General features: G+C 42.0%; 2 protein-coding genes across 3 annotated transcripts in view; both read left to right on the forward strand.

Moving 5' to 3' along the window:
* Positions 1-477, forward strand: part of LOC123948188 (caspase-1-like) — a 17,304-nt gene extending 16,827 nt beyond the window's left edge. For both annotated transcript variants that reach the window (XM_046014726.1, XM_046014727.1), the window contains one exon: positions 395-477. The gene's annotated coding sequence lies outside the window, so the exon portion shown is untranslated. The remainder of the gene's footprint in view (positions 1-394) is intronic.
* Positions 478-10,424: 9,947 nt separating this feature from the next.
* On the forward strand, positions 10,425-27,093 carry LOC123948189 (caspase-12-like). Its single transcript, XM_046014728.1, is given in 11 exon segments — positions 10,425-10,730; positions 11,900-12,148; positions 13,378-13,437; positions 15,265-15,510; positions 20,572-20,612; positions 20,614-20,745; positions 21,805-22,039; positions 22,632-22,778; positions 25,819-25,928; positions 26,254-26,373; positions 26,930-27,093. Coding segments are annotated over 10 exon segments (1,485 nt in total). The 5' UTR covers positions 10,425-10,564; the 3' UTR covers positions 26,353-26,373; positions 26,930-27,093.
* Positions 27,094-72,089: the final 44,996 nt, after the last annotated feature.

Genomic DNA, 72,089 nt, shown 5'->3' on the forward strand with positions numbered 1-72,089 from the left:
GGGCCTGGGTGGCTCAGTGGGTTAAGCCTCTACCTTCAGCTCAGGTCATGATTCCAGGGTCCTGGGATCGAACCCTGCACCAGGCTCTCTCCTCAGCAGGGAGCCTGCTTCCCCCTCTCTCTCTGCCTGCCTCTCTGCCTACTTGTGATCTATCAAATAAATAAAATCTTTAAAAAAGAAAAAAAAAAAAGAAATGACATAATCTAGTAATAGAGATTTTGCAAAGATCACCTGGAGTACTTTTGGGTGAGTAGATGACAAAAGTCACAACTATAAGCCAAAGGAAGTGGCAGAAGCCACCCAGAAGAAGATGGGAATGGAACCATGAGAAGAGACAGACTGAGGTCTCTCCGGGATTGCGGTCTTGACATTCTGCTCTTTTTCTCTCCTTCAGGCCATTGCAGGCAGTGCAGCCCGTCTTGACCAACTTCTGCTCATGTGACCTTTTGCATTTCAATAAAAAAGAAAACAATTGAACTGTGTCTTTTACATCCTCTAGCAGAGAACAGGATTTCCGTTAAAATGGTGGCTGAATGGAAATCAAGTGGAAGACGTGAGCTGGAGTTTCCAGCTTTATGACTCATAGGGTGTGTGCACTTTCTGGGGGAACATAACCGGCCATGACTCGACCTTAGCAATAGGGTGACGGGAGGCAGTACCTGTCCAGAGACAAGAACTCTAAATTGGTCAGCTCCTCACTCATATACTTATCAGACCCTGGACCTACAGAATGATCTAGAAGAAGTTTTCTAATTTATCTATTTCTATTTAGATAACTTAATCTAAGTTATCTAATTTATTAATTCTAGAATTAATAATTCTAATTAGAATAAAATAATTCTAATTATTTATTCTAAGTAATAAATTAGAAACATTATAGGTGGAGCTTTTTTTTTCCTTCAGTAAACTGTGAGTTCAGCAAATTAATCCCATGTATCTCTCTTCCTACTCTACGTTTTTCTTGTTAAGTATTTTTTCCCCAGACTTCTGCACTTTCTACATTTCAGGAAAATCTTATCCTTTAGCAAGCCCTTGACTGTCATCTAAAATAAGTTGGGCTTTGGCCCAAGATGGTGTAGAGTCAGTGTATTTGTACAGACATACAAATACAATTAGAAACATCACAGAAAATGCAAGGCAGTGTTAGCAGAGGAAGGAGTCATGTCCACTCTTCCGGAAGGGTGAATGTTGCTGGAGGAATGTTGGCCACATGGCCACTAGAACGACTATGTAAGGAGGTACAACACTTCTACCATGTTCACAGAGAATGCTGCATGGACATTTTTGTACATAGCTGAACTAAATTAAAAAAAAAAGGATGCTCCAGATATCAAATATAAACATAATAGTTAAAATTTATATAGGTTAATTGAATGTCAAGATTTTTGTAAAGATTTCGATTATTAAAAGGGATTTTTGTGTATATGTAACTAACTTAAGTCTCACAGCAGCCCTGTAATTACTATCAACAACCTCATTTTACAGATAACTTAGAGCTTAAATGACCTGTCCAAGGTCACATAGTTAGCAAGTGAAAGTTCTGGACTTACTCTGAAATCTGAGTTATTAACCATCATGCTGTGTTGTCTCTCCAAGGCAAGGAGAGACCAACATTGTAGGGTTTCTGAACTGTAGGGGTTAACTGAATGTTGAAGTGCAAGGATTAACTGACACTACAAAGATTCGTGCTGGCTTTGTTTCTGGACTTGGCCTGCTCATAAACATGTAAGTCACATCACAAAGATTCAAAAATATGTATCACAGATGCCTCAGTCTTTGACTACTGAGTGGTAACACTAGAAACCCAAGAACAGAAAGACTGCCTCACCTCTGCATGTCGCACAGAATGGAAATATACACGCATACGCACACAGATTCCAAACACAGAACTATGTGTACGTATAGGCACATACAAAAACCAGGAACAAAAACATATGAACTAAGCATTCAACTTAAGAAGTCAGAAAAATACTAAACCAATACATAAATAGAATTAAGCAAATCATACGTATTCAAAAGAATGCATGAATGAAATCGTAATGAAACAAAGGACTGAGCAGGTCACTGAAGCAAACACTGGCCCTTTAATGGGCTCATGAAATTACAGACGGCCAAGACCGAATGTGAAAAAAAAGAATTAGCACAAAGGCAATATTCAAGATAAAAAGGTATAATGAATACAGATAGACATAAATACAGGAAAAAAAAAATAGAGAAGGGGCGCCTGGGTGGCTCAGTGGGTTAAGCCTCTGCCTTTGACTCAGGTCAGGATCTCAGGGTCCTGGGATCGAGCCCCACACTGGGCTCTCTCCTCAGCAGTAAGCCTCCTTCCCTCTCCCCCTCTGCCTGTCTCTCTGTCTACTTGCGATCTCTCTCTGTCAAATAAGTAAATAAAATCTTTAAAAAAAGAATCAGAAAATATCACACATAACACAGAGGAAATATATGGAAAACTTTCTAGAAAAGTTAAATTAATAAACTTAATACATAATTAAAATAAAAAGCTGAATTGACCCATAAACTTTAAATAAATGAATTTTTCTTTGTCACATTTATCTGCAAAAATGATTAGTAGACCCAAATGGTTGTAAAGACATGTCTTACAAAACTTCTAAGAAACTAATAAGCTCTACTTTCAGTAAACACTTACACATAAAAAAGTATGTATGTAAAAAAGTATATATGTAAAAAAGTAAGTATGCTGCTTAAATTCTTTTATAGGCCTTATCCAAAACTGAAACAAAATGTGAGAAGAAGGGGAAAAGTTAGAAAAATATTGGCCGATTTCTCACAAACCCTCATGTAAAGATTCTAAAAAACATGTTAGCAAAGCAAACCTAGCCATATCTGAAATACTACAATATTTATTAATTAGTATTTGAAGATACTAGTATTTACTCTAAGGATGTGGTTACAGTTTAATAAGAGACATATTTAGGACAGCTTTCCTCAAAATAAAATTTAAAAAGTAGATGCAATAATTTTAAGAAGTTTATAAATGCATTTAATAGTACTAAGAATTCACTTATGATAAAGAATAATTAAAACCTTAGAAAAACAAGAAGAAAAGCAATTCCTTAATCTAATGCATATATTTAATAAGAAGCCAACCAACAAAATAGAAGTACAGGAAAAACAATGTGTGAAAATCTATAGCCTCCTTATGCAGAAATATTTGAGGATTACCTTTAAATAAGATACAAGTAAAAAATACTTCTATTCAGTTTTGCACTAGAGTTCTAAGCCAAGAAAGCCAAAAGTAAAAGTATGGAACACAAAAAATAAAATCATCATTGTTTTTGAAAAATATGATTTTATTCACTAAAAATCTCTTCAAATTAACAATATATTCCCTGGATTTGTAAAAATTCAGATCAATATACAAAATAAAACAGCTTTCTCGTATTTAAAAGATGATAGGAAGTGTTTGCTTTTTAAAGGCTCTTCTTGCAAATAGCAATTTACATCATGAGATATTTGAAGGTAATTGTAAACAAATACCTGCAAGGTATGCATGGGAAATATTTTTAAAAAATCACTGAGTGACAGGTAAGGAAGATTTAACTACTGTGAAGGATATCCCCAACATTGATTAGAAGACAAATGTAAAGATTTCAATTTCCTACCCAAATTAGTCTATAAACCCAACAGAATAACAAAGAAAACCTAACAGGAAATTTTCTCAAACTTGATAGTTTATTTGTACACCTTGTTTAGAAAATAAAACAGTAAGAAGAGCTAAGAAAACAATTTTGTGTTGAAGGGATGGAGACTGCCTAACTACAAATCAGGACATGACGTAAAGCTCCATCAAGGGAAACAAAGCAAAACAAACCATTGGACTCCATCAAGACACACAGCGATAGGGAACAATGAACAGAATTAAAAGGCAGCGTGTGGGATGGGTGAAGATATCTGCAAGGACATATCTGAGAATAGGTTAGTATCTAAAATCTGTGAAGAAATTATCAAACTTAACACCGTCTCCCCAACCCTCCCCCCCCAATAATAATACAATGCTTACACTTTTCAGGGGATGCAACATGGTGTAGTCACTCTGGTAGGCAGTATAAAGGGTTCTCAAATAGGTAAAAATAGGGGACACGTGGGTGGTTCAGTCAGTTTAGAGTCTGACTCTTCATTTTGGTTGATGTCATGATCGCAGGGTCATCAGATCAAGCCCCACATCCGGCTCTGCCCTGGGTGTGGAGCCTGCTTAGGATTCTCTTTCCCTCTGCCCCTCACCGCCCCCCACTGCACGTTTTCTCCCTCTTTCTCTGAAACAACAATAACAACAACAACAACAAACAGAACTACCCTGCAACCCAGCAATGGCACTACTACGTATGTACCCAAAGGATACAAAAATCCAGATTCAAAGGCGTACACACCCCAATGTTTATGGTAATGTTATCAACAATAGCCAAACTATGGAAAGAGCCCAAATGTTGAGTGATGAATGGATAAAGATGTGGCATATATATATATATATACAATGGAATGTTATTCAGCCATAAAAAGTAATGAAATATTATAATTTGCAATAACATGGATGGAACTAGAATTTATTATACTAAATGAAATAAGTCGGTCGGAGAAAGAGAAATACCATGTGATTTCACCATACGTGGACTTTAAGAAATAAACAGGTGAACACAGGGGAAGGGGAAAAGACAGGGAAGGAAACCATAAGAGATGCTTGACTACAGGGAACTGTAGTGCTGACGGGGGAGGAGACGGAAGGGGTGGGCTGGATGGGGGCTGGGCATCAAGGAGACACTGGTCGCATGAGCCCTGGGTGGTGCGTGTAAGTGATGGACCACTAAATTCTACTCCTGAAACCAATTTTACCACGTACGTTAACTAACTAGAATTTAAATAGAAACTTGAAATGAAAAATAAATGAATAAATAAATAAATAATTTAACCCTCATTTCTTCTTGTAAATGTTGCTCAGTAGCTTAATTTTCCCTATGCAATTTCTGTATACAAGCTGATAATAATCACACCCATACAATTCCCTTCACCTAGAATTAGACTACTGTTTTTAACCCATATTTTTGTTTTCCGGTGTCTAACATCCTAAGATTTTCATTGACTTCTGCATTCACAACCAAGTGTTCTGTGCTTTGTTCATATGATAACTCTAAAGGCTAAGAAACAATTAAAAAACATTTATACTATTATGGCTATATGTATTATCTCTGGACAAGTACTGTGTTGGGACTGTATTTCCCCTTTTTGGGGGCTGATCCCTCAGTAACCATCCATTCAGAGAAGAATATTTCTAGCCTCAAGATCTACCACCTTGTTATTACCTGGTTGCACATGCTTGCTCTTCTCTCCTATAATTCTAAGGCTAAGGCATCCCTTCCCACTTGACTCCTTCATGCTCGTAGGCTGACATTGTTCAATAATAGTCCCATTGCTGTCCTACATCATTTTCCCACTGAATGATGTCATTGCTATAGCCACAAAACACATTATAATGAGCCCATTAAACAACACACACACACACACACCTCTCTTCCCCATAACTCCTCAAAGCTCCCCAAACTCCCTTTATTCTCTCTCAAATCAGTTCCAGTCCCTCTTTTGTCTCTATCCTTGAATCAAAAACAATTCTTGTTAATGTAACCAGTGTCTTCCACATTGTCAATTTAAATGTTTAATCCTCAATCAGCACTCTGACCAATTAGAAGTACTTCAGAGTGATGTTGACATCTTTGGTTAAGTTGTGTATTTGAGACTTTTCTTGTTTCTTGAGGAAGGCCTATGTTGTTATACCTTTCCCTCTTCTGACAGCCTTTCCTGCATCTCCAAGGTTTTGAACTGTCATGTTTTCATTTCATTTGCTTCCATGTTTTGGTTTTTTTAAAAATTTCTTCTTTAAGCTGGAGCAGATAATCCTAAAATTTGTATGGAGTCAGAAGAGACCCCGAATTGCTAAGGAAATGTTGAAAAACAAAAACAAAACTGGCGGCATCACGTTACCCGATTTCAAGCTTTACTACAAAGCTGTGATCACCAAGACAGCGTGGTACTGGCATAAAAACAGACACATAGACCAGTGGAACAGAGTGGAGAGCCCAGATATGGACCCTCAACTCTATGGTCAAATAATCTTCGACAAAACAGGAAAAAATATTCAATGGAAAAAAGACAGTCTCTTCAATAAATGGTGCTGGGAAAACTGGACAGCGATATGTAGAAGAATGAAACTCGACCATTCTCTTACACCGTTCACAAAGATAAACTCGAAATGGATAAAAGACCTCAACGTGAGACAGGAATCTATCAGAATCCTAGAGGAGAACATAGGCAGTAACCTCTTCGATATCAGCCACAGCAACTTCTTTCAAGATAAGTCTCCAAAGGCCAAGGAAACAAAAGCAAAAATGAACTTTTGGGACTTCATCAAGATCAAAAGCTTCTGCACAGCAAAGGAAACAGTCAACAAAACAAAGAGGCAACCCACGGAATGGGAGAAGATATTTGCAAATGACAGTACAGACAAAAGGTTGATATCCAGGATCTACAAAGAACTTCTCAAACTCAACACACACAAAACAGATAATCATATCAAAAAATGGGCAGAAGATATGAACAGACACTTCTCCAACGAAGACATACAAATGGCTATCAGACACATGAAAAAATGTTCATCATCACTAGCCATCAGGGAGATTCAAATTAAAACCACATTGAGATACCACCTAACACCAGTTAGAATGGCCAAAATTAGCAAGACAGGAAACAACGTGTGCTGGAGAGGATGTGGAGAAAGGGGAACCCTCTTACACTGTTGGTGGGAATGCAAGTTAGTGCAGCCACTTTGGAGAACAGTGTGGAGATTCCTGAAGAAATTAAAAATAGAGCTTCCCTATGACCCTGCAATTGCACTGCTGGGTATTTACCCCAAAGATACAGATGTAGTGAAAAGAAGGGCCATTTGTACCCCAATGTTTATTGCAGCAATGGCTACGGTCGCCAAACTGTGGAAAGAACCAAGATGCCCTTCAACGGATGAATGGATAAGGAAGATGTGGTCCATATACACAATGGAGTATTATGCCTCCATCAGAAAGGACGAATACCCAACTTTTGTAGCAACATGGACAGGACTGGAAGAAATTATGCTGAGCGAAATAAGTCAAGCAGAGAGAGTCAAGTATCATATGGTCTCACTTATTTGTGGAGCATAACAAATAACATGGAGGACATGGGGAGATGGAGAGGAGAGGGAGTTGAGGGAAACTGGAAGGGGAGATGAACCATGAGAGACTATGGACTCTGAAAAACAACCAGAGGGTTATGAAGGGGTGGCGGGAGGGGGTGGGGTGGGGTGGGAGGTTGAGGAACCAGGTGGTGGGTAATAGGGAGGGCACGTACTGCATGGAGCACTGGGTGTGATGCCAAAACAATGAACACTGTTATGCTGTAAATAAGCAAATAAAAATAAATAAATTAATTAAAAAAAAAATTTCTTCTTTAATTTACTGGTTAAACTATTCATTCTTTAGTAAAATGTTCTTTATCCTCCATGCATTGGAGATCGTTCAAAAATTTTTCTTGTGGTTGACTTCAAGTTTCATAGCATCATGCTTTGAAAGTACGCATGGTATGATCTCAATCTTTTTGTCCTTGTTGAGGCCTGATTTGTGACATAGTATGTGATCTATTCCAGAGAATATTCCATGTGCACTTGAGAAGAATGGTTATTCTGCTGCTTTAGGATGAATGTTCTGTATGTATTGGTTAAGTCCACATGGTCCAGTGTGTCATTCATTGTTGTGGTCATCACCATGGAAATACATGGTCCAAGGTGTCATTTCCTTGTTGATTTTCTGCTCAGATGATCTGTCTAATGGTGTAAGTGGGGATATCAGAGTCCCCTATTATTATTGTATTATTATCAATGAGTTCCTTTATGTTTAGTATTAATTGATTTATATATTACAGCTGTCAGATTTTCTTCTTGGATAGACTCCTTAATGATGATATAGTGCCCTTCCTCATTTCTTATTAGAGTTTTTGGTTTAAAATCTAGTTTTTCTGTTATATATATATGGCTAATTTAGCTTTCTTTTGACATCCATTACCATGATAGATGGTTCTCCACTCCCTCACTTCGATCTGCAGGTGACTTTAGGTCTAAAATGAATCTCTTATAGGCAGCATATAGATGGGTCTTGCCTTGCTTTGCTTTTCTTTCTTTCTGTCTTTTTTTCTTTCTTTCTTTCATCCATTCAGATACCCTATGTCTTTGGCATGGAACATTTAGTCCATTACTTTCAGAGTGACCATTTTTTTAAGATTTATTTATTTATGTGATGGGGGAGGGGTAGAGATTTATTTATTTATGTGATGGGGGGAGGGGTAGAGGGAGAGGGAGAATCTCAAGTAGACTCTGCACTGATCACAGAGCTCAACACAGGGCTCAGTTCCACGACCCTGTGATCATGACCTGAGTCAAAACCAAGAGTCAGATACTTAGCCTACTGAACTACCCAGGTATCCCCATTCAGAGTAATTACTGATAGAATTTAGTGCCACTGTATTACCTATAAATTAGGTATTTCTGGAGATTTTCTCTTATTCTTTCTAGTCTTTGTTGCTTTCTGTTTTTCCCAGTCAAAGAGTTCCCTCTAATATTTCTTTCAGGGGGTTTAAGTGGTCATGAACTCTTAGCTTTTGTTTGTCTGGGAAAATCTTTATTCTCCTCCTATTCTGAATGATAGCCTTGCTGATTGAGTATTCTTGGCTGCATATTTTCCCATTCAGTACATTGAATTCATCATGCCACTTTCTCTGACTTGCCAAGTTTCTGTGGATAGGCCTGCTGTCAACCTTATTTGTCTTCCCTTGTAGGTTAAGGGTTCTTTTTTCTTTTGCTGCTTTCAGGATTATTTCCTTATTTGTGTATTTTGAAATTTTTAAATATAGTATTTGATATTTAAAAATTAATCAAGAAAAGAATTAAAAATCATTATATCATGAAATATTAGGCAGCATGGGGAATAGGGCATTGTAAGTTAACTACGTCTTATTTTTCATAAGATGTGGTCAAGAACATTGTTGTATTTGGTCTATCAAAAAACAGAGGGATAAAATATGCATGTTATTGAGAGATCTGAAAATTAGCATAAGAAAACAAAAATGAATAATTTAGGGAAATTACATGTAGAATGTGGGACTGAAGATGAGAGAGTTGTAATGGAAAATATGTTTTCTATTACGCACTTTTCTGTACAACTGAATTAGATGGCTGCTGCATATATTACTTTGATAGAACATTTAAAACTTAATCTATCAACACTGTTAATACTATATGGTCATCCAAAAAATGAAATAGTTCCTAAGGTACTTGGATTCTTACAAATGTCTGTCATACATTGGGAAATTATAAAAAGCCAATTGTTGATGACATGGGAAAAAAGTTATCGGTAAGCATGTGTTTCTCTATTGGTGAGAAACTGCCCCCAAACACAGTGACTTAAAACAATGAGCCTTTACTATTGTTCACAAGTTGATTAATCAACTCTGTGGTTCTTCTTGTCTCTGGGGTTATCCAAGTGCCTGAGATCATCTGCACACAGGGCAGGCATCTCCATGTGAAGTCTCTAGCAAGCTATCCCAGTTTTGTTCATGTGGACGGTCACGTGTCTAAGAGGAAGAAATGGATTACATGTCTACTGACCTGGCAAAGAGCTTTACAGGGTCCATTTACTGCATCACAATGGCAAAACCAAGTCAGAGTTGAGTTTATAGTCAGACCAAAGGAAACAAAGAGACTCCTGATAGGGGCCATAGATAACATCAGTACTATACTGAGTGCTTTTTAAAAGCACAGGATAAAAATTCTTACCAATGTAAGCTAAGCATATAATTGTGGTTAGTTTGTGGCATGAGATTAAAGAAGGCTGATGATCTTACTACATTTCATAAAATTTGCATTATTTAATTTTTATAGCAAACATCTATTGTTTAAAAAACTAATCTTTTTTTTTTTTTTCAAAGATTTTATTTATTTGACAGACAGAGATCACAGTAGGCAGAGAGGCAGACAGAGAGAAAGGAAGGGAAGCAGGCTCCCTGCCGAGCAGAGAGCCTGATGTGGGGCTCGATCCCAGGACCCTGGGATCATGACCTGAGCCGAAGGCAGAGGCTTTAACCCACTGAGCCACCCAGGCGCCCCTAAAAAACTAATCTTGAGTAAAAGAGTCAATATACTAAAATATACATGTTTTCCCAGGACTGACCAGTACACAGATCAGGAAAGAAAGAAGAGATCACATACCTCCGTTTTTAAAAACAGTGTCAGGAATAGCACTGTTTGTCGGGCTCCAGACAGTTTCCTGCTCCCCTTAAGTCTTGCAAACTCACACCTCACTTCAGGGGCTGAGTGGGTGTCTGTGGTGAGGCCACTCTGCCATTCAGTGGCTATGGGGTGGCACAGAGGGTCCATTTGACTTCAAAATAGACTGCAAAACAGAACAGAGAAACTGTGTGAGAATAAAGAGAAAAGACATGTTTGCTTCCTGTTTTCCAGTAGAAGTAAGATATGTATCGGAAGAGTCAAATTCTATCTCCACACGGACAAGAAAACTTGAAAAGCTGTAGTTTCCCATTTAGGCAATACCCGAACGCCAGAACACTGAGAGCAAAGGGAGAAGGCTGCTTTCATTTTCACTACTTTCCTGACCAGAGAGACAGAGCAGCAATGGCTGGTGAGTGTCTCCGGTTTTCTGTCATTTATGTCTGTATTTTGGGGGAGTGATGGCTCAGGAAGAAGGAGGGCAGGACAGGAGATGGAGCCCCGAAGGGGGCTCTCATGAGACCGGGCTGTTTGACTCTGGGAATGTGAGGGATGGGGAGCTTGGGGCACAGCAAGCAAGTGTGCCATCAGACAAAACATTTTAGCTGAGAAGCTACAGCTGGGGGTGGGGGGGGAGGAAGTGTAAAAAATCTGGACCTATGTTCTCAGAATATTCCTATGATTTTAGTCTTTTCTTTGAATTCATACTGACTGAGCTTTATTTTTTTTTTTAAGATTTTATTCATTTTTTTGACGGAGACCATCACAAGTAGACAGAGAGGCAGACAGACAGAGAGAGAGGGGCGGAGCAGTGAGCCCGCTGCGGGGACTCGATCCCAGGACCCGGGGATCATGACCCAAGCCGAAGGCAGAGGCTTTAACACACTGAGCCACCCAGGCGCCCCCTGACTGAGGTTTCTAACCATTTCTTAAGTGTTCTCATCAGGGCGAAGGGCTTTCCAGCTGAAGAGAGTGTATTTCACTTCCTCCATATTTCCGCTCTCTGTATGACCTCTTGTTTCCAGCAGTGAGCAAGCCAGCCACAATGTGTGCTCTCAATCTCAGAATACAGCCCCGCCCTGCCAGCCCTGGCCAGGGAAACAAACATGCATTTTTCCACAGATGGTAATACTTCTATGCTTTACATCTATACATATTGACTACAGTGTGTATTTAAAAGAGATACTGATAAAAGTGACAGGAAGGGAAGCAATCACAGGTGATACCAAGCTGAAATGAGGCAGCCATCACTAATGGAGCAACTTAATGAAGTTGTTTAAGTTGCTTTCCTTCCCCGAGGCTTATTTTCTCCACCAGTAGAAAGCATAGGTTTGGGGAAGATCGGTGCTTCTCTGTGTGTGGTCCTCAGAACAGTAACTTTAATATGACCTAAGACACTGGGGGAAATAAAGATTGATGGGCTCCACCCTGTCCTATCAGATCAGATTTCTGGGAAGAGGCTGCGTGAAGTTTTGTTCGCTACCCTCTCAGATAACTCTCTCCCTTGTTAAATTTGAGAACCATGCACCTAAATCAGAGACCTAACCTCCTATAATTCCTAAAATCCTATTGTCCTCACAGAGAAGAGATCGCCACAAGACCCAGTTAACGAGATAAAGGTGATTGCCAGCTCCATGCTTGGTGGCTTCTTGGATGACTTGAAGGAAAAGAAGGTGTTAGATAAGCAAGATTTACAAACAATAGGGAAAACAGTGAATATCATCCTGAGTAAGACTGAAAACCTGGTTGGTGATCTCTCTGAGAAAACTCAAGTGGTAGGTCAAGTATTTATGGACCGTTTTGTCAATTCCAGGAGCCTGCTGAGTTTGAGTGAGTATCTTGAGCCAAAGGACTCCTAACTTATTCTTTATCTGCCCTTCTATGCAAAATCTGTCTCGTTTCTATTTGCAAGTAGAGAATAAACTATCTGCATCTCCAGTACTTCCTTTGCCTTCCCTCAGCAACTGTAACCTTCAATCACCCCTTAACATTTCCTGTTCACTGTATTCTATCTCCCCTTGCTAAAATGTAAAGTCCACGAAGCACAGAGCTTTGTCTGCTTTGTTTATCAAGAGAGCCCCAGCTCATGGAAATGGCACCTGACACATTAGAGGTGCTCAGTAATTACTTGTGAAATGCATGAATGGTCCTGGAGCTCTAGTAAATTCAGGCACAGTCCTTAGGTAATCTCTGCTACTCTGGCCACACTCTAGACTCCAGAGTTATTCCCACCTGTAAAATGCTCAATAGAAAAAAACACACACAAAAAAAACCCACACAGCAATCCACTGCCTTCTGCTTAGCTGGGGCTTGGCCCAAGGCATAGATCTCTGAAAATCTAGACTGTCTTTGTTAAAGGAGTACCTAGGGAATTTGAGGAGCATTAGTGGAACATGAGTGTGTCCTTCTCTACGAAGCATGGATTGGCTCACTCTCTCTTTGAGGAGTCGGGGCGTCAATATTTTATGTTTTTTGGGTCAAACTTTCTCTGGCACAGTGCCTCAAATCTGATGCTGTGACATAAAATTAGAAATAGACAATAAGTACAAAATGGCTGTGGATGTGTTCCAATAAAGCTTTATTAACAAAAACTGCTGTCGAGCTGACCTTGGCCTCTAGGTCGGAGTTTCCTGACCCCACTCTAGAGGACAATATATACACACGTGTGTTCTCAATACTGAGGACATCCTTTTGGGATCATTTTGTGGTTGCTGAAAGACTACCGAAGTTTATAGAAGTGTGTACATTCTTTCCTCAGAATGAAAAATGCTACTACAGAAAAGCCTTGATTAAAGAATTTGATTATTCCTTGAATTATGTAAGCAGGAACAAAATGAGCTCTTCCCTGTTTTATGGAAACTCTGCCTCCTCCTTCCCCTGGCACAAAGTCACAGTCCTCTGAGACAAACCTGAGCTTAGACAATGAACCAGATTTCCATGCTTCATAGGGTCACCCCAGGCCAAACATCATCAATTTCTCGTGAGTGCGAGGGAGTTACATGTGTGTAGATTCCAGAAACCTAGCTCTGCAGACAAATGTCCTTTTCCTATTCTTTCAGAATCTCATGCTGAAAATGAGGATGAGGAATATAAGACTGGCAAGTCATCTTCTCTGACAAGTAAGTACCTTCAAATCTCACATCACAAATGAAAACTCAGACCACCAGGGCTGTCAGAAGGTACTACAGTCAAGACATAGGAAACTGTGTTTTTATCAATTTCCATCTCTGGAAATCACCTTCAGCATTCAGCACTGATCCTTAACTTTTTGTTCATTCCACTTCAGAATCTGAAATAATGGTGAAGAAAGTGGAGAAGAAAATGCTGGGCCATCCCAGGCATTGGCTCTCCCTCTGGCAGGTGCCACCAAACCCAGTGGCTCATGCAAACCCTCATGTGTCCCTCAGGGTAAGGCCCTCAGTAACAGGGGCCATAAGTTACAGTGGCGAGACCAGAGATGGGTTCAGAAATTCCGGGTTCTTTCTTCCTTCTGTGCCACCCGAGTCAAAGTTACTGTCAGCATTCAGATCCCCCGCTTGCATCCGCTAAGAACCTGGAAGTGCAAGTGAAGATCACGAAATTAGGGAGAAGGCTGGAGGCCCCACGCATGGCTTCTGCCGGTGACAGGCAATGTCATGGATGCTTGGTGACATTCTGTGAGCTAAGGCAGATGGGGAAGCCGTATGCTATAGTGGAAAGAGCACTGGAATAAAACCCAAGCGATATCTACCCTGAGCCCAACACGGCCACTGACTAACCATGGTCTCTGGTGTGAATGACCCAACCTTTCTGAGACTCATAGTTTTCAGTGAGATTAATAACATCTTTAAAAGATTCACAAAACATCAAACACATAAGCAAGTAAGAGCTGTACGAACAGGACAGGACAGTGGTTAAGGAAAGCACGTTAAGAAACACACAACAGGACTAGACGCACATACTGTGTGATCACTAGAGAAACGGATGAGTTATTGAACCACACCGTGGAATCACAGTGTCTAGAAAGGGGCTACTGGAGTGTGGAGTCGTGAGCACCATATTTTCAGAAGTCTGGGACAAGCTTACAAAGGCTTAAACACCTTGTAATCTTTAGTCGCTGTTGTATCCATTATATACACATACGAACTGAACACCCACTGTCTACCATTCTAAGCGCTGTTTCTAGCAGTAAGCAAGACAGGTCAAGATCTTGCTTTCATGGAGGTGACGGTGTAATGAAGGTGCACAGTTAGTACATATGAAAAAAATAAATAGTACAATTCAGGAAATGGACAAGAGAAAAGAGGTGAGGCACGTGGGCCACAGTGAATAATTACAAGAACGCATTTGGGGTGATATTTCGGTACATGCTTGAACAACAGAGAGGGAGGGGGTTGTGCCACACTCTAAAGCAAAAGCATCCCCTGGGAGGGCAGCAAGCCCAAGGGGGCTGAACAGACGTGGACGTGCCATGCCGTAAGGCCAGTCTGATGGGGGAGTAGCTAACTGGGAGGACCTGGCAGGAGGAGCTGTTATGGTCTCCTGCTGAAGCCACCGTACCACTCTGGGCCTTTGGGGAAGTGAGAACAGACTGGATTTTATTTGCAATAGAAAGTCTTTAGGAGATTTTAAATGAGGAGTGATAAGCAAGCATAGCATTAGAAAGGCCAAATATTTCAGTTAAGGGATAATAGCTTTTAGGCGGGGTTGTACCAATGCGGAGGATGATTAATTTGTGACACCTGGATCTCCTTTGGAGGTAGAGTCAACAAAAGCGTAATTAGAAATAAAAATATAAAAATAATGCACTCTACCCTGACCTATTAAATCAGATTTCCTGGAATAGCGTGCAGGAAGCTCTGCTCACCGCGCTCTCAGATACTCTCTCCCTTGTTAAATCTGAGAACCATGGGCCTACATCAGAAATCTAATGCCCTGTAATTCCTAAAATCCTATTGTTCTCACAGAGAAGAGACCACCACAAGACCCAGTTAACGAGATAAAGGTGATTGCCAGCTCCGTGCTTGGTGGCGTCTTGGAGGACTTGAAGGAAAAGAAGGTGTTAGATAAGCAAGATTTACAAACAATAGGGAAAACAGTGAATATCATCGTGAGTAAGACTGAAAACCTGGTTGGTGATTTCACTGAGAAAACTCAAATTGTAGGCAAAGTACTTATGGACCATTTCTTCAATTCCAGGAGACTGAGTTTAAGTGAGTATCTTGAGCTGACTCCTAACTTATTCTTTATCTGCTCTCTTATGCAATCTCTGTCTCCTTATTTCTATTTGCAAATGGAGAACTATCCACATCTCTAGTAGTTTCTTTGCCTGATGACCTTATATAAGATGGTATAAGATGGCAAAAGGCCCCCAAACCCCCTGCCCAGTCCATATGCCAGCATCCAAAATCCCTTTATACTCCTACACATCTATTTCCCTCAGCAACTGCCACCTTCAATCATCCCATAACATTTCCTTTTCACTGTGTAAGTCCACGAAGCACAGAGCTTTGTCTGCTTTGTTTATCAAGAGAGCCCCAGCTCCAGGTCATGATCCCGAGGTGCTGGGATCGAGCCCCGCATCGGGCTCTCTGCTTAGCTGGGAGCCTGCTTCCTCCTCTCTCTCTGCCTGCCTCTCTGCCTACTTGTAATCTCTATCTGTCAAATAAATAAATCTTTAAAAAAAAAAAAAAAAGAGAGCCCTAGCTCATGAAAATGGCACCTGACACATTAGAGGTGCTCAGTAATTACTTGTGAAATGCATGAATGGTCCTGGAGCTCTAGTAAATTCAGGCACAGTCCTTAGGTAATCTCTGCTACTCTGGCCACACTCGACTCCAGAGTTATTCCCACCTGTAAAATGCTCAATAGAAAAAAACACAAAAAAAACCCACACAGCAATCCACTGTCTTCTGCTTAGCTGGGGCTTGGCCCAAGGCATAGATCTCTGAAAATCTAGACTGTCTTTGTTAAAGGTGTACCTAGGGAATTTGAGGAGCATTAGTGGAACATGAGTGTGTCCTTCTCTACGAAGCATGGATTGGCTCACTCTCTCTGAGGAGTCGAGGCATCAATATTTTATGTTTTTTGGGTCAAACTTTCTCTGGCACAGTGCCTCAAATCTGATGCTGTGACATAAAATTAGAAATAGACAATAAGTACAAAATGGCTGTGGATGTGTTCCAATAAAGCTTTATTAACAAAAACTACTGTCGAGCTGACCTTGGCCTCTAGGTCGGAGTTTCCTGACCCCACTCTAGAGGACAATATATACACACGTGTGTTCTCAATACTGAGGACATCCTTTTGGGATCATTTTGTGGTTGCTGAAAGACTACCGAAGTTTATAGAAGTGTGTACATTCTTTCCTCAGAATGAAAAATGCTACTACAGAAAAGCCTTGATTAAAGAATTTGATTATTCCTTGAATTATGTAAGCAGGAACAAAATGAGCTCTTCCCTGTTTTATGGAAACTCTGCCTCCTCCTTCCCCTGGCACAAAGTCACAGTCCTCTGAGACAAACCTGAGCTTAGACAATGAACCAGATTTCCATGCTTCATAGGGTCACCCCAGGCCAAACATCATCAATTTCTCGTGAGTGCGAGGGAGTTACATGTGTGTAGATTCCAGAAACCTAGCTCTGCAGACAAATGTCCTTTTCCTATTCTTTCAGAATCTCATGCTGAAAATGAGGATGAGGAATATAAGACTGGCAAGTCATCTTCTCTGACAAGTAAGTACCTTCAAATCTCACATCACAAATGAAAACTCAGACCACCAGGGCTGTCAGAAGGTACTACAGTCAAGACATAGGAAACTGTGTTTTTATCAATTTCCATCTCTGGAAATCACCTTCAGCATTCAGCACTGATCCTTAACTTTTTGTTCATTCCACTTCAGAATCTGAAATAATGGTGAAGAAAGTGGAGAAGTGGGGCACCTGGGTGGCTCAGTGGGTTAAGCCGCTGCCTTCAGCTCAGGTCGTGATCTCAGGGTCCTGGGATCAAGTCCCGCATGGGGCTCTCTGCTCAGCAGGGAGCCTTCTTCCCTCTCTCTCTCTCTCTCTGCCTGCCTCTCTGCCTCCTTGTGATCTCTCTCTGTCAAATAAATAAATAAAATTAAAAAAAAAAAAAAAGAAAGTGGAGAAGAAAATGCTGGGCCATCCCAGGCATTGGCTCTCCCTCTGGCAGGTGCCACCAAACCCAGTGGCTCATGCAAACCCTCATGTGTCCCTCAGGGTAAGGCCCTCAGTAACAGGGGCCATAAGTTACAGTGGCAAGACCAGAGATGGGTTCAGAAATTCCGGTTTCTTTCTTCCTTCTGTGCCACCCGAGTCAAAGTTACTGTCAGCATTCAGATCCCCTGCTTGCATCCACTAAGAACCTGGAAGTGCAAGTGAAGATCACGAAATTAGGGAGAAGGCTGGAGGCCACACGCATGGCTTCTGCCGGTGACAGATGCTTGGTGACATTCTGTGAGCACTCTGGGCCTTTGGGGAAGTGAGAACAGACTGGATTTTATTTGCAATAGAAAGTCTTTAGGAGATTTTAAATGAGGAGTGATAAGCAAGCATAGCATCAGAAAGGCCAAAGGTATTCAAATATTTCAGCTAAGAGATAATTGCTTTCAGGCTGGGGTTGTACCGATGGAGAGGTAGACAAATGGTGATATCTGACATCTTTTGGAAGTAGAGTCAAAAGAACTATGGATGGGTAGGTTGTTGGCTAATGTAGGAAGAGGAGGTATTGGGATGAATCTTGGTTTTGGCTGGCAGCTAGGTGAAGCTTATGATAAAGTGAGGTAGAAGAAAACTTGTAGTTGAGGGAAAACTCAGGAGAACCAGATGTCTAGGCATGGACAAACACTAGGGGCCTCTCCCCGCACATGTCCACTTTGACGCGTGTAGTACATCCCAGGGCAGACAATGAAAATACACAGGTGGATTCAACCGAGTTGTACACAGAAGTACCAGGCCTGGGACTAGCTCTGGGGACTCAGGAGCGTGCAGACAGCAGGTAAGATGATGTGCTGAAGAGGCCACCTGGGCACCGGTGCTCCCAGAGGATAACAGAGGGTCCAATGTAAAAAGGCCTAACTTTTCGCGGCGCAGCGGGAGAGCTGAGAGCCAGCAGCCTGAAGAAGAGCAGCCACAGCACACAGCAGCGCAGAAGCACGGAGACGTGCCGAAGGGAGAAGACGTGCTCTGCCAGGTCAAATGCTGGAATAGCAGCAAATGGTCAGTAGGAACCTTGATCCCAAGGATGAGGGGGACAGTGACAGCCAGTTCTTGCATATAGGAACAAAGTGAGAGTTGGAAAAATGGAAACAGGGCAGTGAAATATCACCTTTAAGGAGTTGTGCTGAGCTGTGGAGCCCAGCCCCAGGGCAACAGCTGGAGGGGAAGGGCTTGGAGTGGAGGTGTCTGAGAGAGGGGTGCAAAAGCGTGGGATTTGCCAGGGGGAGAACACAGCAGGGGGCAAGGGGAGACAGGGATAGGACAGAGCTGAATAAAGGCCTGAGTCAAGTTCTTGCAGGAGAGAGGAACTGGAACTCTGGGCACAAGGAGAGTCACTTAGACAGGAGGCAGTGTATTTCTTCTTTGTACTGGGAGGGGAAGGACAGTAGATGGGGAGAGATACAGGCAAATTAACAGATTGGTTGCTTCAAAAGGTGAACTCATTCTTACAAAAAAATAGTAGAAGGAACAGAAGAAGGCTTGTTTCCCTATGGAAAAACAAAAGGCAGGGGGCGGGGCAGATAGTTGGTGGCTATTTTCAAGTATTTGAAGGTAATGATTCATTAACAGTTATAAACTTTTTTTTTTTTTAATATTTTATTTATTTGACAGAGAGAAATCACAAGTAGGCAGAGAGGCAGGCAGAGAGAGAGGAGGAAGCAGGCTCGCTGCGGAGCAGAGAGCCGGATGTGGGGCTCGATCCCAGGACTCTGGGATCATGACCTGAGCCGAAGGCAGAGGCTTTAACCCACTGAGCCACCCAGGTGCCCCAACAGTTATAAACTTTTAATATGTGCCAGACAATCAATCATTCTAGATGCTGGAAATAACAAAACTTAAACACACCTTCCCTGTCCTAATTAAGCTTACCATACAGTAAACACAATTAAGATTAAATATAATCATTGTTCTTCTGGGGGCATTTACATAAAATAATCAAAACACAAGGTAAGCTATATGGAAGCCAAAGAAATATTCATCAGCTTTCGGTGGGCAAGGAATCAGACATTTTCTGGATGGTCCCAATGCAGGAAATACATACCAATACCTACGAGGTTCACTCGCTGTGACCCTCAGGACCGTTCAGAGTGCGTTAGAACGTGCACATTCCCCCACTGACGGAGGCATTTGACTAGTGGTAGTAACACCGTAGGGATACGGTGAGAGGAGTTCAGATATCTGAATAAAGACTTGACCAGGTCCGATGAACAAGAAGCCTCCTTGCAGATCTTGGGTACTGTGTGTCCGTGAGTCTAATGTGCTGGGTATGAAAGATGAGTCCGTGTCACGGCCACTGACAAAACCAGAAACTGGCGGTGGGGTCAGTGGAAGCAAAAAGAAAGAGGGAGCCCTCAAGACTTTCGTTTTTGTCATTTTTTACAAGTACAGAATGGTTTTCTTGTTATGTTAAGCTTTTTGAAGGAATGGCAGTAAGTGTTTGCAGGAATGAGAGCCCAGTGAAAAGATCTCCGTAAGCACAAGGCTTGGGGTGCTACTCCCTCAAGGGGTGTTTTTTCTCTCAGTTATTCAGGAAATCCCGGCTTCCTCGATGGACACGCTGAAGGTCTGTCCCTGCAAGCATTCTCAAGAACCGAAGACTGTGAGAGTCCACGAGGTAACACGCTTTGGAACAGGAACACACACGACTGTCCACTCAAACTGCATGCTGGGAACTCACTGGAAATTTCAGCTCTTGATACAGACACGTTTGGATCAGCCCAAAGGGCATAGAATGTCATTTAATCATGTCATCTAATTAAGTGGCCCTTCCATCCAATTTCCTGTCCGTTTCAGCACATCCTCCAGCATCCCTGAAACTCCTCCCCACGCCCGACCAAAGCCTGGTCTCTAGAGTGCATGCTTAGCTGTGGTACACGTTTTCAGTCTAGAGTCCTACGTCTTTCTTCCAGAGTACCTATTTCCATCCCCAAGTCCTTCAGGCATCCGTTCTGTAATCCTAAGGGTCTGTTTTGGGTGGACTTCAGAGGCAAAAGTGGGCAGGCCATGTGGAACTCACCCTGTGCCTGTTATTTGCAGGTATATCCAGTGATGGAGAAGGAGGGCCGAACACGCCTGGCCCTCATCATTTGTAACAAAGAATTTGACCATCTTTCTGAGCGAGAAGGCTCTGAAAACGACATTTTGGGGATGCAAGGCCTGCTTGAAAACCTTGGATATTCGGTGGTTATAAAGGAAAATCTCACAGCTCTGGTAATGCCTTAGGACAGTGGGATAAGCTTCCTTCTTTCCCTTTCCTTCCTGGACTTCTTTCTTCACAGCTGGAAGAGCATAGTGCATGTTACGGGAATTCTCCTTCTCCAGAATGGGCACCCCTGGGTTTCAGCCTCTTCCAATGCACACTTTCATTAGCAAAGATTTATAGAGTAGCACTTCACTAAAAACGTTGGATCTTTCTAACGCTCTCCATTAGGGAGGCACCGATGACTTGATAGTCTTTGTGAGACACAACCCTGAGCCCTTCACAATTTCAGTATTAGGTGCCTAAATGTAAAGCCAAGTATGCAAACAAACAAACAAACAACAACAACAACAAACCATGAGCGCTCACATACACAGAAAGTTGTGATCCTGGCTCTACTGAAGAAATACCATGGGTGACTTTGGACAGACCATTTGAAACCTCAGAAGGAATTTGTTAACTATCTCTACTTTATGTCAGTAGGAACCAGTCCCTTACTCTGTCTCACGCTTTTTTAATGAAAACTTGGGGGAACCCCAACATGTAGTGCAGACGAAAGCAAAACCTTCCGCTGGGAGACCTGCCACCTCCCAGCACTTATAGTCCACCTCCCAGCACTTCCCCAGCCTCGGTCTCCACTGAAAACCCGTGGGCTACACGCTGGACGGAAATCTCTCTAGGGGTGCCTGGAGGCACAGTGGTTTGAGCATCGCACTCTTGGATTCGGCTCAGGTCATGATCTCAGCATGCTGAGATTAAGCCCCGTGTTGGGCTCTGTGCTCAGTTTGCTGTTTGCTTGAGTCTCTCTCTCCCTCTGTTCCTCCCCCAATTCCCTCTCTCATTCTCTCTCTCAAATAAATAAATAATTTTGAAAAACAAAACAAAACAAAAAAACCCTGCTAGCCTTTACCTTCTATATGTCTAAATTTCTGCTGTTATGTCGGGATGAAATTTCTCTTACAATTCCATTCTGTCCATGCGGTCTGATTCGTTAATGCCTCTCTGTCTACTCTCTGAGCACAGACTGTGTGTGGAGAGCTCCTAGGTAGTAACTCCAGAGGCTCTTTCAGGAAATGATAACGGAGCTGAAGAACTTCGCCGCCCGCCAGGAGCACCAGTTCTCGGACAGCACGTTCCTGGTGTTCATGTCCCACGGCACCCTGGACGGGATCTGTGGCAGGAAGCACAGAGATGAAGAGCCGGACATTCTTCCCGATGACACCATCTTCCAGATTTTCAACAATCGTAGCTGCCACGGTCTCAAGGACAAGCCCAAGGTCATCATCACACAGGCCTGCCGAGGCAGTGAGTAGGGGTGGGGCACCCAGGGAGGGGCCATGAACCTCCCTCTATTCGCTATCAGCTCGCCTTCATGTTCCCAGGGACGAGCGACAGAGACAACATTTTAGAACTGCACGCACATCCAGTCAAGGAAGAAATTAAGTCTGGGGACGCCTGGGTGGCTCAGTGGGTTAAAGCCTCTGCCTTCAGCTCAGATCATGATTCTAGGGTCCTGGGATAGAGCCCCACATCCGGCTCTCTGCTCAGCAGGAAGTCTGCTTCTCCCTCTCTGCTGCTTTTTTGTGTGTTCACACACTTGCTCACTCTCTCTCAAAAAAATAAATAAGTAATCTTACAAAAAATTAAGCCTATATAATTTTTAAGAAGTGTGAAGCATACTAGAATAATAACAAGTGTCCTGGTCCTGGTCCTTTGGGTCATTCTAAATATAAGTGGGCTCTGTATGTTCTGCTGTCAGTGAGGTGGTTTTTCTAGCAGTAACACGCTTGCATTTTTAATAAATCCCATATTGGAATGTACTGCAGTAAGGGTAGTATGGTAGGAGAGATTCTGTGTGTGTGTAACTTCTTTCGTAAGACACGGGTGTCTCCCCCAGGAGGTGACGGGGCCGTCTGGGTGACCGATATGGGGGAAGCACTTGCGTGGACATGTTACCAGCCCTTGGAGCGCTACATCTTCAATGATGCCATAAAAAAGACCCACGTAGAGAAGGACTTCATCGCTTTCAAATCTTCAACTCCACGTAAGTGACTTCAGAGAGCAGGAGAGCAGTCTCTCCATCTCCTATCAGTTTCCAGATCCCGGGCTTGGCTAGGATCCTACCTGATCACTAACAGCAGAGCATTTCTTCTCTAATGATAGGTTTGATGTACAGAAGAGGTTTAAAACATTGAGATTACTTTTATGACTTGAAAGCTGTAAGTCTTGATTTTGGAGGAAACTTTCAAAGTAAACTTTGAGGATCCGAACTTAAGGCAGTGTAAGTTTAAATAAACGAAGAGTTGGTTTTTGTTTGTTTGTTTGCTTGTTGCTGAATATAGCACTGGCCCAGAAGTGTGTTTTCGTCCCATGGTGTGGTCACCTGATCATCTACTAGCAAGTAAACAAGGCAATCGGTAACACTTGTAACACTTGCTTCACATATTCTAGAACCTCTTGGCTGGTTATCTGAACCTAGTCTTAAAAAATTAGTTAACATTCAAATGCCTGACTTCAATATAATGTAGCCAATGACTGAAAATCCTCCTCTGGCAGGAAAGACATAACAGAAGATAAAAAGAGAAGATACACGGAGTCGATCACGGTCAAACCTGTGGGAAATCTATTTAATGGTCATCTATGATTTTGTTTTATGAGTGATTTACAGAACCTGAGCAACTTCCAGAATCTAGTTTACATAAGTCACAATTCTTTTTAAGGATTTTGTATTTTATTTTATTTGATAGAGAGAGAGAGAGAGCACAAGCAGGGGCAGCAGCAGGCAGAGGGAGAGGGAGAAGCAGACTCCCCATGAGCAGGGAGCCCGATGTGGGGCTCGATCCCAGGAGCCTGAGATCATGACCTGAGCTGAAGGCAGACATTTAACTGACTAAGCCACCCAGGTGCCCTGCACAAGTCACAGTTCTAATACAAACCTGGATATGCCCAGAATATCACTACAATAGAGTTCTGATTTGTGGGTCCAGGGGGGGCCTGAGACTCTGCTGGCCCAAGAGGATGCCCTGAGTCTTGTCTGGGGAAACAGGACACAGGCTGTGCCAGGAACACCCATTCCATACCGGGAGCAGTTCTCCTTTGTCTTACTTGTTGGAGTCTGAATAAAATTTTATTGGAAAGAAGAGCTCTCTTTAGCTCTCTTGTAGCTACTAAAGGAAGTTAAAGCGGCATATGCAGCCTGATGCATGCTCTAAGAGACTGTTTTAGTTCAGGGCAGAGAGTCTCCTACGTGTAAGTCCTCCATTCCCTTCTGTACACACTGCGATGCACTGAGACGCACCGGCTCGGGGCACATGGTGCACAGCTGAAGCCGCCGGGCCTGATGAGCCGTACGGGGTGTAGTCAGAGCAGAGGGGCCGAGATGAACTGAGTGGAAAACCCATGCACAGCCTCATACAAATAAATAATGCTTGTCAACCGGGCTACGTGCGTTCAGGAAAAATGTGTTGAAAAATGAAGGAGTGAACTGTGTCATTGGTCAGAGAAGGACAGTGGACACAGAAGTCCTGGGAAAGAGAGGAGCTTGGAAAACAGGGCCAGAGTGTCTGAAGCCCTGAGCCAGGGGCCGGTACCAAGAGGGAGGTTGGAGGGGTAGGCAGGGGCCGTATAATTTGAGGCCTCACATGTTAGAGAAGGATTTCATCTTTAACGTTGACATGCTTTATTACTAATATTGCTTTATACTAACAGTAATCGGAAATTTTGGTGAAACATACCTCACGACAAGATGAGACCGACATCTTTAGATGTCCACTCTGGGGGTTCTGTGGGGAATGGGTTACGGCATAGCGAGAGGCGACGTGGGGAGACAGGTTAGACTGTGACCGGGGTCTCACAGGCCACAGGTCACTACGCCAGGCTTGGGAAGACATAGCTGCTGAATCCAGAAATACTTAGGATGGAAAATTTGTATGACCTGCTGTTTAGTGGATATGGCGGCTGAATAAGACGGGGTGGCACAGGCCACCTGAGGTCACCAGAGGTGATCGTGTGCCTTCGACAAAAGGGGAATCCTGCGAGAGAGTGTGAGATGCCTTCAGCCTACTTCAGGAGGAAAGGAGGAGAGTTACAAGGAGAGCTACTCTGCAGACCCGAGATCGGCATCAGGATTTGGGGAGATGCTTGCTAAGCATTATCTTCAGTGTCCTAACAATGGGGAAAATGATCCAGAAACAGAGAACAGACCGAGAAGACATCCCAAAGCAGAGGCTGAACTGCAGAGAACGAAGGCCCAGGCGGCAGAGTGGACTCAGGAAGTATGGCTGGAGGATAAGAAAGCCAAGTAAGAAGAGTATGTGTTGTCTGAGTTACCTGGAGAGAATCTGTGGGGGCTGTGGCCTTTCTGATTTGAATGAGGCATCAGGTAAAGGTGAGGTGCGGTAAGTGACCGTGAGGTTTAATGACCTGGAGGTCACAGCTGGCCGTGGGAGAGCCCCACGTGAAGTCAGGGCGGGCAGTAGGGAGACAGCAGCTCCCAGTGCGCAGGCTAGGAAAGGCGCGCGCATGGTGAGTAAGACAAGCCTGGGAAGGGAGGCAGCCACAGGTAAAGGGACAAACAGGAGACGACGGGCATTTTGGTGACGGGAGAGGCGGGATCACACTGCAATGGTAACGAGAAGCAGGTGCTCAAAAGATGTTCCTGATAAAGAAGTACCGGTAAACTATTACAGTAGCCAACAATGTGTCGTTCCAATTTTAGAACATGTGCTGCTAAAGCGAGCACTACAGTAGCCAACGGTGTGAATGAGGGGTCCAGACTCAAGGAACAGCGAGATCTACGTTCCTTTTTCTGATTGTACAGGAAGTGCTGGAAGGAATTCCGTTCTTCCCTCTCCCTGCAGTGGTGGGGGATAGCTCTGTGCTTAGGAATGTGCGAGGCGTTCATGACAGGCCCCGGGAGGGTCTCCTCGGCACCTGCGGCAGAAACCTGACATCCAGCTTTATCCAGACTTGTCTCTCCTTCAAAGCACCGGCATCAAACCGTGTCCAATAGCTATGACTCTAAGACTCCTCCACACTTACACAAAGGCCCCATCTCCCAATATTTTAATGTTTTTCCTTTGCAGATAACGTTTCCTGGAGATTGAACACAGAGGGGTCTGTCTTCATTTCCCAACTTATCCACTACTTGGGAGAGTATTCTTGTTGTCACCATTTGGAGGAGATTTTCCGAAAGGTAGGGGTCTTCTTGTCTTTTCGCTGTTATGCCCCGAAAACTGTGCAACCATTTTCAAACCCTTTTGGGGGGGAATCCTGAAAGCTCTTAAGCCATCGTGACATGCCTTCCCATACCCCAGGTTCGCTTAAAGAGGAGGTTTTTTTGAAGTGTCGCTTGGAACCAGTGTGAGTTTCACGGACTCTGAGCCTTGCTTATTCAGAAAATGCTTTCGATGATACTATCTTGTTCATGTATGCACTATAGCCAAGGAAAAGCTCAGAATTTCTTCTGTGTATTACCTGGCCACAGCCTTAATCTCTGAAGATTTTCTTTACTACCTCAGGTTCAAAATGCATTTGAGAAACCCAACGCAATGATCCAGATGCCCACGATTGAGAGATTATCCATGACGCGATATTTCTACCTCTTTCCTGGGAATTAATATCTATCTGAAGCGTCTCAGGTAAACGTCTCCAAGAAGCGGACTTGGGTGCTCCCTCCTCAGAGTCTGTACGTAAAATCTAGAGAGAGTGGAGAGCAGGGACGGAGGGCAGCTGCCCATTAGCCACAGTCACCTCTGCATTTTCTTAATGGCCTGGTAAAACTCTGCTTTCTTTTGAAATTACCAGAAACTGTAAGTCTAATAGTAGCCAACTAGAAAATCCTTTAGTCTTCATGTCTCTCAAGGACCTGCCTAGTGAGTGGAAAATATTTAGTTCCGACGCATGCATAAAACAGCTGGCCTTGTACAGGCAGCTGACGTGTGGCTTCCTCCCCAAGAAGTCAGGGGGGCTGAGTCTCATTCTTCTGTTTGTGACAAGGCCTGCCTGGACCACGGGGCCAACTGCCGGCTGCTGGGTCCGTGCTGAGACCATGAGGCTCCTGGCAGATCCTCCCCTTGGGGATGAGGGGCTCATGGCCCTTCTGTGAAGGCACACCTCATAGTAGAGATTAGTGCTATTTATGTCTTACCTCCAATAACATCTTCACTTATGTTTTCTTCTCTCTAATTTTTCCAGGGAAATTGAGCCATTCCGTTTTCTGTGAATCTACTACTTTAAAAGGTTAATGTTTGGATGTGAATATTTTTCTACCAAAATTCCCACTTGCCCACCCTGAAGCAACGCCACGTGAAAACCATGGTCATAGTGTTGCTGAGTTAGTGCTTAATAAAATTTTTTGAAAATAATATTTGTTTTCTTGTTCTATTGTAGAAGTAAATCATGTTCACTGCAAAACAAAGTTCAAGTATAGAAAAACAGAAAAGAATAGTTAATGGATATATAATATGATCACATTCATAGGGATCCTGATAGTAAGCAATGGTTATGTTCTTGGGATGACATCTTTGTCATAGAGGGTCATTCATTTATTCTCCAATTGAGATCATGTTACTGATATTTGACCTGGAACTCCCCATTTATGTTTACAGACGGGGTTCTCATTAATTTTGACTTATGTCTAACTTGGCTATAGGATATTTTTAATAATATTTTGTAATGAACTACAAGTAGTGTTTTTTTGTGAACTCTAGAATGTCAAAAATCTATTATTTTCAAGTTCACTTATAAGTTCACCTAAAAACTTATATAAAGGACACTGTGAATTTATTCCTAAGTGGTAATATTTAAAAAACTATCAGAATGTTGATATATTCAACATGTCAACATGTTGAAATATTTTCAATATTCAACATTGAAACTGAATATCTCGTTTAAAAGTTACCATATATAACTGCATCTGCATATTCATAATTTTAACGTTCATACTGCAAATGAAGGCCAATTTACACAAGCACTAAAAAAAAAGCTTTCCTTTGTTTTAATCTTGAGAACAATACAATGATGTAACAATATCCCCTTAGAATTGAGAGTTATAAAGAGGGAAGTGAAAAAACATGTGCCCTGTCAAATGATTTATGTTCTCTTTCCTCCGTCCTGCTGCCTCTCTCTCTCTCCCCACATACATAATCTTACAGATGCGTTTAGAAACATAACCATGTATGATACTCTATGACCTGCAACTTTTCTTTTTTTCAAAATAACTGCTGAGGATTCCGATGAGTAAGGCAAACAGCGAGAGCCGGTGGGGGGGGGGGGGTAGGGGATGGTCAGGGGGAAGCCATCCAGGACTGACTGGGGGGCAGGGGGAGTCCTCAGGCTGTCTGTCTGTCCTCCTCATTGAGCACCTTGTATCTCGGAGATCCCGTCTTGGTCAGAGACGCAGCTCTTACTGGCACCCCGAGCGCAGCCCTCCAGCCAGCAAGAAAGAGGAAGACACAGAAGACTCAGCCCCTTCCCTTCCTGAAAAGTCAAGAACCATCACGGAGTCACAGAGAAACTCGGGGTGGCACAGAAATGGAGAAGTTAAGTGTTTGTTCCACGTGGCCAAAGGATGGCTAGCTAAAAACATGGAGTTTCGATCACGAAAGGGGAAAAAACAGATACTGGGGCTCTTCCGTGGTCTCTGCCAGAGACAGCTTCCACAGTTGACAGCTGCCTAATCTCTTGAATTGAGGAACCAGAGTGCATTTTACTAAGTTGGGGAATTTCCATATTTGTCATTATCTTATGCAGTTTTATAATAAAAATTTCCTCATATCTATCTATCTATCTACCTATCATCTATCTATCTATCTATCTATCTATCTATCTATCTATCTATCTTTAAGTTTCTCCCTGAAAATGTTGTTGGGATAAACTCTCAGAACTATCATGATGGGGCCCAAAGCATTAAAATTTAAATTTTCTAAGTAGGGCAGTGTTCGGAAAATTGCCCAACCGTGCTCTCCCCTTGAGCTGAATGTAACATGGGCCGTTTCCCTGTGTTTTCACCACCACGATACATCATCTGTTTTGTTCCTTTATCAGGCCCAAATCCAAATCACTGATTTTTGTTTGCTTTCTAACTTGGTTAGGCATCCTTTCCCATGCTTACAGGTCACTGCAGACAAGTTAAACGTTAGCTGTTAGCTTCATCTCTGTCCACCAGCATGAGTTGGGCAGCCATAACCTTACAGAAGCTTACAGAAGCTGCTCGCTGGGCCACCGCTGTGGCTTCAAACCCTGTCAGGGCTGTTCCTCTTACCTGAAAGGCATGACGGCACTTGAGAATTTGCTGACCCCTTTGTCTGAACCAACCAGCCCTCTCATCCCCACAATGCTTGACTTGCTATTACCTTTCTCGGGGCCCCCAGTAAATGAACACCTTATCAGCAACCTCACTGCTCCAAAGAAAACAGCCGACCTTGTCCTGCTTTTGATACTCCCTGCATCCTTACCCTTCTCGATTATTTCCCCACAGGACTGATTGCTTACGATACACGACATAATTTGCTACTTGTATGTTCATCTCATCCCATGAGAACGTAAGCACTGCAAGGGCGTCGACTTTGTTCTCTTGGTTATGGGATTCGCAGAGTTTGAGAGCAGGGCCTGGACAGAGCAGACACTCACTTTTTGACCAGATGAATGAATCCATCTACAAAACATGATGTTGTTGAGCTCTGGAGCTAAAAATACACATTTTTGCAAATGGCTTTGCAATACAAACTATTTTCTTGGCAATATAAAACTTAGGGGTTTTTTGTGTGTGTGTATTTTTTTTAGGTTAGTGATTAGTTGTTTTTTGCCCCCCCGCCCCAATCAAACCCACCTATTTCTTTTTTTCTAGATTCTTATTTGGGAACGTTTATTATTTATGTACAAAACATTCATAACACACTCTTTCCTTCACAATCAAACATCGTTCCTTCCCTGAACAGTGTTGGTGTGATTGTTCTCTGCCTGATGCAATAGTTGCTGGCAGGAATATAACCCTGAACGAGACAGACACGTCTGCTACAGCTACAGAACTTAGCTCATCAGATAGCTAAAACACAGCTTGTGTCCCCACAATCCGTATGCTCAAATCTTACTGCCTGGGAGACGGTATTAGAAGGTCTCTGGGAGGTACTTAAGGTCACAGGCTAGGCCATCAAGAATGGGATTAGTGCCCGTAAAAGAGGCTCCAGAGAGGGGCGCCTGGGTGGCTCAGTGGGTTAAGCCGCTGCCTTCAGCTTGGGTCATGGTCTCAGGGTCCGGGGATCGAGTCCCGCATCGGGCTCTCTGCTCAGCGGAGAGCCTGCTTCCCCTCCTCTCTCTCCGCCTGCCTCTATTGTGATTTCTCTCTCTGTCAAATAAATAAAATCTTAAAAAAAAAAAAAAAAAAAGCGGCTCCAGAGAGATCCCTGGCCCTGCCCACACGAGGATTCAAGGACACGTCTGCGAGGGCCTTCACCTGACCATGCTGCCACCCTGGTCTCAGACTCCCAGCCTCCGGAACGGTGAGCAGCACACTTCTGCTGTGGACAGTACACTCCCGCTGCGGACCGCACACTCCTGCTGCGGACGGCACACTCCCGCTGCGGACAGGCCACCCAATTTTTGGTACTTTGCAGCCCAAATGGACCAAAACATGGATCAGGTTTGAAACTGAACTAAGCATCTTAGTCCAGCTCTGCTCCTCTTTCTAGAAGCATTTGTCTAATGGTTGGCTCTTCCACGCACACACTTGTCATTGCCAGAAACCTTGTTCCACAAGTTAACTTCTTATTTTTCTCCTTTTATACCAAATCAGTCACCAACACTGCCGATCCTACTTCCTGACTTCCAAATCCCTTCTGTTCTCCTCATACCCACTCTCACCAGTTCGTGTCCAACAACCCTAACCTGCATCAGAAATCGTGCACAGACTCCTCCCTGGTCAACCAACCCCACGTGTGTCTCCTTCAGAAACGTGACTGGACTTCGGTCAGAGAGAATGCTCTGTATGGAATGTCAGCCGTTGGTCTACCAGCTCCCTGTCCTTCTCAGAACCAAATGCCAACCTGTTCCTACAATTCACGCACTCTCTTGTGCCCTCATTCCCTTCAACTTTTCCTCTAACAACTGGAAGCCCATCTACACTGAACGACTTGTCCTTCCCTATGTCATGCTCCTCGTGCATCTACTTGTTCTAGGTGCCTTTCTGTGTCCTCACCTCGTGCCCCAGAATGACCACATCCCCCATTTCCAGAATCCTTTTAGATGTCCAATCCCTTATTACCCCTCATAGTAGTAGTATTAATAATAATAAAAAATAGCAGTCATAGTGGCAATATGTGCAAACAGGAGAAAAAATATGCATCTTGAATGTTTTTCTTTGTACTAGGAACTTGGTAAAACATTCTATAAATATTTCCTCGTTGGAAATTCAGCTCAGATACCTGCTCCTTAAAGCAATTTTCTTTCATCATTTTCTCCCAAATATCGGATACTTCTCCAACATGTTTTCACATGTGCTGATAGGCAGTATGTACTGGACAGGGTCCACACAAGACAAAGGACACCACTCCATATAAACGAGGAGACTAAACTTAATACAGAGATTTTATAATCTGGTGTTCAACAACTGAAAAGGAAAAGATGGAATACAGAGGAAACACTAAGGTGATACCTACAGGAAGCATCTAGAATCCAGTTCTAAAGCTCAGGGTTAGTAAAAGGAGGAGCTGGAGTTATCAAAACCTAAATGCTGCAAAATTAGGATGCGGCCCTCCCCGGAAGGGGCTCGGTGGAGCAGCTGTTGGTGTTTGAGCCTGGACATGGGAGTGCCAGTTCCTCAGCGGGCGGGACATGGTGGGGCTCTAGGAGTGATGGGATCAGCCTGGAATGGAAACTAACCACCACTTCTGAAGGGAAGGGTCACTGCTGACAGGAATCGAGACATGAGTAAGTTAGTCTCTCGTCCTTATATTTCTCATGTTTTCTGATCGCCTTCTTTGCTCCTTAATGGCAGAACCTGATGGGAAGTAGACTGACCAGAGTAATTTGGAGTTTGTCGAATTCCATCCCCGGTACCATAGAGAACAGCACCACGTCTGGCCTTGTCCTCTGTAGCTTGTCAAGTTCATTCTGCTGCTCTGTTCTTGATGCTGCAGTACGATTCCCACCATCCGCAGCAGCCCAACAACAAAATAATAAAGAGAAAGGTTGTTCACCTGTATCACTCATGGCTCAGTCAATCAAAGGAGCTTCTGGAAGTCGGTAAAACGGTCTATGTGAGGTTGATGCGTCTCTTTATGGCAGGACGGAAGTCCACCGGGTACTGAAGACGGACATGAGTGAAGGGAGCAAGGCCAGCTGAAACCTGTGAGGGCCAGAGAGAAACCAAGACAACAGTCGTCAGCCTCTGACTCTGTCCAAGCCTCCAACTTAGAAATGGACCTGTCCTACCGGAGAAGCTCATGCAAAACTCACACCTAAAGCTAAATGTTCATCTGGCCCAAGGGTTGTAAAGCTGTGGGAGAAACTCTGGCTGGGCCTGGAGGAGGTGGGGTCTGGCTGTTTCCCCCAGCCAAGCACGTGAGCAGCAGCTTATGCCCTTCACGGACCTCCCGTGTTTAAAAAGCATGTGGCTGCTGCTTCCAAATCTTCCAGATTTCATGAAAAATATCTCATGTGCCTGAAGCTAACCTGAAAAGTTTTATGGAAGGAAATTCTGAGAAACCTAGTTTTAGCTTAGCTAAACGGGTGTATTTATTATAAAATCAAAAATTTGACCTGCATAGAGTACATGATAAATATGTACGTACAGAGGCTTACAATATTGATTCATTGAGTTTCTCTTCCCTTCTACATTATTTTCCTAGATGAAATCATTCAGTTTCATGGTATTTAGTATCATCTATATGTAGAAATATTCTCACTGTATATACTCGACAGATTTGTCTTCTAAGTTTCACAGTAATATTTAACTAATTACCAACTCAGCATCTCCCTTGGAGCATAATTCCAATACGGAATTTGCACACATTACAGGCAGACCTCAGAGACATTGTGTGTTCAGTTCCAGACCATTGCAATAAAGCGAATATCGCAATAAAGCAAATCAAATGAGTTTTTTGTTTTCCTAGTGCAGGCGGAAGTTACGCTTACACTGTACTGCAGCCTATCGAGTGGGCAGGCACATCATGTCTAAAAAAAGGTGCATAGTTTCATTAAAAAATACTTTATTGCCACAAAATGCTGACCACCACCTGAGGCCTCAGTGGGTCATAATCACTGATGACAGATCACAATAAAAATAATAATGGAAAAGCTTGAAATAGTACAAGAATTACCAAAATGCGACACAGAGACAGGAAGGGAGCAAATGCCATTGGTAAAATGGCGCCAAAGATTTTCTTGATGTAGGGAGGCCACAAGCCTTTGATTTGTTAAAAAGGTATCCCCCTGACCTCCCTCCTCAATTACCCCTCTTCTGGTCTTCTCACACACTTTTAGTAAATTATAAATGTATAGATCCAGACACTGGGGAATTACCCTTCATATCTTTCTCTGCTACAAACATCACTCAAATTCGGTCACTCGGATCTGTTGAGTCCCTCTCAATCTCATCCATTTCTCACCATCCTGTACTTTCAGCCCAAGCCGAGACGCCATCATCTCTCAGCTGAACTACCACAAGCGTCTCTCGATATCACTAAAATATGCAAATTCTCCTTTTTTTTTTTCCTGTTAGAGGAAAGAGTGGGGGGTAGAAAGAATGGATTTTGTGATTATGACACTAATCAAATTAGACGGCTCAGCTAATGGTATTCTGCAACGGCATTTTCTGTCCTGTTGAGAATATTCAGTTCTGCTACAGAAGACGGGAAAACAAACAGGATGGATGGAATTCGTAAGAAGTATGAAGCACGGGCAGTAATCGACTAGAAAGAAAGCGTATGAGTTATAGGGAAAACCATAGGAGAGGTTTACTACAGATCATGAGTAAGCCATAGCTGGTGAGACACGGACAGAATTCACAGGATCGGGTAAGTACAGACAGTAAATTAGTAATATGTGAGACACACCAAAGATAGAAAAAAAAAAAGAAAAAGAAGACACAGCAGAACAAAAGTAGGCTGCTTAAAGATAGCAAGGGGTGGGAAGACCCCCTCCATGATCTCGCCACCTGTACAGAACTCTCTCACACTGACACCGGCCACCGCTGGTTGATGCCCAGTACGGCTCCACTGGGATCCCACACATGCTCTACTCGGGAAACAAAAATAAGACCCTAGGCTGTTCAACAAGGCGACAGGCACCTTCTCCTGCATCAAGTACACTTCCCTTGCAACTCTCGGGAGGGTAGGTGTGTGTCCTTAGATGAAGAGGGTCTCCTCTGCGGCCCTCCCTTGTTCTGACCACGAGTTGGGTCCTCATCAGCAAGCCATCCCTTGCAAAGGCTGACGCAGCAAGAGGGAGCAGGACTTATGAGCGATGTCCGTGTCAGGACTCGGGGGTGTGGCCCTTTGACCCTTCTTGTGCTATCTACTGTATTAACTTACCTCTTTTCATTCTCACTTCTTGCTCAGTATTTTAATTAATCCCATGAGCTAAGTTATTGGGTCATTTTAATTTGGTCCGAAAGCCATTTTGTTGTGTGACCTCTGGGAGAGCCTCGTGGTTAGTGTCTCTGACAGCTGTGGCTAAGGTAGCCCTCCACAAAAGCAAGACCTCGGTGAAAGGAGCGTCCCTTTGTCTTGGAGGAGGCATGGGAAGAGGGCAAAGCCTTCTCAGCACGACCATCCCAAGTCTGTTATCTTTAAAGTCAGGTCAAAGTCAAAGCAACAAAATAAAGTAACAATCCGTAATGAGACTAAACTATATATTTTTGGGGAGAAAATTTAATAAACTTGGAACTGGCATGTTTGCCCTCAACTGGAGAGGAAATCCATCTTTCACTGTTGGGACGCCGGCAGGGCTCAGTCATTGAGCGTCTGCCTTCGGCTCAGGTTGTGATCTCAGGGTCCTGGAATCAAGCGCTGCATGGGGCTCCCTGCTCAGTGGGAGGCCTGCTTCTCCCTCTCCCACTCCCCTTGCTTGTGTTCCCTCTCTGGCTGTCTCTCTCTGTCAAATAAATAAATAAAATATTTTTAAAAAGAAAGCCTTCACTGTTGGCGAGAAGGAGGAACATTCCCCATCTCAAGAGAATGGAGCCCCCGGTTTTTATCCGAGTTAGCAAAGCCCAAGCAGAAGAAAGTGTCCCCTGGCATCAGCCAAACGTGAGACGCACCCGACCTGGAACGATCCAAGGAGGAAAAAGGAGCCTGGGACTCACTGGGGGTTTCTGTTTCTGAATGAAGGCAGGTGGATAAAATGCTGTTAGGACAAGAGGGCTTTGGAAAGATTCGGATTTTGTAGAGAAGGAGGAAGGAAATCAGCATATCAGCACCTGACACGCGCATAGGGCACACATGGGAACGCCCAAACTAGGGCACGCAGGTGCACACACGTGTGCACACACACACACGCACACGCACACCCTGAGGCGCAAGGGCAGGAAGGCAGGCCCCCCTCACCCCACTCTGTCCGGCTCTCGTGGACTTTCGGTCTCACAGATATTTAATCCTGTCCTGGAACTCAGTGTAATTTCGGTCTGATGTGACAGTTTTCAGAAAAACACACCCTTGTTTTCTAGTGATTGTAGAACTTGAAAAGGAGGGTTTGGGCTTCTTCCTTGTCTGAAGAAAACCATCGAAGAGAAGGTGCTGCCGAGCATGAGGAACCCAGAGACTCGTGTTTCATTAGGCGGGGGGCGGGGGGGTAAGCTCCCCACCGCCCCCAAGGGACAGGAAGGGAGGCCTGCCCAGCCCACCCCCGTGAGAAGCCCCGTCTCCGATCACATCAGACCCTGCTCCCTCCCTGCCCCTGACGAGTCTTCAAACAACACCGAGGGATATGGAGTCCAGTATAGAATCCTGCGCAGGCCCTCCTGACCTCACTCACGTCATTTCGTGCGGTCTGTGCTCTCTGAACCACACTCGGACGAGCAGTTCTCACCTCTGGGCCCCCACAGGGTCCCACGGAGTTCCTTCTGCTCCAGTAATCTTCCTGTCACCGTCCGGGGGCTCCCGCGCCTCCTTCAGCCGCCCTCTTAACAGGTGCTTCTGAGCAGAGCCTTCGTGGACTCCTAATATAAACTAGCATCCTGTTATCTACATGTCCGAGGTAGTGGTTTCTTTCTCCTCTGGCGACTCATCACAATTTATTTGTATGGACACACTTTCTGATGTGGTTGACAAGTGGCTCTGGAGTCAGGACCACGCCCACCTTACCCCACATCGAGGCTCCTACCTGAGCATGGGGGCAGCTGGTGCAGAGAAAAGTTCCCAACTGATATAGATGTTCCGCCAAATTATGTGGATTCACCAATGCCATGTGGACTGGAGAGTATGCTGGATGGGAAGGAAATAAAACCACACGGAGATAATAATTTGAATATCCTTTTTGACTCAAGTTCAAAGAGTTTTATCGTCAGCCAAGATCCCAGAAGCTTATCAGTAGATACATGGTCTTCATGATTCTTTTAAGGGTGTTAGATATTGATAAGGACTTCCGGAATAGTAAAAGGAATTGTGACTTGAGAGGTTCATTCCACATCTCCTCAATTCTATTTGAACAAAAGAAAGTCTCCTGAACAAAGAGATTTGCACCTTTCAAAATGGATTTCCAGAGGCAAAGCTTGAAACTTTCATTGTCCATTCAGATCATTGGATGACCCCTCAGATCAACCCTGCATCGGCAGGGAGAGATGCTGGTAACACGGACGTGTGACTTACACAGTGATGTGATCTGTGTTATGCTTGCCTCTGAGGGGGTCATCTTGGTAACAGCAGCTATAATGTTACCCCATGAAGGACCCAGAAATCTCACCTAGCTCTGATTTCTTCCCAGAGAATAACAGAGCCAGCTGTGATGATCTCAGCTTTATTATCTTGCCCCTGGCTTCCTGAATACAACACATCATCTCATGACCCCAGATCGTGACCTGTTAATGCTCAAGATAAGAACATGTCTTGGGGCACCTTGGTGGCTCAGTGGGTTAAAGCCTCTGCCTTCGGCTCAGGTCATGGTGTCGGGGTCCTGGGATCGAGCCCCGCGTCGGGCTCTCTGCTCGGCGGGGAGCCTGCTTACCCCTCTCTCTCTGCCTGCCTCTCTGTCTACTTGTGATCTCCGTCTGTCAAATAAATAAATAAAATCTTAAAAAAAAAAAAAAAAGAACATGTCTTATGTATAAAGTGGGTTATTCATACCCTTTAATCCTTTAGCCATTCTTCAGTTGACTTGCTATTGTTTTTAAGTCCAAAACCAATGTAAAGTGATATCTTATTATGCAGACTGAAAGCTTCCGGCTGTTTGTCTGCTACGAGAGCACTCATCTACTCAAGGGACACGTTCAGGTAAAGCGCACAGACCACTGCGGGGTTTGTGGGTGGTGGCTAATTGTGGGTGGTGGCTAATTAATGGCTAATTATGTTCCTCTGCCTCCCGCTGGGTTTGAACCAGCGAAGAAGCACACACACGATTCAGGGAGATAGAAATGAAAACAGCTAAAATTGGTGTCCTCATTGTAGTTTGAACACCTTTAGCCGAAACTGAGGTCGCGAGCATCCCCCACCAGCAGTCTTCTCCTCCAGGCCCTTGCTACGCTGAACTCACTTCGTGGGAGGGAAAGGAATAAGTATTTTCTTAGGACATACCCCCCAAACACAGGTAAGGAGGACGTTGGACTGGGTACAGGCCAAGTCATCTTTCAATCCTAGAAATTAGATAAATCACTTCGCTTCCTATAGGGAGAGGAGAACAGAGGATAGAAGGTGCAGAGCTCTCTTCTACTACGACCTCCCCTGACCACGTAATACAGACAAGTCCATGTCATTTCACTTCACCTGAGCCCTTGGGCTGCTATCTACAATCATTTAGGAAGAAAAAGTAAGTGGGAGAAAGTAACATTTAAAATTTAAAGGATGGGGGCACCTGGGTGGCTCAGTGGTTTAAGCTGCTGCCTTCGGCTCAGGTCATGATCTCAGGGTCCTGGGATCGAGTCCCGCATCGGGCTCTCTGCTCGGCAGGGAGCCTGCTTCCCTCTCACTCTCTCTGCCTGCCTCTCTGCCTACTTGTGATCTCTCTCTGTCAAATAAATAAATAAAATCTTTAAAAAAAAAAAGAAACTTTAAAATTTAAAGGATGGCAAATTGTACAAAAAAGGAGAAAAAACTGTGTAACACTGCACACACAAGATAAGCTAGTTTATTAACTAATTGCATTTAACCTTTTTGTTTGTTTGTTTTATAGCATTATGGAAGAATATAAAAAAAGGAAAAGGAAAAGCAATGCAAGCAATTTTTGTTGCAAAGAAGGAAGTTAAAAACAGCAGCACAAGATTACATGCCTACAGTGAATACTGAGGAGCAAATTCGTATCCTACCCCTTTTTAAACAGTATGGCCCATAGTTACAACAATTCTTGTTTTCCTGGTTATTAATGGTTTGAATGGTTTGAACCAATGCTGTACTCTTTTTTTGGGTTTCTATCTGTATCTGTGTTCTCAGCAGGCACGTGTCCAGTCCAAGAGCTGAGCTATCCTGGAAAGCAGGAAAGGGCAGTGATTGGTTACCAAGGTTAAGGCGGACAGATCTAGGGATGGTTCTGGCAAAAACTGAAAGAGCCCCATCTTGAGTGAGAAAGAGGACAGACATGAGGGAGGGGTGTGGCCCCGGCAGCCACGGGAGTCAAGTGATTGCCTTTTATTAGTCAAACTCTGTTCTAATACAACCGAAGAAATGGCATTTCCACTCATTGATAAAGACAATGCAGAAAGTAAATTCAAAATTTTTTGTTCTATTTTCTCTCCTACTTTAGTCACATTTAAAGACATTTTCTAGCAGAAACAAGGTACCTGGTACAGAGAAAGGGAAAATGTGGTAACATCAAGGCACAGACCGTCTAGAGGGAATGCCTCTCACGGACCGGTATCAGCCTCCGAGGTGTGCCATTTGGAACTGGGGGGTACACACAGAACGGACAGGAGGAACAGCTAACCCAGACGGGGACGAGCAAGAAAGGCTTTTGAAGTGGAGTGTTGCACAACCGATCAGAAAGGATGGAAACGATAATTTCAGGTTAAAAAAAAATAAAGTCCCAATGTAAGTATAAACATAGAGGAAAGGTGTTAATGTGTTGTTAACGGGGATTACATCTCCTTTGGGCTGCTGGTTCCTGAAATGTATGGTGCTATCGTGTATCTGTTTGCCTGGGACTCAGTCAGTATCTTCCGTGAGAAGGAAAGACAGTTTTAGCTGGAGTCTTAGGCCACGTACACAGATCATTACCTAGATTTGCTCCTTTTTTATTTTATTTTATTTTTAAAAGCCTTGTTTATTTATTTAGTTGATAAGAGAAAGAGACACAGCCAGAGAGGGAACATAAGCAGGAGGAGTGGGAGAGGGAGAAGCAGGCTTCCCACTGAGCAGGGAGCCTGATGCGGGGCTTGATCCCAAGACCCTGAGATCATGACCTGAGCTGAAGGCAGATGCTTAACTGACTGAGCCATCCAGGAACCCTTTATTTTGTTTTTCTAAGATTCATTTATTTATTTGAGTGAGAGAGAGAGCAGGGGAAGGTGCAGAGGGAGAGGACCTCTGGCAGATTCCTGGTAAGCCCAGAGCCTGGATGTGGGGCTTGATCTCACAAGACAGGAGATCAAGACCTGAGGCAAAACTGAGAGTCAGATGCTTAATGGACTGAGCCATCCAGGCGCCCCTGCTCTTTATTTTTTTCAACATACCCTACACCTGAATCTCCTGCCCTCTGCAAACCTCTTCCCTGCAACTCTCAGACCGTTAACTGGTGTTTGTGGGGCTGAACCTCCCTACTCTGTCCCTTTCTTTACTGCAGTGACGTTTCCACTTTCCCGCTACCTTTATTTCCCTAAGTCTCCAAGTACCTGAGCCCCTGTCTTGTCACACTTCTCCTAGCCCACAATTCTACCTTCATGAATCCCTACAGATTTCAACTCCAACTTGCTGCAAGCCAATCCTTTGGTCCAGACACTTCCTTCCAGCTCCACCTTTGACGACCTGCACTCCCAAGCATGCGGACAGCGACTGTAGCTACACCGTATGTTCTCAGGCCAGAGCATCGTCTGAAGAAACGTAGAGGAGAAAGCACCGGACCAAACAGGCGCCGCAGAATTTATTCCACACTATGGCAATAGGGGACAGCAAGTGATCCCAACTGCCCTGGAACAAGGGAGGGAGCATTTTTAAGCACTAGGGTGAGCTAGTGAGAGTGTACTGGAGGGCACAGGTGGAGAGGCTGGTGAGAGGGAGGCCCTTTGTGCTTGCTAACTGGAACTCACAGAAGTTCGGCTCCTGCCTTCTCACATCGATGACAGGACCTGGGCGCTATCTTTCCTGATAATTTTATTTTAAAGAGATAGCTCTCCAGTCTTTGGAAAAAGACACTCCTGGACAGTAAAACTGGAAAAACACTAGAAAATTCACATCTCAAGGAGCAAGGAGGGAATTCACAATTTCAAGTTTTCTAAATTCAATGCTCAAAGAAAAGGGAGACCAAGGCCTGGAGTCAGAAAGAAGTCTGTGTCAAACGCAGTCCAGCCAAGGGGACTGTTAAGTCTGTCCTGTTCAGCTACCAAGCTCATTCCAGGCAGTCCCAAGCCCATGATTCTAAGCACTAGAAGCTTTCTTTAAAGAGCATGTCTGCATTGAAATATTCATGCTGGGCTCAGAATCGTATTGACTACTGCTGCTATATTTTGGAAAGTAAGACAAGCCTCTAACACAGAGCTCCCCAGTAAACGAATTACTGTTGAATCTTAAAGTCTTATCACACATCTGTCTTCAAACAGGTTTATACCAACACAATTCCATATCCTTACATCATGCTTACTCTGGGGGCAACTGAATGACAGGTACATAGTATCTCTGTACACTTTTCCCCCTCCCGGTTTATGCCCTTTGTTCGGGGGGCCATTGTTGAGAATCTTTGAGAATCTGATGTGGGAACCTAGCATCCCACAGCTCAGATGAGACCTCTGTGTGGTAGGTAAAGACGGAAATGAAATAACCACGTTCACCGATACCAGACAAGCACAAGCATCAGGGGAAGGGGGTGTGTCTGCTGCTCCAGACTCAGGGGAGGATTGAGGGGACCCCTAGTGCTCCTAGCACCCCAGAACACAGCAGGAGAGTCACAGCCCTTGCATTTCCATGTGTGGCCCATGGCCACTCCGGTGGGTCTGTGCATGAGCATGTGTAAGTGATAAAACGCACATAAAATAAAATCCATTCTTTCAACCATTTTGAAGCATACAACTCGGCATCTTTTAGTGTATTCACAGCCCTTAGCACCCTTCATACCGCCCTAATTTCAGAGTATTTTCCTCACCCTGAAAAGAAACTCTGTGCCCATGAAGCAGTCATTCCCCAGCCTCTGACTTACAATCTTTCTATCTCTATGGAGTTGCCTAGTTGAGAGACATTTATATAAATGGGATCACAGCACACGTGGCCTCTCAGGTCCGGCTTCTTTCACTTAACATAAAAACATTTTCAAGTTTCATCCACAGTATAGTATGTATCAGTACTTCACTTTCAAAAAATTTGTTTGAGGGGAAGGTGCAGGGGGGAGGGACAGAAATAAACTCCCCACTGAGCAGGGAGCCTAGTGCTACCTGAGCAGGGGAAAAACTTAACCAAATGAGCCACGCAGGCATCCCTTCATTTTTTTTTTTTTTTTTTGAATGACCAAGTAATATTTCATGGTGTGAATATACCTTTTTGTTTGTCCATCAATCAGATCACTGATATCTGGGTTGTTCCCATCGTTTGCGTATCATTAAGAATGCCGCTATAAATATTCATGAACAGGTGTTTTGGGTAACAAATGTTTTCAGATCTCTTCAGAATACCAGGAGCAGAAATGCCAGGTAATTCTATGTTTCACATTTTGATTAAACTATTGCTTGCCCCAACTGTTATCTACTGCCATAAGCAGCAGCAATTAATACATAGTCCTTTAAATGACTTCAACAACTATTACTGGGTTGCATAGGCTCCTTAGCCCTAGGAGGGTTGTAAGTTAGGCAAAGTAGAGACAAGCTCTGTGGGCCAGAATTTGGGAGGCCACCAGATGGGTCAGTGAGCAACCATAATTCTTTGAAAGTAAAGCCCTCTCTACTCCTTCTGGCATTACACATTTGTACTGGGAACATGGGCTGGGGTCTTCAAGACCACTGCCAAGTTTGGGATCGGAGGACTAACTTAAAATGCTATGAAGTTCCCTTATTGAGATTCAGATGCTTTGTTCTTTTTAATTTTTTAAATTAAGCATTCCACTGGTTGCTGTAACGTTTTGAGAGATGTCCAGCATTCCAAAAAAGCTGATTCTCACAGCTTTTGCCAGGTGACTCATTGCTATTGTTAGTGAGATAGACTTTAGGAATTCACTACTATGCCATTTTCACTGATGTCTGCTCTGTGTATGCCTTTTTGTAACTTCCTATGAATCCATAATTATTTCAATGTAAAAGTAAAAAAATCTAGATTTTCCATATATATTTGATGACTTATCATACAACAAAGGGTAAGAAGAAATAAAATACTGAGGCACCTGGGTGACTCAGTCGGTTAAGCAGCTGCCTTCGGCTCAGGTCATGATCCCAAGGTCCTGGGATCGAGCCCCATGGGCTCCCTGCTCAGTGGAGAGAGACTGCTTCTCCCTCTCCCTCTGCCTGCCTCTCTGCCTACTTGTGTTCTCATTCTTTCTCTGTGTCAAATAAACAAAAATCTTTAAAAAAAAAAAGGTAATAAATAAAATATAATAGCTAATAAATAAAGTACTATGTAAAATGAATTTATTTAATAAATTCAAAATGGGTTAAAAACCTAAATGTGAGACCATTAAAATCCTAGAAAACACAGGCAGTAACCTCTTTGACCTGGGCTGTAGAAACTTTTTCCTAGGTATGTGTCCTGAGGCAAAGGAAACAGGAGAAAAAATAAAGTACTGGGACTACATCAAAATAAAAAGCTTCTGCATAGTGAAGCAAGCAATCAACAAAACTAAAAGGCAACCTACTGCATGGGAGAAGATATTTATAAATGACATATCTGATAAAGGGTTAACATCCAAAATATATAAAGAATTTATAAAATTCAACAGCCCCAAAATAAATAATCCCATTAAACATGTGCAGGAGACGTGAATAGACATTTCTCCAAAGAAGATGACTCATGGGAAGATGCTCCACATCACTCAGCATCAGGGAAATACAAATCAAAACGACAGTGAGATACCACCTCACCAGGCAGAATGGCTAAAATTAACCAGTTAGGAAATGACAGGTGTTGGTGAGGATGCAGAGAAAGGGGAACCCTCCAACACTGTTGGTGGGAATGCAAGCTGGTGCAGCCACTCTGGAAAACAGCATGAAGGTTCCTCAAAAAGTTGAAAATAGAGCTACCCTGGACCCAGCAATTGCACTACTGGGCATTTACCTAAAGAATATAAAAATACTAATTCAAAAGTGTGCACCCCAAAATTTACAGCAGTATTATCAACAATAGCCACATTATGGAAAGAGCCCAAAAGTTTATGGACTGATGAACAGATAAAGAAGATGTGGTGTGTACATACAATGGAATATTATTCAGCCACAAAAAGAATGAAATCTTGCCATTTGCAGTGATGTGGATGGAGCTAGATAGTATTGTGCTAGTGAAATATCAGTCAGAGAAAAGACAAATGCCATATGATTTCATTCATATGTGGAATTAAGAAACAACGAATGAGTAAAGGGAAAAAAAAAAGATAAAGAAAAGAGAGGCAAATCAAGAAAACAGACTCTGAATGAGAGAGAACACAGTGCTGGTCACCAGAGGGGAGGTTAAGTGGGGGATGGGGAAACAGGTGATGGGGATGAAGGAGGGCACCTGTTGTGATGAGCACCCAGTGATGTATGGAAGTGCTGAATCACTATATGGTAGGCCTGAAACAATATCACACTGTATATTAACTAACTAGAATCTTTAAAAAAAAAAAAACAACTTAAAAAAGATAAAGAATAAAACAAAACAAAATGTATTTATCTTTGCTTCCTTCCAACAGCCAAAATGTTAAATTATATATTTTTGTTCATTTTGTTCAAAAAATCTGGTAGAGAATTTAGGAGCACAGATACATCAATTATGTTAAATTATTGTTAATTTAGTGTGGATCTTCTCCCATTTCTACTCTTTCCCCAATTTCTACTCTTTCCCCAATTTTTACTCTTTCCCCAATATTTTGAGACATTAACTATCTGTTACTATCTTCAAAGAAACATTACTATCAAACCATGGCTCTGACCCAGAATGCGATATATATATATTTCTGTCTCTGTAGATGGGACTAAAGTAGGGCATATGTTTTTAAATGTAAAAACAGGCAAGATAATTTGAATGCAGCAATTACCTCAGCTGCCAATCAGCATGTTTTTATTTTATTTCCTTTTGACACAGTGTTGTTTTCTATATTTGTATGAGAAATATTTAAATTGTAATTTCCCTAAAGAGGCATTTATTTCAAGTGTATGGTAAGTGCTGATTCTGCAATTATTGTTAATTGGAGAATTTCCAACTTGCTTGCTGTGTTGAGAGCCTCATGATTTTGTCATATTCCTTTCTCCTTTATACTTCAAATTTGTGGAATGAAAAATATACTAAACTAAAATTACACTTTCAAATACATCATACTACAACTAAAGTCTTTCTATGCTTTACAGATGGTGCGAGCTCAAAAGTGACAGGTCTTGCATACCAATGACTCCTCTGTTCCAGTGAGTCAGAATCATGTAAAGGTTATTTATGGTACAAAATTTTACTCTACTCAAATAATAAAAAAAAAAAAATTGTTTTCATTTTTAGTATGAATCTACAACATACATCTGAAAATGAAATCAGAATACAATTTTTATTTATTTTTACTTTTAATAAATGTCTATATTTAAGGTGTAATACATGTTCTTTTATACATATAAATAGCAAAATGATTACTACATTCAAGCTAATTAACAAATCATCTCATCACAGAGTTATCATTTTTTGAATGTGTGGTGAGAGCACCTGAAATCTACTTTTTTAAGTAATTTTTGGGATAAATATAGTTTACCTACCTATAGTCATTATACTCTACGTTAGATCTCTAGACTTACTCATCCTACACAATTGCAACTTTTCACCTGGTGACCAATAACTCCCCACACTTGTAACTACCATTCTAATCTCCACCTTCTCCATACATAACTTGCTCAGATTTCACATATGAGTGAGATCATAAAAATATTTTCTTTTTTTAAAATTTTAAAATTTTTATTTTTATTTTTTTTTATTTCTTTTCAGCGTAACAGTATTCATTGTTTTTGCACCATACCCATGCAATACATGCCCTCCCTAATACCCACCACCTGGTTCCCCCAACCTCCCACCCCTGCCCCTTCAAAACCCTCAGGTTGTTTTTCAGAGTCCATAATCTCTCATGGTTCATCTCCCCTTCCAATTTCCCTCAACTCCCTTCTCCTCTCCATCTCCCCATGTCCTCCATGTTATTTGTTATGCTCCACAAATAAGTGAAACCATATGATAATTGACTCTCTCTGCTTGACTTATTTCACTCAGCACAATCTCTTCCAGTCCTGTCCATGTTGTGACAAAAGTTGGGTATTCATCCTTTCTGATGGAGGCATAATACTCTCCATAGTGTATATGGACCACATCTTCCTTATCCATTCGTCTGTTGAAGGGCATCTTGGTTCCTTCCACAGTTTGGCGACCGTGGTCATTGCTGCAATAAACATTGGGGTACAGATGGCCCTTCTTTTCACTACATCTGTATCTTTGGGGTACATACCCAGTAGTGCAATTGCAGGGTCATAGGGGAGCTCTATTTTTAATTTCTTGAGGAATCTCCATACTGTTCTCCAGAGTGGCTGCACCAACTTGCATTCCCACCAACAGTGTAAGAGGGTTCCACTTTCTCCACATCCTCTCCAACACATGTTGTTTCCTGTCTTGCTAATTTTGGCCATTCTAACTGGTGTAAGGTGGTATCTCAATGTGGTTTTAATTTGAATCTCCCTGATGGCTAGTGATGATGAACATTTTTTCATGTGTCTGATAGCCATTTGTATGTCTTCATTGGAGAAGTGTCTGTTCGTATCTTCTGCCCATTTTTTGATATGATTATCTGTTTTGTGTGTGTTGAGTTTGAGGAGTTCTTTATAGATCCTGGATATCAACCTTTTGTCTGTACTGTCATTTGCAAATATCTTCTCCCATTCCGTGGGTTGCCTTTTTGTTTTGTTGACTGTTTCCTTTGCTGTGCAGAAGCTTTTGATCTTGATGAAGTCCCAAAAGTTCATTTTCACTTTTGTTTCCTTTCCCTTTGGAGACATATCTTGGAAGAAGTTGCTGTGGCTGATATTGAAAAGGTTACTGCCTATGTTCTCCTCTAGGATTCTGATGGATTCCTGTCTCACGTTGAGGTCTTTTATCCATTTCGAGTTTATCTTTGTGTACGATGTAAGAGGATGGTCGAGTTTCATTCTTCTGCATATGGCTGTCCAGTTTTCCCAGCACCATTTATTGAAGAGACTGTCTTTTTTCCACTGTATATTTTTTCTTGTTTTGTCGAAGATTATTTGACCATAGAGTTGAGGGTCCATATCTGGGCTCTCTACTCTGTTCCACTGGTCTATGTGTCTGTTTTTATGCCAGTATCATGCTGTCTTGATGGAGATCATACAATATTTTCTTTCCATGTCTGGCTTATTTCACTTAGCATAATGTCCTCCAATTTTACCCATGTTGTCCCTAATGTAAGGATCTTCTTCTTTTTATTTTTTTAAAGATTGTATTTATTCATTTGAAAGAGGTTTAGAAAGAAAGAGCAGAGAGAGCACACACAAGCAGGGAGGGGCAGAGGAGGAGGGAAAAAGAATCCAGGGCAGAATCCTAAGTTGGGGGCACGCATGTTTACAAATGTTAAATCCTCTTGCTAAATTGACAGGTTCATAGTTATATAACGACCTTCCTTGTCTCTTATTACGATCTTTACTTAAAGTCTAATATGTATATAGATACACATATCTATATCTTCGCTGCTTTCTTTGGATTTCCATTTGCATGGAATATCTTTTTCTAGCCCTTCACTTCTAGTCTGTGCACACCCTTATGGTGAGGTGAGCCTCTTTTAGGCAATATATAATTGCCCTGTTTTTTTGTGTTTTGTTTTGTTTTAGGATTTTATTTATTTATTTATTTTAGAGAGAGACAGGGGCAGGCAGATGGTGAGGGAGAGAAAGAGGGAAAGAATCCCAAGCAGACTCCCTGCTGAATGAGGAGCCTGACTTGGGACTCAACATCACAACCCAACATCATGACCAAGAGTCGGATGCGTAACCGACTGAGCCGCCCAGTTGCCCAAGAGTCTTGTTTTTTAATTCATTCAGATACTCTAGGGCTTTTGATTGGAGAATTTAGTTCATTTACATTTAAAGTAATTATTAATAAATATGGCATTACTGTTGCTATTTTATTGTTTCCTGACTCTTTGGTAATCCCTTTGTTCCTTTCTTCTTTCACTATCTTCCTTTGTGATTTGATGATTTTCTGTAGTGGTATGCTTAGATTCCTTTCCCTTATCTTTTGTATATGTATGCTAACTTTTCACTTGGTCATTACCATGAGGCTTACATAAAACACCTTACACTTATAACAGTCTAGTTGAAACCAGTAATAACTGAAATTCAAATGAATACTAAAGCTCTCCATTTTTATGCTCCCCTCCCAATGTTTTGTGCTTTGATGTCACAATTTACATCTCTTCCCTTCGTGGATCCATTAACAAATTACTGTAGTTACAGTTATTTTTAATACTTTGACTTCTGAACTCTTTATCAGGTAAATAACTTATTGTCATTTTGGTTAAGATCTGTTTCTGGAGTTTTCTCATCTTCTTTTTTAGGGGAGAACATCTTTTCCTTCATTTTCCTTGACTCTCTGTGTTGGCTTTAGTTGTAACAGCCATGTCTCCCACTGTTGACAGACTGGTCTCATTCATCCTGGCCCAAGCTCCCGATTCATTTTCAAACCTCTGTGATTGTCCAAACTACCTTCTTTGCTCTTGGCGGTTCCCAGTAGCTGAGAGAGTGACAAGACCTGTCAGTGTCCCAGTGGGGGAGGATCCCAAGTTAGTACCCAGATGCAGCTGACTGGAAGCCAGATACTCAGGCAGTGGCTTTTAAGGTATGCAAACAGGCCTCTTGCAAGGAAAAACTGGAAGACACACTTTCATCTGTTCCATCTGTGCTGAGCTCTGGGAGACAGCTGATTAAGAACTGTTTCCTCACTCACTACAGTCCTGTGGGACCAAGGAATAGAAGCTCTGCCATCTACCAGAGACAGTCAAGAGGTGCTTCCCTGGGTGGCAGCCCCAAGAGCTGGAGCATGAGACATGTGCACAAACTCTTTCAAGGGATATTCTAGCTACCTGGAGGAGGCCAGAGGATGCCCGCATAAGCCTCCCAGGTGTCTGGAGAGGATCACCGTCAGCCTGACCTTCAGGCAGCAGTTTTACACTATGGAAATGGGCTCTTCCAGACAGAGATTGGGAGATCTGGGTTTCTGTCTGCTCTCTTCATGCTGAGGCCTGGGAGGAACTGCTTCTTGTTCTGCTTTAGGCTTGTGGTTCTCATGGATGCAAGTTTCATCATTTTTCAAGCTGTCCTTTTTGGGGGGCTATCCTTCAGGGGAGTGTTGACAGGTGGGTGCTGCATATGGGGTCTAAACCCTCTGCCGCTCCGGTTACTGCTGGGAATTTTGAGTTCCTTCTGGAAGGTACGTCACTGGGCCAGGGGTGAAGCTTACCACAAGAGAGCATCTCAGGGGGGCGCCTGGGTGGCTTAGTGGGTTAGGCCGCTGCCTTCGGCTCAGGTCATGATCTCAGGGTCCTGGGATCGGGTCCCGCATCAGGCTCTCCGCTCAGCGGAGAGCCTGCTTCCCTTCCTCTCTCTCTGCCTGCCTCTCTTGTGATTTCTCTCTGTCAAATAAATAAAATCTTTAAAAAAAAAAAAAAGAGAGCATCTCAGGCTTTCCAAAGGGTACAGTGTGGGTGGGGTGAGTATTTTCTTTTGTTGTCTGCTGGATGTGCAGGAGTTGCTAGTTTCCCTTCTGGATTTCTTTCAGAAGAAGCTGCTCTGTGTGTAGCTGTAGATTCAGGCTGTCCTGGGAGAAGGCGAGTTCATGGCTCCCCCCCAGGTGGCCTTCTTGAACTAGAACCTCTTGGTTTTGTTTTTTAAAATACTTTATTTCTTTCTATATCCAAGTGTTTCACACTGAGCAGACACTCAGTACTGGTTTGTTTAGTGGATGACGTACCAGGGTGGGAATAGTTAACTGTATGCACGTTGACTCCTAGAAGACTATTAGATAAAGGGTTAATTTCCCCATCCTTTTACAAGATGAGATTTTATCTCCTCCACCATACCCCCTGGCCAAAAAAAAAAAAAAAAAAAGAAGTGAAGGCTGGTCAATAAAGAAGGGAAAAAAATACTCCTATTACCATAAATAAGGACAGAAAGAATTAGAGAGGGTGAAGCCCTGTGACTTGTTTTTGAACACGGTGGAAAGAAAAGACTTTTGGAACAGAGAGTGCTAGCCTGCTCCTTTTCCGAGTCTTCTCCTTGGTGCCACATGGTCCTTGTATAATTTTTACCTATACCCTGCATTAACTACAGCTTTCCTCTTCTGCTGACTGACTGTTGTCTGACTGTGGTCACATTTATTTCGACTTAAAAGTCTCAAATTTCTGCACAATGGCAGTGTTCAAAAGCTTGTTGCGACTGACATTTCCCACTTTTTTTCGTGTTTCCGCATTTCTGATGCTTCTGCCGTCTGACTGCTTTCACACCTATTTCCCAGAAAACGCCCCTGCCAGGGTGACCTATTATTCCTAAACTCAAAGTAAAAATGTTTAATGACTTGACTTCTCTCCAGCAAATGTCATGGCTGATTTCTAACCCCCTGGACGATTTGGATTCCGTGGCCTTTCTCTCTTGATTTCCCCAAAGGCGAGCTCTCCTTTTACAGCTCCCTTCCTATTTGATATTCTCATTTCCTCATTTCTAGGTTCTGCTTTGCATGGTTTACCTAGCAAGTGTTATTTACCTCTAGGGATTCGATGGCCATGCATATGGGGAAGGCTCCGTACTCTGCACTTCCTGAGTTTACACCTACCTATAAATCCAACCCTCCCTTCAGCCTCTCCAGTGGGTATGTTTTGAAAATAACCATTCAGGGGCACCTGGCTGGCTCGGTTGGAAGAGTGTGTGACCCCTGAGCTCAGGTCGTGAGCTGGAGCACCACGTGGTGGGTACAGATTACTTAGATAAAACTTAGAAAAAAAAATTTAACAAAAACAAGTTCAAATGGGATGTCATCCTATCCCTGCATAACTAACTTGCTATACAACTTAATTTCTCAGTTGACCTTAATAGTATTAGCAGCAAAACCAGAAACAAGACACCGTCCTCGTCTTCTTCCTCTCTCCATCCACATCAAATCAGCCTAAGTTCTGGGACTCTCAAAGTCACCCAGTATTTCCCTTTCCCCTGCCAACGTTTTCATTATGGCCAATGTACTCTCTCACATGGATACATTTTCATATCTCCTTACTGGACTCCTTGTCTCTAAATGTTTCCCGCTCTAAGTTCGCCAGTATTTCCCTGCTGTCCATGAGATAAAATAACAGCAGGCTTGATCACAGAGCTCTATCATAGTCTCTAGCTACTGCCTGTGTTGTACCCTGATATCCATTAACAACTGATCTCTGTAGTTCACTGCTCTTGTGTTCCCTCAGACATGTACCACGCCTCTACATGTGATGACCACTTGATGCTCATCTCTGCACCCCCATTCTTCGGATCATTCTTAACCATTATTTTGGCCTTAATATCAATCTTTGATTTCCTAGAAGAGCCTTTTCTGATTTTTTAAATCACCACCAGGACATGTAAGTATCAGCGCCTCTGTATCTCCCCTCATAGCATTTGTTATTCTATATTTTCAACTGTTGCTTGATGGAACATCTTGCAGTTAAACTAAAAGTACAACAAGGACATTGTCCACCCCTAATTACTAGTATAATCCTAGAACAGAAGAACCTTCAATAAATATTAGTTGAACAAATGGATGCATTAGTAACAAATGAGGAAACCTGGTATATCTTGCTTTATCTGACTCATACAGAGGGAAACATATGTACACTACAGAGAAGACAGAGATAGTAAACTCTAGTTATTTAATTCTGCTCAGCCCTGTGCTTCTAAGAGGGTGCCATTCACTCTTTCGTATATAAGCACAGTAAAGTCTACTTAGTCTCTGTTGTGGCAACATTCTTTCTGCTTACAGCTAGCCTTCAAGCAGGAAAAAAGCCCTCTGGGCATTCCCCAAGAAAATATATACTATAAATTTTAGTGTGGAGTAAAGATATCAATATTTTTTTTCTCTTAAGAGAAACAGAAGAATTTATTTTGCATAGCACAAACATTTCTCTCCAAACATAACATTACTGGATGTTTCTTGATGAATCTGTTAGTCTAGGTTTGATCTTTTCCTTCTTTGGGCATTTAATGTTCTTCCTGCCCTTTCTTCTCAGAACAATCTGGCTTTGTGTCAGCTCACTCAGAGCTAGATCCCCAGATGGTAGATTATGCCTACTGAGGTAAGAACCAAAACTGTTTATCACATATCCACAGAGACTGATACATCTAAGACTACTGTCAGGGTCAAATGTCCAATCTGTCAGAAATAGAGACCAATGATGATCCCTTGACACAAGCATTATCCTCAGAGGAGAACAACAAGGCACTTGCTGTCATGTTGATCACCCTGAATCCCTTCTATCCTGGAAGGGACAGTGAGATATCATGATCAAAATAAGTAAATATTCTTGGTTAAGTTTACACTTATTCCCTATCCACAAGACCTAAACAAGTATCCTATCCAAAGGAATACATATTCCCATCTACCCATGATTCCCACACAATACTGCATCAATCAGATAATCACTTTACGAAAAGGAAGTACCGGGATGGGCACGGTATTGATCATGAAATCTACCAGTTCTAATACACACCACAATACACAAAGGCCAATCTGAGAGAATGATGAAAGGTCCTCTACAGAGTGCAACGGAGGTTCCAGCTTGGACACCGTACCCTGTAAAAGTGGCACACCAATCTCCAGAATGTAGGCTACACCCTAGATCCACACGAGTTGATGGTGCACTGTACTCAACTAGGTAAAACACAGGAGTCCTGGAATTACGGGTGGAAGCAGAAAGTGGTCCTAACAGCTCGGCAAGGAGAGTTTGTGCTCTTTTGTCCTAGGACACAGAGATCTTTGGTTCTAGAAGACCCCAATGGAGAAATGTTTCTCCCAGAGTGCCTAGGAAGAATCTCATTACCTTTTAGCTATGATTGCTGTCTCATCATTTTGGGCTCCTTGAGCCCAAAGACGATCAGACAAGGAATGGAGTCAACTTCCAGGTGTGGGTAAATAACCCTGACCTTCAGAAGACAGGGTTGATGCTATATATATTGGGGGTGAAGGGCAGGGCAGGCACAGCTGGCACCCTGGGTTTCACTGGAGTCATGTCTTGGCACTCCCCTCCTTAATTTGGACAGCGTGAAGACGTACAGCAGCCAGAAACTTTGAAGTTTCTGGGCTGAACTCGATCTTGGCTCCCTTCGTGATGTGGGTCTGGGTCTTGCCTGCAGATAGTACTCCATAACTGGCTGATGCTAGCAGAGCATGAAGGGAAAATAGGAAGGGGAGGAGAGAGAGATGATGAATTTCAAGTGTAGCCTTGGGAGCGGCAGCTATGGCTGGGGTATCTTTCCTCCCACTCTATATGTCTCCTCACCAAAAACCCAGACCATTTGGAATCCTGAAGGAGCTATTCCTAGAAGGGTATACTTATTTTTACAAAGCAAGTGTATCTGAAAGGTTCAGTGGGGATGCTGATTTTTGCCCCTCGGATCCCCCTTCTCCATGACTAAGGCACTCTCTCTCTCTAATGCAAAGAACACTGGTTTCTGAGGTCTCCCTAAGGAGCTATCCCCATGAATTAACATACGATGAAGACAACAGCCAAACCGAGTGCACGTCTCCTCCCTGGGTACAGCCCATACCTAACTGCTAGTTGGGGTCAGGTACAGAGGTATAGCCCCTAATACTGTATGTCCTTAATATTTGATTCCAGCTCCGGGCTATGCGCCCCAGGAGACTGGCTGAAGCCCTGGGGGAGATGCATTTCACCTCCCTCAGCCCAGTCCTGTTTTCCTCGTCCTCACAAATCTTGTTTCTGGAGAATCTTTACTAGCCAAATTCTTCCACGCCAGTCTTCAAATGAGAGTATGTTTTCCAGGTGCTTTAGCATATGTGAGGCTAAAAGTATGTATATACTATAAGGTGGCATGTGATTAATGGAAAAAAATGAGCTACAGTATCCTTTCTTGTAGCAACTTGGAGAATGCTTGGATTTTAAGTATTACGCTGTATATGAGGAAGACAAAACATACCATAACGTCTGGGGAAGACATTCCCCACTTTGTACAGCAAGAGGAATGAGGAAAGACAAGGAATGAAACAAATCCCAGCTGAACGGACAAAGACTGCATATAGTCCCCTGGCAAGAATGACCACTTCACAGGCAGAGTGTCTCGGGCAGGAGAGCCGACCATGAGAAGGTTGACTGGTGTATTTAAGTAGGCAGCAGTTCCTGTGTCTTTGTTTTTTCTTTAATTTCAGCCATGCCACAAATTACCCTATGGAATGGAGTTATCTGCGTATGTCCCAGTTCAAAAAACTTCAGAGTCTTTAAAGTATATTGTTGAACACCACGTTGAGGACTAATTATGGCCTATACAGTGGCTAATGGAACATAATAAAAAAAAATAAAGTATATTGTAACCTCACTGGAGTGAAGACTAAAAATCCAAGATGGTATTTCAAATCAAGATAGGACCAGAGTCTTGGTTAGCATACGTACTTTAAAAATGCCAAATTTAGGGATACCTTAGTCATTAATATTTAGTATCCATCATATGATTCAAACAGTTTATGGTTTTAGAACAGGAATAAGCTATCTATATATTTCTAGATATGCATACATATTTATAGAAAAGGGAAGAACACTCCATCTATTGGTCAACCAAGTGTTTAGCTAGGGGTTGGATAAGTTACTATGTAATATTGATTGGGTGCCAAGCATGTCTCAGAAAATATGCTCACAGATTTGTACACATTCCCTATTTTCACAGAATCCCCTGTCCTACCCTTCAAGACAGTATTTATAATCTTGGTTTCAAATTAAGAGACTGAGGTTTCAGAAAGCTTGTCAATGTCACAGAACTGGAACATGTTCGGATTGAGACTGAAATCCTGTCTCGAGAGCCTAACCTAAAGAAGACAAGGTAAATAAGAAATGCAATCGCCTAGTTAATAAGCAAAAGAGAATGGGATGAGGCATCAAAAGAAGAGGCAGTATAAAGGGAATATGGGAAACAGAGATATAATTTTTCCATTTCCTCCAGGTTGATAGTTGATGGTGTTGGGGGCTTTAAAGAAATCTGACTGAGTACACGAGCACAGAAAAACTCAATATGCATGTTCACACACACGCACACAGGAAATATACTGTCTGGACCCAATGTAATATAAAGGTCATGTCGGCTTTGGCCGGCTGAACTACATCCAGGACTGAACAAGGGAAAGGAATTGGCCCACTGGATTTCTCTGTTGGGGAGAAGGGCTGGTTTCTAACAGCAGATCCATTCAAACTAGTAAATCACTTTGTAGATCTAGAAACAGTATGGGAATCAAACTCTTGGTTAAGAGTATGGAAAAGCCATTTTTGAGTTTATTATTATCCTCACCTTCTTCTCCCGTTCCTTCCATGCTAGCAAGTGGGCAGACGCCTTGCCTCATACGTGCTTAAGAAGTTAGTAGCAGGGGTTTCTGGATTTATTTTCCAGAAGCTGGAGAAAATCTACGAAGGGAGTGGGACTGGTAATATTCAAATACTATTACCTGAAGCAGGAGAAAAGAGATCGGGGTGTGGGGACCAGTGAGCAGCGGCGGGCTGGAGAGGGACGGTTCCTTTCTGAGCTGCAGGCTACACGGGGGCACTGCTGCGGCATCAGCAGCCTGGTGTGCGGGAGTCCTGAGGGCAGGCCTGGACTCCCAGCCTCCTCAGAGATCCTGGGGTCTCCCCGTGCTAGCCGCAGAACAGTGCCAGCCCCGATGTTTCTCAAAGGGCAAGACAACGGGATTCCTAGCAATGATCAGTGCCTGCAGAGACTAATCACCAAGACAAGCTAATGCCTTGTTCCGAGTAAGACCCTGTGAACGCAAGCAGACCTCAAACACTGGGACAGAGCATACCATCCAAACAGTAAGACCTACATCGAGCTCCCACCCAATTCTGGGGACTGTGCTCAGAGTAGAAATTAAGTAGGCTCATGGGGGGGGGGGGGGACACATGTTCACCTGGGTTCGTAAATCAAAACTCACATCTGTGGGGGCGCCTGGGTGGCTCAGTGGGTTAAAGCCTCTGCCTTCGGCTCAGGTCATGATCCCAGGGTCCTGGGATCGAGCCCCACATCGGGCTCTCTGCCCCGCAGGGAGCCTGCTTCCTTCTCTCTCTCTGCCTGCCTCTCTGCCTACTTGTGATCTCTCTCTGTCAAATAAATAAAATCTTTAAAAAAAAAACAAAAAACTCACATCTGCCTCAGATGCATGGAAAGGAACTGAGCAATGATGGATGTGTTCCCATCTCTAAACCAAAGAGATTAAATATTAAAGTCACTTATAAATTTCATGTTTTATATTTCAAACTGCATTTTATAGCATTTTTATAGGAGTCATACAATGGAAAGCCTTCTCAGAAATGAGAGACTTTCCTCCAGTTACATCAATTCTAAGTGTCATTCGATGCACAGGTCCCCACTGTATTATGGCACTTATTTTCTGCATTTGAGCTTTAAGTTAATTAAATATGAAGCCCCAGTCCGTATTCATAAAATCTGCTCTCCTGCATATAAATTATTTTCCTGGAGAAGATCTTAATGCAGAAAATGTTATTCTTGATCTTGAACTAGAAATGTAGAGACGACTTTATCTGTTTAAATTAAAAGGAGAATGACGGCCAGTGAAAACCCCATCTTCTTCCCACTTAGGCTGATATAATGCTTTATTTAGGATTAGCTTCCTTAGATGTAATACATGTTAGGAAGGATGATACTTAGTATTTTATTTTTATTTGTTTATTTCTTACAAAGCTCAGTTTACAATGCATAACAACTTTCTTCCAAGTTGAATTAAGGAATTCTTAAAATTAAAGATCGTTCTTTGAAAAAGATGTAAATTCTGAGATGAGACTTAGTGAAGACTTGGGGCTTGAATGCTGAGTTTTCAAAGTATTTTTAAAAAATTTTCTTTATTCCTTAAATAATGAATGTGCCAGTCGTCAAAGAAAGAATATTAATGTGTCACATTGTCTGGACACTACTGTGGTTTTTACTCTGTCAACTGATTATAACATAGTCTAGTACCTCTAGGTTAGGTTGATGTCCCTATGTCATTCTGATGGTCCTTTGAAAGAGTTAGCTTCATATATTTTTTTTTTATATTTCATTTCATTTCATTTCATTTTGCGAGCGTGGGTGAGGGGAGGAGCAGAGGGAGGGAGAGAAGCAGAGGGAGAGGGAGAAGCAGGCTCCCCGCTGAGCACTGAGCCTGACATGGGCTTGATCTCGGGGTCCTGAGGTCATGACCTGAGCTGAAATCAAGAGTCATAAGCTTAACCAATTGAGCCACTCAGGTGCCCCTTCCTATTGTTTTTTGAGAGAAAAAAAGAAACAAAACTCTTTGTATCTAAAGAGGTCAGCAGAACCTCTTTGAAACCAACTCAGAATTCAATTCTGAAGTAAGGTAGTGTCTGTGCTCAGTTCCCAGTAGACTCTTTTGTTTTTCCGGAGTTCTCTTTCACTTCTAGATTTTACAAGCGAACACTTTGTGCCTTTCTGTCACCAGCCACTGCCTCTTCACTTCCTGAACAGAGACCGCTGACGCTGCTGGTCTGCTTACACAGGAGCATTTCCGAGCTCTGAACCGGGTCAGAACAGAGGCACCTGTTACCTCTGCAGTTGAAGAGAGATCGGAAATGGCCTAAGCTTGCCGACTATTTCAGCTCCAAGGAGCTTTTTTTTTTTTTTTTAATATTTTATTTATTTGACAGAGAGAAATCACAACTAGGCAGAGAGGCAGGCAGAGAGAGAGGAAAGGAAGCAGGCTCCCTGCGGAGCAGAGAACCCGATGTGGGGCTCGATCCCAGGACCCTGAGATCATGACCTGAGCGGAAGGCAGAGGCTTTAACCCACTGAGCCACCCAGGCGCCCCTCCAAGGAGCTTTTCCTTAACAACAGCCCATTTTTCTGGGTAAGGACAGAAAGCATGAATCTTTGAAATTGAAGAGATGACATGCATACTTTAATAGTGTTTTGGTAAAACTCTCTAACTCATCTTCATTGTGTCTCCATGACAGGCTTACCTTGGAAAGAAGTCCACAGACAGCACTTTCAGTTTGCTCTGCTTGCTCACAAAAATTCAGTAAATTATTGGAATCACGTTTGTTTTTTTTTTTTCCTTTAAAGACAAATCCATAGCTAAAGAAGAGATCCCTAATGAAGGCATTACCTCATCTCTCACCAGATCTCCTTTGAGGTAGTTTGTCCAAAAAAAAAATAAATAAATTTTTTGTTTGTTTGTTTCCTTCATGACATACTTATTCTATTGTGATCTGAGACTCAAATGCTATCATCAAATAAGAAGTGACTTCCCTCCCCGAGAGTCGTCAGGCCATTCCTGTAGACTTCTCAGAGTGATTTCTTAGGTTTGTTTATACAACTTTCCCACTAAACTTGGAATTGCAGAGAGAAAAAAAATTTTCTATTTATTTTTATTTTCATGGTCTCTGTCATATTTTTGTTGAATCAGTGGTTTAAAGAACACTTCTTTTATGCTTGTATGCACAGTGGACTCTTAGTTGTGACTGGGCAAGGTAGGTACACTGAAGCTCAGCTTCGGGGCGCCTGGGCAGCTCAGTGGGCTAAGCAGCTGCCTTTGGCTCGGATCATGATCCCAGAGTCCTGGTGTCAAGCCCCACATTGGGCTCCAGCCCTGCAATGGGCTCCCTGCTCTCAGGAAGCCTGCTTCTCTCGCTCCCACTCCCCCTGCTTGTGTTCCCTCTCTCGCTGTCAAATAAATAAATAAAATCTTAAAAAAAAAAAAAAAGCTCAACTTCCTCGGTGTAAATAAAGACAATAATGCCTCCTCAGTATACCTCAAAGAATTTAAGGGTTAAATGAAATGAAATAAGGGGAGATGCTTTGTAAATTGTAAAATACCAGACAGATGTAATATCTGATGAAATTAATCATCACACAGATTCAAATTACCTATCTTGTTATTTAGCTTTTCTTTGCCAGAAGTATATATATTTTTTCAACTAAAGCACTAAAATTAGAAACAAACAGTTTGAGAAGATTGACTAAAACATGGCGTAAAAAATTAGGTTAGAGACCTAGCAGCAGGGACATATATTATGACTCTGCTTATATTAAGTCATGTGCACTTTAGAGGAACAGACAGAAAGACGTCCAGAAAGTCAGTGTGTTTTCAGGTGGGGTTTGCATCAATTTTTAAAAACATTTTTGGATTATGTAGTTTTTGACAAGGCCTATTTATCATTTTTCCGGTAACAGAATAAGGGTCAAAAGAAAAAAAAAATACTCAGAAAAAGATGGTCTCCCTTTATGGCTTTCCTTTTTTCATATTTCATTCATTCCTCCAAATTCTGCACTGTACTTGAAAACCCCACCAACTTATGAAATACTCTTGCAGACACACCGACAATCGCTTGGTGGCCACATGGGATACGCTTAAACTCTTTCAACTTAGGAGGCAGCCCCGGAGCTGTGTGCACACTCCCTCACTCCCCAGAACCTTTTCCTCCCTTGATCTCAGGAACATCTCACGCCCCATGTCCCTTTACTTCTCTGAATAATCATTCAGTTGTCCTCTTTGCAGCTGACTTTTCTTCTGGTCTTTGAAAAATATAATTTTCAGGAAAGGATAAGATTATGACTTTCAAAATGAACATATTTTAAAGATCTACTAATTTAGTGAAGGGATCAGACAGATGTTATAACTGGTTCAAAAGAGAATTTAAAAAAAACGGGCACATTTATAGATCAAGAGTATGGAAATGGGTATGTAAATGGGGGCAGGACTGGTTTTTCCACTGGGTAGAAGGGAAGATAATTAAACCTCCACCAGACAAGATCTAATTTGCATGGATATCAGTGACCCACAATTTACAAAGACTTGTAAAATAGACCAAGGTCAATGAAAGGTTAGAATTAATAATTCCTAGAAGTCTGTGCTATATGCAGAGAATTCATAGCATTTTATGAAACTTATTCTATTGAAACTTACTTTTTTCATACCTTCTCCCATTAATATCATTGATTTTCTAAATTCTGGTTTTTGCTTTTCTCATTCTACACATTCCCTCTGCTTCCATACTCCAATTAGATATATTAACAAATAGCCCTGATTTTTTTTTTCTCCAGAAGCACTTGGGTACTGGTTTATTGATCAGTCAATGTCTTATGTTGATTTTAATTATAATAACGCCCAGTTAATCATGGTGCATGATCTTTTTAATGTATTACTGAACTTGGTTGGCTAATACCCCATCAAAGATTCTTGCATGTAGACTCACCACAGATATTGGCCTGTAGTCATCATTTCTTGTCATTTCCTTGCCTGGCTTTGGTAATGTTGGCCTTATGAAGTGACTTTGGAACTATTCCGTCCTCTAATTTTTGGTACAGTCTAAGAAGGATTGGTATTCTTCTTTAAATGTTTGGTAGAATTTACCAGCGAAACTTGATGATTCATAGACCTGCAGCAGCCCTGGGGCAAATACTACATTACGTGTTAATTTAAAAAAAAAATAAGAAAGAAAGAAAGGTTTTGACTCCCAATTCAATCTCTCTACTAATGATTGACCTCTCCAGAGTTTCTGTTTCTTTCTGCTTCAGGCTTCAGTTCGTTTCTAAGAATTTATCCACTTATTTTAGGTTGTCTAACTGTTTGGTATAAAATTATCCATAGTAGCCTCTTAGGAGCCCTTGTATTTCTGTGGAATCAGTTGTTAACATCTCCTCTTTCATTTGTAATCTTATCTGTGGGAGGCCTCTCTCTTTTCTTCTTGGTGATGCTAGTAAAGACTGGTGCTTTTTGCTTATCTTCTCTAAAGCCAATTCTTAGTTTCACTGATCACTTATACTGCCTTTTTAGGCTCCATTTCATTTATTACCATTCTGATCTCTGTCGTTTCCTTCCTTCTAGTAACGGCGGTTTGGTGGCTTACTGCAGATCTGTGTTCTTCCTAATGCAGGCACGTATGACTCTGAACTTCCATCTCAGATCTGCTTTTGAGGCAGCTCATAGATTTTGACCTATTGTAGCTCCATTTTCATTTGTATCAATTATTTTTTAGTTGATCTTTTGATTTCCTCTTTGACTCACTGGTTGCTCAGACCATGTTGTTTAATCTCCACATATCTCTGAATTTTCCAGTATTCCTCTTGTAACTCATTTCCAAAGTCATACCACTGCTGTCAGGAAGGATATAGGATATGATTTCAGTCCTACATGATCTATCCTGGAGAATGTTCCATGTGTTCTCAAGAAGAAGGCATATACTACTGCCATTTGTTGGAATGCTCTGTAGATGTCCATTAGATCTGCTCTAACAGAGCTTACGTCCAGCGTTTCTACAGTCATTTTCTGTGTGGATAGTCTATGCATTGTTGAAAGTGGGATGTTGAAGTCCCCTATCATTATTGTACTGTTGTCTATTTTTCCCCTTTATATCCGTTAACATTTCCTTTAGGTATTTAAATGCTCTTAGGTTGGGTGCAAAAATATTTACAAATGTTATAGTCTCTCGATAAACTGACTTCTTTATCATTAAATGTCAGCTTTTTTCATCTCTTATTACTATCTTTGGTATAAAGTCCATTTTGTCAAGTGAGACTTATTGCAGAGAGGCAAAGATGGTTTAACAGCCACAAGTCCATCAGCGTGATACACTATGTTAACAAAATGAAGGATAAAATCATATGATCATTTCAACAAATGCAGAAAAAAATTTTAAAGAATATTCAGCATCCTTTCATGATAAAAAGTCTCAACAAACTGGGTATAGAAGGAATGTACCCCTACAAAATAAAAGCCAGGGATGACAAACCCTCAGCTAACATCATACTCAATAAGGAGAAGCTGAAAATTTTTCTTCTAAGATCAGGAATAAGGTAAGGATCACCACTATCGCCATTTTGATACCAAATAATACAGGAAGTCTAGCCAATTCGGCCAGAAAGGTAAACAAAAGGCATTCAAATTGGAAAGGAAGAGGTAAAATTGTCTCTTTTTGCAAAAAATGTATTAGATAAAAAGAACCTAAAGAGGCCACCAAAGTTTGTTAGAACTAATAAACAAATCTGGTAAAGGTACAGGATACGAAATCTATATACAAAAGTCTTTGTCTTTCTATACACCAACAACAAACTATCAGAGAAAATTATCCTATTTACAATTGCATTAAAAAGAATAAAATACAGTTTTCCCTGCACCGTACACAAAGATAAACTCGAAATGGATAAAAGACCTCAATGTGAGACAGGAATCTATCAGAATCCTAGAGGAGAACATAGGCAGTAACCTCTTCGATATCAGCCACAGCAACTTCTTTCAAGATATGTCTCCAAAGGGAAAGGAAACAAAAGCGAAAATGAACTTTTGGGATTTCATCAAGATCAAAAGCTTCTGCACAGCAAAGGAAACAGTCAACAAAACAAAAAGGCAACCCACGGAATGGGAGAAGATATTTGCAAATGACAGTACAGACAAAAGGTTGATATCCAGGATCTATAAAGAACTTCTCAAACTCAACACATACAAAACAGATAACCATATCAAAAAATGGGCAGCAGATATGAACAGACACTTCTCCAACAAAGACATACAAATGGCTATCAGACACATGAAAAAATGTTCATCATCACTAGCCATCAGGGAGATTCAAATTAAAACAACATTGAGATACCACCTGACACCAGTTAGAATGGCCAAAATTAGCAAGACAGGAAACAACATGTGTTGGAGAGGATGTGGAGAAAGTGGAACCCTCTTACACTGTTGGTGGGAATGCAAGTTAGTGCAGCCACTTTGAAGAACAGTGTGGAGATTCCTGAAGAAATTAAGAATAGAGCTTCCCTATGACCCTGCAATTACACTGCTGGGTATTTACCCCAAAGATACAGATGGAGTGAAAAGAAGGGCCATCTGTACCCCAATGTTTATTGCAGCAATGGCTACGGTCGCCAAACTGTGGAAAGAACCAAGATGCCCTTCAACGGATGAATGAATAAGGAAGATGTGGTCCATATACACAATGGAGTATTATGCCTCCATCAGAAAGGATGAATACCCAACTTTTGTAGCAACATGGATGGGACTGGAATAAATTATGCTGAGCGAAATAAGTCAAGCAGAGAGAGTCAAGTATCATATGGTCTCACTTATTTGTGGAGCATAACAAATAACATGGAGGACATGGGGAGATGGAGAGGAGAGGGAGTTGAGGGAAACTGGAAGGGGAGATGACCCATGAGAGACTATGGACTCTGAAAAACAACTAGAGGGTTTTGAAGGGGTGGGGGGGTGGGGGGTTGAGGAACAAGGTGATGGGTAATAGGGAGGGCACGTACTGCATGGAGCACTGGGTGTGATGCCAAAACAATGAACACTGTTATGCTGTAAATAAACAAATTAAAAAAAAAAAAAAGAAAGAAAAAAAAAAGAATAAAATACAAAGGAAAAAAATCAGTGCATGGGTTAAAAGGTGTGTATGCTGGAAACTGGAAGACAATGATAAAAGAAAGCAAAAAAATACAAGTAAATGAAATAATATCCTGTGTTCACGGATTGAGAGAATTACTATTATTAAAATGTCCATTCTACCCAAAGCAATTTACAGATTCAATTCAATCCCTACCAAAATTCCAATGGTATTTTTTTTAAACAGGGGTGGAAAATAACAATCCTAAAATTTGCATCGTACTTCAAAAGACCCTGAATAGCCAAAGCCATCTTGAGAAAGAAGAACAAAGCAGAAGGCATCATATTTCCTGAATTCATACTGTATTGTAAAGTGATCATAATCAAAACAAAATGTACTGGGGGACCTGGGTGGCTCAGTGGGTTAAAGCCTCTGCCTTCAGCTCAGGTCATGATCCCAGGGTCCTGGGCTTGAGCCCCGCATGGGGCTGTCTGCTCAGTTGGGGAGCCTTCTTACCCCCCCCAATCCTGCCTGCCTCTCTGCCTACTTGTCTCTGTCTGTCGCATAAATAAATAAATAAATCTTAAAATCAACAACAACAACAATACGGTATTGGCATAAAAACAGACACATAGCTCAATAGATCAGAATAGAGAACACAAAAATAAATGCATGAATATATGGTTGGGTAATTTACAACAAAGGATCCAGGAATGTACAATGGGTGAGGACAGTCTCCGATAAATATTTCTGGAGAATCGGATAGCTGCATGCAGAATAATAAAAGTGGACTCGTATCTTTCCTATACACACAAAAATCAACCAAAATGGATTAAAGAATTGAATGTAAAACCTGAAACTAAAACTTCTAGAAGAAAACAGAGGGGTAAGCTCCTTGGCATTGGTCTAGCAAAAAAATATTTTTTTATTTGGCCCTGAAAACAAATGCAACCAAAGCAAAATTAAGTGAGATTACTTCAAACTATAAGCATTGCTGCATGCAAAAGAAACCGTTAACAAAATGAAAAGGCAACCTATGGAATGGGAGAAAACATTTGCAAAACATAAATCTGATAAGAGGTTGATACCTGAGATACACGATGAAATCATACAACTCAACAGCAAAAACCAAACCAAACCAAACCAAAAGCACACAAATAATCAGATTAAAAATGGACAAAGGATCTGAATAGACATTTTTTCCAAAAAAGACACACAAATGACCCACCAGTACATGAAAAGGTACTCAGGAAAATGCAAATCAAAGCCACAGTGAGTTATCACCTTATACCTGTTAGGATGTCTATTAGCAAAATTCAAGAGATGATTAATGCTGTTGAGAATATAGAAAAAAGGGAGCCCACTCTTTTGCCGTATTAACTGGTACAGCCATAATGGAAAACAGTATGGAGTTTCCTCCAAAAATTAAAAAAAGGACTTCCTTATGATCTAGCAGTATCACATCTGGGTATATAGTCCAAAGCTAACAAAATCCTTATTTCAGAGATATCTGTATTCCCATAGCCAGTGCAGCATTATTTACAGTAGCCAAGGTTCAGATATAGCCTAAATGCCTACCTACAGATGAAGGGATAAAAAAAGTGGTACATGTAATACATAATATTATTTAGCATAAAAAGAGAAGAAAATCCTGCCACATGCATGCAATAGCCTGGAGAGCATAATGCAAAGTGAAACAAGCCAGACAGCGAAAGACAAGACGAACACTGTAGTGTATCACTTATACGCAGAATCTGAAAAAAATAAAACCAGGAGGAAGAAAAGGTTGAATTCCTAGACACAGAGAGTAAAAATGTGACTGTGAATGCCTGAGACATGGGAGAAACAGGGAAAATCAAGTAAAGGGCACATACTTTCATTTGTAAGACTTATAAGGTCTGATTATCTAAGGTAAAACACGGTCACTATAGTTATTAACACTGTATTGTATCCTTGAAATCTGCAACAAAGTGGAACTTAAATGTTCTCAACATAAATAACAAAGGGTAAAAATATGAAGTGATGGGTGTATTAATTAATACAATGGGGGAATCTTTTCATAATGTATATATATATATATAAAATCGTCACACTGTACACTTTAAATATCTTACAATTTTATCAATTATACCTCACTAAAGAAATTTAAGCACATAATGGAGCTTAACACTTATGAACTATATTCTTTAAAATGATTAAGATGGTAAAAAATAGGGGCGCCTGGGTGGCTCAGTGGGTTAAAGCCTCTGCCGTCGGCTCAGGTCATGATCTCAGGGTCCTGGGATCGAGCCCCGCATAGGGCTCTCTGCTTGGCAGGGAGCCTGCTTCCTCCCTTCTCTCTCTCTGCCTGCCTCTTTGCCTACTTGTAATTTATCAAATAAATAAATAAAATCTTAAAAAAAAAAGATGGTAAAAAATAGAGAAAAAATAAAATACCTACAAAGTAAAACACTAAAAATTTTTAAGTTCCTATAATAAGATTTGACTCTTGTATGGCATTTTCTGCATTTTGAAGTCTGTGATATCCCCTGTCTCCATTAATGCTCATATAAACCCATAAAATTGTCAAAATTTACTATTTTGCAAAAAAAGGGAAACCTATTTTACAGTTGAATATGTGTGCTCAGGATAGTAACTGACTTACCTAACATATTAGTGACTGGAATATTGAGGTCAAAAAGTCAGACCTCATTTCTTCTTGTATATTGCGTTTCCTAATAATTCAGGAAATGACAATTAAGTGGAGCGGGGGTTGTGAATATTTTTAAAAAATCTTTCCAGATTATTCTAATGTGTTTGGCAGCTCCAGCTGAGAGTTCCTTCTCATAAAGTCCTAAGAACTGAGAGGTGAGGATATTCACATGGAGTGAACTATTTCCTAACAACCTGTAGTTCATAATAGTCCTTTGCAGTTTTGTGTAGAGGCCTAGAAGGACACTTCACTCACAAGATGACAACTTTGTAGTTGTTTCAGTGGGAAACTTTCATACCTTATGTCCTAGCCATACCTGCTCTAGCATTTCATTTAAATCTCTACAGTGTCCTCAGTATTTCCTTCAAGAAATACTGAAATTTCCTCCCACCCGAGGAAGAGAAAAGAAACAACTCTATTTTGCATCTGTGATTTGTAGCAATGCAATGTAGTTTTACTTGTTTTTTTGTTTTTGTAAAGGGGAATGCACATGTGTCTGCTTGCCCTGTCTGTATTCCACAAGGCGGTACAAAGCTATGTGCATACCAAAATAATACTGCTTACGGATCATCTATGTTTTTAATCACTTCCCTTAATACAGTTGTGTACAGATGGTAGTCATTAACCCTACAAACCAATTCACATAAACAGCATTTAAGCAAGAAAAATCAATGCCAGAAAAAGAAACCTTTCTACATACGTAATGAAACAGGAATAAAACAAAACAGAAACAAACAAACAAAAAACCCCAAGCCAGTAATATTCCATTTGGTCTCCTGTCTCTCATGATACCACTATGTAAGATACATGTGCTTTCCTTCATCCTTTCAACTGTTTATTATATTAATCTTGAAAATTCCATTATCATCGTTTATTGCAGATGAGAGGAAGCTTTCAAATACAATTTGAATATTCACAAATAAGAGACATGTCCTGGGTCCAGCGGCTATTAATGTCCTATCTGCACGTACATATGCAGAGTTCGTTTTATTTTATTTTTTTGGCAATATAAAAATGCACTGAGTTCAATCCTAGGCATGTAAAGCCATCCTTTCTCTTTTTTCTGGGACAGTGGTATCAGAATGTGATGTCCTCCCTGTGAGAAGTCACAGGAGCCAAAAACTGCATGAGCACAGTTTACAAAAGTGCTACTGCCATGGAGAACCTCGTGTTCTGTCCTCTGGGATGCGGCCGGGTGCTGTCTGGTTACCTTGGGCCAAAGCTGTCATCTGCAGTATCTGGGCCATCACGTTCCCTCCGGCAACTGGTCTACCAGATGCGTACTAGTATTTATGGGCACTGCTGTGTGGATTTACGCTACTCTGATTTGGACTTCTGTCATCAATCAGGGCACTAAATGCCCTACATCTACTTACTTTTGTCTTTGTCATCCAGCCATTCAAAATCCGAACTGAAAAACCTCAGCACTGCCAGGCGCCAGGTCCACTTACTCAGAACCCACGGCAATTAGATATAAACATCGATATGCATAGCGTAAAGTCCAGAACACTTTAATGCCAGGTCACACATTAACAAATTCAAGGGAATTCCAGGTCAGGGAGGGATTCATATCTACATTCACCATATTGTCCTTTGGAATGCAAGAATCTTCACATCGATTTGTGCCATGAAATGGTACTCGTGGGTTGGCTGATCACACAATGGGTAGAGGGGTTAGACGAGGCACCATGCATTTGGCAAAGCACAGCCGGCCAGGCCTTGCCCTAAACTGCCTTCAGCAGGCAGACTCCTGGCAAGTACCCAGAAGTACGCGCAGCAGGCAAGTGATGGCACGGACCAGAATTCCCAACCCAAACTCTCCTGGAGAGCCCTATTCAGCTTCGGGAGTCTATGTTTTTATGGCTCTCTCAAGAATTATTAAAAGTAAATTGTTGGTGGAGAGGCAAGATGGCAAAGGAGTAGCATACTGAAACGACATCAGATCCCAGGAGTTCAGCTAGACAGATATCAAACCATTCCCAACACCTACACACTCAACAGGAGATCGGAGAGGAGAAGAGCAGCAATTCTAGGAACAGAAAAGCGACCACTTTCTGGAAGGTAGGACGAGCGGAGACGTGAATCCGAAGCCACGGGAAGATAGACCGTGCGGGGAGGGGCCGGCTCCCAGCCAGCTGTGGAGCAACAGAGCACAAAATCGGAACTTTAAGAAGTCTGCTCCATGGAGGGACATCGCTCCAGAGGATAAGCATTAAGCGAGGGTAGAGCCATTGCGGGGACAGTGTGGTTCAGGACCCGCAGGGACACAGAAAGACCAGGGCGTCTGAGTGTGGCAGAGCTGCCAGGGATCGGAGCGGGGAAGCCGCTGCAGAGACGGAACTGAGCAAGGGGCTGTTAGCTCAGGATTACCTTAAACCATGATCCAAGGCACAGTCAGGCCACTGCTCTTCAAGCAGGGACCCCACAAGTAGCATATCCAGGGAGACTCACCTTCCTTCTCTGGGAGAAGCAGCATGGCAGGAATCTACTGGGTTTGGAGACGCCAAATGGGGCCGCGCGCCAGAGCTAGAAATGCTCAGTCACAGGCCGGGTGAGCTCCGAACACGGCCAGAGACCAGGGAGATGGGAGGGACTGACGGCTTTTCTCCGAGGGCGCACTGAGGAGTAGGGCCCCAGCTCTCGGCTCCTCCGGCCGGACACTGGGGGCCGCCATCTTCATTCCCGTCCTCCAAAGTGGTACGGAAAGCGATAAGGGAACAAAAGCTCCGGAGCGCGAACCAAGCAGATTGCTTAGCCGGGCCCCTGGCAAGGGCGGTGCGATTCCGCCTCGGGCAAAGACATGTGAGAATCGCGGCAACAGGCCGCTCCTGCAGAAGATCAGCAAGAACATCCAGCCAAGACCAAGTTCACTGGATTGAGAGCTGTGGAACTCCACAGCTAGGGAAAAAGCAACACATAGACTTCATGGCTTTTTTCCCATGATACTTTAGTCTTTTATAAAGTAAATGTTTTTTTATTTTTTTTCTTGTTCTATTTTTTAACCTTTCCTCTTCCTCTTTTAATATTTTTAATTAGTTTACTTTAACAATACCTTTCCAAAAAATATTTTTAAATCTTCATTGTTATAGTCATATTTTATCCCTTCATTGTACTTAACCTTTTTTTTTTTTTTATACATACAAGTGTTTTTTTTTTCCTAAAAAATTTTGGGGTACAATTTCTTCTAATAGATCAAAATATACCCTAATCTATCACATGGCTTTGTTCTAGTCTCCAGCCTGAGCACATTCCCTCCTCTTTTTATTTTTATTTTTTATTTTTTGTTTTTCCAACCAACATATCTTATCAATTCCTTTTTTAGAAATTTTTTTAAACTTTAATCTTTACAGTCATATTCCATCCCTTCATAGTGTTTACCCTTATTTTTGTATATATATAAGGTTATCTTTCTTTAAAATTTTCGGAGGTAGTTTCTTCTAACAGACCAAAATACACCCAAAATCAAGTTGGTGGCTCTGTTCTATTCAACAGTCTAATATATATATCTTTTTTTTTTAAATTTTCTTCTTTCTCCTTACTTCTCCCCTTTCTTTAACATTTTGGGAGGTAGTTTCTTCTAAGAGACCAAAATACACCCAAAATCATGTGGGTGGCTCTGTTCTATTCACCAGTCTAATTATATATATATATATATATATATATATATATATATGTGTGTGTGTGTGTGTGTGTGTGTGTGTGTGTGTGTGTGTATGATTTGGTTAGCATACATTTTTCTGGGATCTGTGTCACCTTTTTAGTATTTTATTCTCTCATTCATATATTCTTATCTGTATAAAATGACAGGGCAGAAAAACTCATCACCAAAAAAAGAACAAGAGGCAGTACTGAAGGCTAAGGCCCTAATCAATACAGACATTGGTAATATGTTAGAACGAGAGTTCAGAACGATGATTCTCAAAAGCATGTAAGATATTAGAGAATCCCTTTCTGAAGAAATAAAAGAACTAAAATCTTACAAAGCTGAAATTTAAAAAAAAAAAGCTATTAATGAGGTGCAAGAAGAAATGGAGGCACCTACTGCTAGGATAAATGAGGCAGAAGAGAGAATTAGTGATATAGAAGACCAAATGACAGAGAATAAAGAAGCTGAGCAAAAGAGAGACAAACAACTACTGGACCATGAGGGGAGAATTTGAGAGATGGTGATACCATAGGATGAAACAATATTAGAATAATTGGGATTCCAGAAGAAGAAGAAGAAGAAAGAGAGGGGCAGAAGGTATATTGGAGTGATATAGTGGAGAATTTCCCTAAAATGGCAAAGGGAACAAGCATCAAAATCTAGGAGGCACAGAGAACCCTCCTCAAAATCAGTAAAAATAGGTCCACACCCCATCATCTAAAAGTAAAACTTACACGTCTTAGTGACAAAGAAAAAAACCCTGAAAGCAGCTCGGGACAAGAAGTCTGTAATGTATAATGGTAGAAATATTAGAATGGCAGCAGACTTTTCCACGGAGACCTGGCAGGCCAGAAAGAACTGGCATGATATATTCAGAGCACTAAATGAGAACCATATGCAGCCAGAAATACTATACCCAGTTAGGCTATCATTGAAAATAGAAGGAGAGATAAAAAGCTTCCAGGACAAACAAAAATTGAAGGAACTTGCAAACACCAAACCAGCCCTACAGGAAATTTCAATATAAACTAATTAATAACAAAATCAAAGAAACACATCGACAATAATACAATAATAGTAGGGGACTTTAACACCACCCCCCCCCACCCCCAGCCGAAATGGACAGGTCATCCAAACAAAAGATCCAAAAGGAAATTAAGGCCTTAAATGACACACTGGACCAGATGGACATCACAGATATATTCAGAACATTCCAACCCAAGGCAAGAGAATACACATTCTTCTCTAGTGCACATGGAACATTCTCCAGAATAGATCACATCCTGGGTCATAAATCAGGTCTCAACTGGTACCAAAAGATTGGGATCATTCCCTGCATATTTTCAGATCACAATGCTCTGAAGCCAGAAGTCAATCACAAGAGGAAAGTTGGAAAGAACTCAAATACATGGAGGCTAAAGAGCATCCTACTAAAGAATGAATGGGTCAACCAGGAAATTAAAGAAGAATTGAAAAAAATCATGGAATGAAATGAAAATGAAAACACAACTCTTCAAAATCTTTGGGACACAGCAAAGGCGGCCCTGAGAGGAAAGTATAAAGCAATACATGCCTTTCTCAAGAAACAAGAAAGGTTTCAAGTACACAACCTAACCCTACACCTAAAGGAGCTGGGGAAAGAACAGCAAAGAAAGCCCAAACGCAGCAGGAGTAGAGAAATCATAAAGATCAGAGCAGAAATCAATAAAAATAGAAACCAAAAGAACAGTAGAACAGATCAACAAAACTAGTAGCTGGTTCTTTGAAAGAATTAATAAGATTGATAATCCCCTGGCCAGACCCATCAAAAAGAAAAGAATAAAGACCCAAATTAATAAAATCATGAATGAAAGAGGAGAGATCACAACCAACACCAAAGACATACAATTACAAGAACATATTATGAGCAACAAAATACCAGCAAATTTGACAATCTGGAAGAAATGGATGCATTCCTAGAGACATATAAACTACCACAACTGAACTAGGAAGAAATAGAAAACGTGAACAGACACAGAATCAGTAAGGAGATTGAAATGGTCATCAAAAATCTCCTAACAAACAAGAACCCAGGGCCAGATGGCTTCCCCGGGGAATTCTACTGAACATTTAAAGAAGAATTCATACCTATTCTCCTGAAATTGTTCAAAAAAATAGAAATGGAAGGAAAACTTCCAAACTCATTTTATGAGGCCAGCATTACCTTGATCTCCAAGCAAAGACCCCACCAAAAGGAGAATTATAGACCAATATCCTTGATGAACACAGATGCAAAAATTCTTACCGAAATACTAGCCAATAGAATCCAAAAGTACATTCAAAGGATTATTCACCATGACCAACTGGGATTTATTCCAGGGCTGCAAGGTTGGTTTAACCTCTGCAAATCAATCAATGTGATACAATACATTAATATAAGAAAGTGCAAGAATGATATGGTACTCTCAATAGATGCTAAAAAAACATCTGATAAAGTACAGCATCTTTTCTTGATCAAAACTCTTCAAAGTGTAGGGATAGAGGGTACATACATACCTCAGTATCATCAAAGCCATCTATGAGAAACCCACAGCTAATATCATTCTCAATGGGGGAAAAACTGAGAACTTTCCCCCTAAGGTCAGGAACATGGCAGGGATATCCACTAACACCACTACTATTCAACACAGTACTAGAAGTCCTAGCCTCAGCAATCAGATAACAAAAAGAAATTAAAGGCATCCAAATCAGTAAAGAACAAGTCAAATTATCACTCTCTGCAGATGATATGATACCTTATGTGGAAAACCCAAAATACTCCACTCAAAATACGCTAGAAGTTGTACAGGAATTCAGTAAAGTGTCAGGATATAAAATCAATGCACAGAAATCAAGTTGCATTTTTCATACACCAACAACAAAACAGAAGAAAGAGAAATTAAGGAGTCAATCCCATTTACAATTGCACTCAAAACCAT

Source organism: Meles meles, chromosome 8 (assembly GCF_922984935.1).
Source record: "Meles meles chromosome 8, mMelMel3.1 paternal haplotype, whole genome shotgun sequence".
Classification (NCBI taxonomy): domain Eukaryota; kingdom Metazoa; phylum Chordata; class Mammalia; order Carnivora; family Mustelidae; genus Meles; species Meles meles.